Source organism: Hibiscus syriacus, unplaced genomic scaffold (assembly GCF_006381635.1).
Source record: "Hibiscus syriacus cultivar Baekdansim isolate YM2019G1 unplaced genomic scaffold, ASM638163v2 tig00110247_pilon, whole genome shotgun sequence".
Lineage (NCBI taxonomy): Eukaryota > Viridiplantae > Streptophyta > Magnoliopsida > Malvales > Malvaceae > Hibiscus > Hibiscus syriacus.
In genome coordinates this window covers 324,636-381,490 of record NW_024062645.1, presented here as the reverse complement: position 1 = coordinate 381,490, position 56,855 = coordinate 324,636, and the positions used below count along the sequence as shown (strand labels likewise).

At 35.1% G+C, this 56,855-nt stretch overlaps 6 protein-coding genes, 1 long non-coding RNA gene, 1 other non-coding gene and 1 pseudogene across 13 annotated transcripts in view; 5 read left to right on the top strand and 4 right to left on the bottom strand.

Annotated features, from left to right (window-relative positions):
• Window positions 1–6,042, top strand: part of LOC120114832 — a 10,853-nt gene extending 4,811 nt beyond the window's left edge. For 4 of the 5 annotated variants that reach the window (XM_039135616.1, XM_039135613.1, XM_039135614.1 and 1 more), the window contains 10 exons: window positions 32–778; window positions 902–996; window positions 1,119–1,178; window positions 1,290–1,378; window positions 2,132–2,659; window positions 2,994–3,068; window positions 3,476–3,546; window positions 3,649–3,706; window positions 4,604–4,877; window positions 5,076–6,042. In XM_039135616.1, coding sequence (XP_038991547.1) covers window positions 32–778; window positions 902–996; window positions 1,119–1,178; window positions 1,290–1,378; window positions 2,132–2,659; window positions 2,994–3,068; window positions 3,476–3,546; window positions 3,649–3,706; window positions 4,604–4,877; window positions 5,076–5,686 — 2,608 coding nt within the window. In that variant the 3' untranslated portion in view covers window positions 5,687–6,042. Of the gene's footprint in view, window positions 1–31; window positions 779–901; window positions 997–1,118; window positions 1,179–1,289; window positions 1,379–2,131; window positions 2,660–2,989; window positions 3,069–3,475; window positions 3,547–3,648; window positions 3,707–4,603; window positions 4,878–5,075 lie in introns of all 5 variants that reach the window. The other variant, XM_039135615.1, reaches the window with a different exon arrangement.
• Window positions 6,043–12,670: 6,628 nt separating this feature from the next.
• LOC120114831 (protein phosphatase 2C 77-like) lies at window positions 12,671–15,073 on the top strand. The gene is made up of 4 exons (XM_039135612.1): window positions 12,671–12,797; window positions 13,265–14,034; window positions 14,193–14,528; window positions 14,614–15,073. The coding sequence occupies exons 2-4, from the start codon at window positions 13,279–13,281 to the stop codon at window positions 15,052–15,054; spliced, it is 1,533 nt and encodes a 510-aa protein (XP_038991543.1). The 5' UTR covers window positions 12,671–12,797; window positions 13,265–13,278; the 3' UTR covers window positions 15,055–15,073.
• A 327-nt stretch (window positions 15,074–15,400) lies between these two features.
• Window positions 15,401–18,336, bottom strand: LOC120114780 (annotated as a pseudogene).
• A 4,181-nt stretch (window positions 18,337–22,517) lies between these two features.
• Window positions 22,518–22,711, bottom strand: LOC120114872. Its single transcript, XR_005515438.1, has one exon. It is a non-coding gene; the product is annotated as a U2 spliceosomal RNA (small nuclear RNA).
• A 3,959-nt stretch (window positions 22,712–26,670) lies between these two features.
• On the top strand, window positions 26,671–26,943 carry LOC120114863. The gene is made up of 2 exons (XR_005515435.1): window positions 26,671–26,782; window positions 26,885–26,943. It is a non-coding gene; the product is annotated as an uncharacterized LOC120114863 (long non-coding RNA).
• Window positions 26,944–27,242: 299 nt separating this feature from the next.
• Window positions 27,243–30,451, bottom strand: LOC120114862 (UBP1-associated proteins 1C-like). The gene is made up of 6 exons (XM_039135645.1): window positions 30,288–30,451; window positions 30,112–30,186; window positions 29,899–30,029; window positions 27,754–28,213; window positions 27,556–27,669; window positions 27,243–27,463 (listed from the first exon to the last, which is right to left on the bottom strand). Exons 1-6 carry the CDS (start codon window positions 30,372–30,374, stop codon window positions 27,401–27,403), a joined length of 930 nt encoding a protein of 309 aa, XP_038991576.1. The 5' UTR covers window positions 30,375–30,451; the 3' UTR covers window positions 27,243–27,400.
• A 5,110-nt stretch (window positions 30,452–35,561) lies between these two features.
• LOC120114830 (myosin-17-like) lies at window positions 35,562–47,990 on the top strand. The gene is made up of 39 exons (XM_039135611.1): window positions 35,562–35,779; window positions 37,024–37,152; window positions 37,460–37,603; window positions 37,729–37,874; window positions 37,942–38,098; window positions 38,198–38,260; window positions 38,470–38,628; window positions 38,709–38,858; window positions 38,937–39,073; window positions 39,177–39,323; window positions 39,403–39,504; window positions 39,618–39,675; window positions 39,766–39,867; window positions 40,022–40,059; window positions 40,245–40,371; window positions 40,456–40,626; window positions 41,283–41,414; window positions 41,528–41,637; window positions 41,959–42,019; window positions 42,326–42,503; window positions 42,725–42,930; window positions 43,084–43,203; window positions 43,301–43,399; window positions 43,521–43,742; window positions 44,630–44,769; window positions 44,991–45,108; window positions 45,205–45,255; window positions 45,358–45,438; window positions 45,561–45,731; window positions 45,880–46,035; window positions 46,115–46,321; window positions 46,485–46,622; window positions 46,706–46,776; window positions 46,852–46,951; window positions 47,037–47,093; window positions 47,190–47,246; window positions 47,335–47,415; window positions 47,510–47,592; window positions 47,691–47,990. The coding sequence occupies exons 1-39, from the start codon at window positions 35,777–35,779 to the stop codon at window positions 47,812–47,814; spliced, it is 4,596 nt and encodes a 1,531-aa protein (XP_038991542.1). The 5' UTR covers window positions 35,562–35,776; the 3' UTR covers window positions 47,815–47,990.
• A 1,933-nt stretch (window positions 47,991–49,923) lies between these two features.
• Window positions 49,924–52,874, top strand: LOC120114828 (vacuolar protein sorting-associated protein 2 homolog 1-like). Of its 2 annotated transcripts, XM_039135608.1 has the most exons (6): window positions 49,924–50,113; window positions 50,888–51,018; window positions 51,664–51,768; window positions 52,231–52,491; window positions 52,575–52,736; window positions 52,771–52,874. In XM_039135608.1, the coding sequence occupies exons 1-5, from the start codon at window positions 50,077–50,079 to the stop codon at window positions 52,713–52,715; spliced, it is 675 nt and encodes a 224-aa protein (XP_038991539.1). In that variant the 5' UTR covers window positions 49,924–50,076; the 3' UTR covers window positions 52,716–52,736; window positions 52,771–52,874. The 2 variants fall into 2 exon arrangements, with proteins under 2 accessions (XP_038991539.1, XP_038991538.1); XM_039135607.1 differs by having other exon boundaries at window positions 49,926–50,113; window positions 52,575–52,874.
• A 1,229-nt stretch (window positions 52,875–54,103) lies between these two features.
• LOC120114827 (40S ribosomal protein S3-3-like) lies at window positions 54,104–56,607 on the bottom strand. The gene is made up of 6 exons (XM_039135606.1): window positions 56,481–56,607; window positions 56,236–56,383; window positions 55,975–56,146; window positions 54,749–54,803; window positions 54,522–54,653; window positions 54,104–54,440 (listed from the first exon to the last, which is right to left on the bottom strand). Exons 1-6 carry the CDS (start codon window positions 56,514–56,516, stop codon window positions 54,264–54,266), a joined length of 720 nt encoding a protein of 239 aa, XP_038991537.1. The 5' UTR covers window positions 56,517–56,607; the 3' UTR covers window positions 54,104–54,263.
• Between the last annotated feature and the right edge of the window lie 248 nt (window positions 56,608–56,855).

Below are 56,855 nucleotides of genomic sequence, written 5' to 3'. Positions count from 1 at the left end.
TTGCATGCCTTTTGTTCTCTACAATATGCAGGATGAGTGCTCGTGATGAGTTTAATTCAGCAAGTCCTACTTCAAACACAAAAATGAATGCTTCTATCCGTGCTCCACGATCGGGTTCTGGAGGTGGTCCAAAGTTGTCACCAGTTGTTCATAGAACAGCAACATCAGATGACTGGGAGATATCTCATTGTACAAATAAACCACCTACTGCAGGTGGAGTGAATAATCACAAACGCACGATGTCAACTCAGTCTTCATCGCCACCTGTTGCCAATTGGGCCGGTCAGAGACCACAAAAGAGCTCTCGAACTGCAAGAACAAATCTTGTTCCTATTCTTTCAAATAATGATGAACTTCCATTGCTGGATACTGATATGGCTGGAAATGAAATTGGGTCAGGATTTCCTAGACGCTTGTCAAGCGGTTCTCCCCAACAAGTTAAACTAAAAGGTGATTCTTTATCTTCAGCTGCTCTTTCTGAAAGTGAGAAGTCTGGGACTGCTGAAATTAAATCTAAAGGTAGGGTGACTAAGTCTGATGAAATAGAAGAGAAAGCTGGACAGAATGTTCAAAAAGCATCGACTTTGATCCTGCCATCAAGAAAAAATAAGCTGATGAATGGAGAAGACATTGGAGATGGTGTACGACGCCAAGGGAGGACTGGGCGGGCTGTTACTTCTGGAAGATCCGTTATGCCAGTGACAGTTGAGAAGTATGGCAATGTTGGAACAGCAAAACAGCTCAGAAGTGCCAGGCTTGCCTTGAATAAGTCCGAGAGGTTAAATTTTTCTTTCTACCTGACCACCTGTTACCTTTTTCTCCAATAATGTTCTTTTATTGTGGTCTTGAACCACCATTCTTTCTGATTGAAATCTCATAATTTGATTAACATTTTGCTCAGCAAGGGTGGTCGTCCCCCAACAAGGAAGCTCACTGACCGCAAGGCTTATGCTCGCCAGAAGCATGCAGCAATCAATGCAGCTGCAGATCTTCTTGGTAATTATACTTCAAGCTAATGAAGAAATTTCCTTGGACTTTTGAATAACAATACTTGACAAAATTTCTAAAGCTTTGATTACATGGTATTGGCTTCTAATACATTTTGTTCACTTATTTAGTTGCTTCGGAGGATGGACATGAAGAGTTGGTGGCTGCTGTAAACGCTCTTATTACTTCTGGTAGTGTCTCGTGATTAGTTTTTATCTTTTTTGTTGGGGGGTTCAAAATTTTTTTATTTTGTTTGGTTCAACATTTACTTTTTTGCACTGGTTGATTTACTATCATTGCAGCTCATGCCTTCCCCAACACATTTTGGAGGCAGATGGAGCCTTTTCTGGGTTTCATATCTAATGTAAATATTGCCTATTTAAAGCAGCAGGTATTCTTCTTGTCCCACCAATTAAGATTGATGGTTACTGTTATTATAAGATCTTAGAAAGCATATTTTTATTTAAAATTTGTCTCTTCAAAACCCCGTAGTGTATTCCCTTTTCAGGGGAAAAAAGATTATTTGAATATTTTTTTTACTGATATGCTTTAATTACGAATTATTGGTTGCAATGTGTTCCTTTTTGGCCAGTATGGGCTGATTTTTTTTTCAACAAGGTAGGGCAAAAAGTAGAATTAAACTTATACTTTTACTCTCCATTGTCTCTTGAACAAGCATGGGTTGTTCTTTTCATCAAATATAGAAGAAAAGGGCACAAGATAAATGAAGAAATTCTTGTAGACTTGCTGATAGTAGTGATGGTTGTCAAACCATGTGACTAGTTTTCTGGAATTCAATTTATTTGATTTTGGAATGAGTAGTATGTAATCCCATGGAACCATGTCAGATTTATATGTTTAACAATGAAAAGTTAGGAGTTGTCTTCACCCACATTTCTTTGTAACACTGCAACACCTTTGTAAAAAATTCAAAAAAGATAAAACAGAGTGCCTACACCTCTTTTGGATGCACTACTTTCATTGAAAAAGGTAAAAGTAGCTTAGTGCGTTTGTACTTCCGATGCTGTTTCCCATTGAATTTCATAATGTGCTTTTGGTTTCAGTGTGATTGAAGGTTGAGACTCAATAACTCATCTTTTTCAAATGTATATTAGCCCCTCTAATCTGTTTCCATATCTTTCAGGGAAATTATGAATCCATCAAATTGGGATCAACACCAGTTCCTTTTATTACAGATGGTTGTCGTACCATATTCAATGGGTGTGGATTGCTTGAACATGAAAGAGATGGCGGCATTGGTGCTGTAGCATCAATTGATGAAATTCATTCACAACAGTTGCTCCCGGATACAAGGGACAATGATGTGATTCCCCTTTGTCAAAGATTTTTAGCAGCTCTAATCCCAGAAGAAGCTATTGATAGCGGAAATGAAGACCCTCCATTTGATGTTTATGGAACTGGATTTGAGATGGATGGAGAATTGGGGTCCAATGGTTTGAGTCATATTATTAACTTCCAATTGACTGGTGGGCATGCTTCATTTGATGATTATAGGATAACTGGAAAGCCAGAACATTATGATCCTGAAATTGATATGCCGGGGAACACAGGAATTAATAACTCAATTTCAGAATTTGAGTATGGGATTATGAAGATAAATGAGAAACTCATTTTAGAGGCGCAAAGTATTGGAATTTTCTTAGAACCACCGGTTGGTGCACTTCTACATGAATATTTATATTAAATGCTGCATTGTTTGTCTTGTCTCAAAATATTATGAAATATTCAGTCGACAGCTCTCTACCTTTCTCTATGTTGTTTCAAAATCAATAATTATTGTGATCTACCAGTCTTATTTGCGCTTGTATGTTATCTGAATGGTTCATGGATGTCCATTCTTATTATCTTGTAGGGCAATTTTCTTTTTCTCCTTTTCTTACACTTCTGCGGTTTGTTTTAGTTTGTGTCTGCCTAGTTTCTTCTTTTTTGCCTTGACATTAAGGTTGTTAATGTGTTTAACTTTATATGTTTCCACTGTTTTTCAGCCTGACATAGCACAGACGTGGGATGTTGAGATCCTTGCGGACATTAGTAAGCTAGAGGAAGAGCACAAGGAACAGGTACTTTCTTGATGGAATTATTGAATCTCTGATACATTATCTATATTTCTTTTTCTTTTCTCCTTACATTAATGTTTCCACCCAAAGTTTCATGATAACTGTCGTTAGATATTTGATAACTTCTATCTTTCTTCTTACCCGTGATATCTACTTATTGTTGGAGTTTCCATCTTAAAGTTCAAAGCTTGTTCTGTGAAGTTCAATTTTGTAGAATATTAGGAAGAGAATAGTTTCTTATATTTTATTCATCAACATTATGTGTATATATACAAGTATAAAGGTCCTATAAAATGTAATGTGATATCCTACATTAACTATGTAATATCATGCATTAAATACAATATATACCAACCCTAATATTTATCCCATAATTCTGTAACAAATTTGTTATCTTGTGAATGCAATAGGCTTCAAAGAAGAAAGGTTTGGTTGATAAACTATTGAAAGCTGCCTCAGAAACAAGAACAGTTCAGGAGGAGTACTGTTTTACCCTTTCTCTTCGTGTAGTTTTGTATGCATTTCTGTTTAACTTAAAAGTCTTTGGTACCTCGTGTACTTGTAAACATATTTTTTTATATAGGGAATTCAAACAACGTGCTCTTGAAAAACTTGTCACAATGGCGTATGAAAAGTACATGGTAATTCTCTTAATGCTCATTCTCCTTTTTGTTTTGGTTTTCATTTGCACACACCCGTTAAATTCTTGGATGCTTAGAACCTAGTCTGTTTTGACAAATAATTTAGGAAAGCCCTTACTGTGTAAACTAAGCTATGGTCTAGAGGGAAGTCAAGAGGATTTCAAAGAATTAATTGACTGTGTGGACTAAAAGTAGCATAAAAATAAAAATACACAGATTTAAATGGACAGGGTGGCAATATTTTAACTTAACTAACTGGTCCAAATATAAAAGAAAGTGCCCAACTTGGTGAAAATCTTCAATGTCGTAGGAGAGAACTATCTCCTTTTGGGTAGTTCATATTCCTTGCTCACCAAGGTCCAAGTGAATAATGCTTCTTCCGTTCTCCTTGATCTTATATCCGGAATCTGTTTCAACCATGACCAGAACGTGGTTATATGTTGCCTGATTGGATTCAGGAGACCTTGTTCTTTCCCTTCCCGGTACATATGCTTAGGTGTTCTCTTTGATGTTTGCAAGAATTAGTTATTTGTCACCTTGTGAGTCTCTGGGTTTTAGATAGTGGAAAGTTTTTTAAAGCCTCCTTTTATCTAACAACTCTTACATTCTTTTTACATTTTTTCCTCTCTATTTAGCTGCATTAATGACAAATGACTTAAGGTGGATATAACAGGGTACTTTTCTTTTTGTTGCAAATGTTATATTGTCTATAAATTAGAGTTTGCTTCCCTAGTTTTTCTCCTGAACTTTGCTTAAAGGTGGATAAATCTGCTTGTTCCCTCTGTGTGTTACGGCGTTTCATTTACCATTGAGAATTTTTAATCATCGAAAAGTTGAACATATTATGATATGATACTGGAATTGTATTTTGATGATCTATTAATAATCTTTTAATAGAGTTGTTGGGGCCCTAGTGCAACTGGTGGAAAGAGTTCCAGCAACAAAATGATCAAGCAATCTGCCTTAGCATTTGTTAAACGGACATTAGCTCGATATCAAAAATTTGAAGATACAGGAACAAGCTGCTTTGATGAGCCCATGCTTAGAGACATGTTTCTTTCTGGGTCTTCCCGGCTAAATTGTGAACAGGCAATAGATACGCCTACAGATAGTGAATCTGGAAAGCCAAGCGCCAGAAATTCCACCCGCTCTCTGGAAGCTCGAACCTCAGGTATGCCTATGATGCCTACACACTTTAAAATTCCCATGCTAGTTTTGTCCGTACATGTGTGTTTGATCCCATGTAATGTAATCATCTGCAAACCGTTCTTGATGGTACTTTTTTGCATTCTGTTGAATTGTCTTCTCCCTTTCCACCTTTTTTTGGATATTATGGTGCAATTTAGCTGTGGATTGTCACTTCTGGCAGGTCAAAATGGGGATAGCTATGCTGTTAATTCGTCTGATCTGCATACACCCACAAATCGGTCTTCCGATCAAACTACTGTTAAAGATGATTCGTGGTCTAACAGGGTGAAAAGGAAAGAATTATTGCTGGAGGATGTGGTTGGTGGTACTTCTAATGCCCAGCCAGGCATTGGAAGTTCTTTGTTGAATAGTACAAAAGGAAAGAGGAGCGAGAGAGACAGAGAAGGAAACGGACATGGTAGAGAGGCTTTATCTAGAAATGGAACTAATAAGATTGGTCGACCTGTATCCAATGTTAAGGGGGAAAGGAAATCGAAAACAAAGCCTAAGCAGAAAACAACTCAGCTCTCTGTTTCTGTAAATGGCCTTCTTGGCAAGATGTCAGAGCAACCCAAAACATCAACTTCTCTATCGAAATCGAGTGAGATAACCGCCAATAATAATGCCAAAGATAAAGATGAGTTCGGCCTGGACGTATTGGATGACATACAACTACCAGGACAAGATTTGGGTTCATGGTTGAACATTGATGATGATGGTTTTCAAGATCATGACTTCATGGGCCTTGAAATCCCCATGGATGATCTTTCCGACTTGAATATGATGGTTTGAGTTGTTTTCTTTGTGTAGTCTTGTTCATTATACTGTTTTAAAACCAAAAGTATAATCACTGTCATCAAGAAATGACGTTACATGAATGATCGTTTGGCTGTCCCGTCCACAATTAGGTTACAATAGATTCTTTGTAGACTCATCCACAAGTTGACTTTCGCGTTGAACCATTTGGACGTCTTGAAATTTTTCTCTCAAGTTGGCGACATTGGCTGTAAAGATCCTTTTTGTTCCTACAAGCTTGTATCTCGTAGCAATTATCTTAGCAAACACTGTACCCTGGCTGTAGCGTTTACAGATCTGAGAGCAATGTACATACATTTATATTCTAAATAAAATTAGTTTTTTTCGGTGTATTTATATATATTTGTAAAAATAATTGTATAGGGTTGTCTCCTGATTTCCTGGTTCATGTATCTTTATTTTCACTCTTACGGCAGCAGCTGCAGTTGCAATTTGTTATTACAGACATGGTAATTTCCCCTCAGGTTTTTTCATGAAGATGTTTCTTCCAAGTCTAAGAGGTAAGAGTGTTCAATGAAGATGTTGATACAATAATTGGCCATGTTTTTTCAGTTATTTTGGTCTGAGCAGGTACTTTTAGCTCCGGATGTATACCTTAATTTGCAGGTTCTCACTTCAATAATCTCACGAACCACGAGTAGAAGATGGTTGCGGGTAAACTTGCTCTCTTGGATTTTCTGATCAAGATATGTATCCCTGGGATCCAGTGGCATGTAATCTGCTTCGTTCTGATAAACCTACATTACTACCGAGGTAAAACCGAAATACCTTGTTCTAGTCTTGTTTATAGAATTCCGTCGTTTACTGTTATTTTCCTAGAGAATATGTCAGCACTTTATTTTGAGGGCAAGGCATCACTTGTAATACAGTGTAGAAGGCTCCCGGCAGGCTCGTGTTCTGTAATATGCATCCACTGCATTTTAAAGCTTACATTTATTAATAGCGTTAATGATTCTCAACCTGCTTTATATGAAAGATTTAATGTATCGGATGGGGCCATTGAGAGTCTTGTCTTGTTCGTTTCGAGAATTAATTTTCTGTATAATTTCTTCCCTAGAGAGGCTCGAGTACATGTGACATTAATTAAAGAATACTTTAGATACTTAGATGAGAGAAATTGAATAATCTAGATACCTATTTTGACCAAAAAATACTTTAGTTACCTATTTTGACCAAAAAGATAAGTTTAGATACTTATTTCGACCAAATAACATTTTAGGTACTTAAATGAAAAAATGATATACTTTAGGTACTTATTTGTGATATAAACCATTTCAAAACCATATCTAAAGTTATGTTTTTGTTTCATTTTAGTACTCATTCAAAATTTAATGTTAAATTTTAAAAATTTCGAATGTTTAGATATTAAAGCGGACCAAAACTTATAGTTTAATTGTACTACTTTTATTTGACTTGCAAATAATAGGATACAAATAAACAAACAAGCATACTTGCAAACGTTAATTTAACCGAACAAGAACACATTGAAAGCCAAACAAATAAACACGAACATATTATTATTAAAAATTTAAATGAATATGAACCGAACAAAAATACATTGAAAAACAAACAAACAAACACGAAAATAAACTTTTTCGTTCAAACCAGTTTCATTTACACTCTACTTATTTCTAATGATTTTTGTCTAATATTACTGATTGGTAAAGTTCTTCCTAACTACTAATCCATCTTTATGAGATTCATATTATACTCGAGATATCTCATTTTTCTCGATATTATCATTTGTATCCAATCTATTGATTGACTAGTTCATATATTGTTTCTAATTATTGTTATTCCTTGAGGTCCCGTTCAAAATTTAACGTTAAATTTAGATTTTTTTTTTAAAGTTTAGGTACTAAAACGGACCAAAAGTAATAGTTAGATACTACACGTAATAAATTTTTAATGAGGGTACTAAAATGAAATGAAAATAAAATTTTACATATGATTTTGGAAAAAATGAAAATTTAAGTACTAAAATTGATAATTTGTGTACTAAATACGTACTAAAACTGATAATTTAAGTACTAAAATTGATAGTTTAGTTACTATATACAAAAATGATTTTGCATAACATGTTTTATTACAAAACATGTATGTCACTGGTCAATCATTTTAATTTTACTATTTTTAATATATTTTTATGAGTTAATAGCGTTATACGTTCCTGGATATTTATTTTCATTTTAAATCGATCCTCAAACTTTTAAACATTCTGAATTCATCCCTAGACTATCACATTCCTTTTAAAGGTCCCCAAACTTACTTTTGAAGTATCTAATAACATCCCAAAATCATTCAAAATTCGACACCCGATGAAAATTTGCATGATCGCCGGAAGATAAGGGAAGTCATCCGAAGATTTGTTCGTCGAAATCGCCGCTTCACAAGGACAATCCATCACTTCCTCAAGTACGACTCCGTTCCGACGCGAGACAAAGTTCTCGGCTTCGGCCCCGTTTATATCTAAATTATATGCTTTGGCCAATCTTGAAAGTGATTGAAATAGATAAGATAAGCTAACTTGGTGAAGTTACTACCAGAACTATTAGGATTGTAATAAGATGTTCAGTTTCCCTTTACTGAAGCAAATCTACAATTTAGTTTGTTGAGGGAAGGGACAAGACAACCTTAGGCCACTGTCTGTTAGGTATTCGACAACCTAGGATTTCGAAAGAAACACCGAACTGTACCGACTATGCCTGCATCTTTCGACTAACCGGAAAATTCAACTTCAGTGGGGGTAAAAAGGAGAGAAGAGAGTGAAACCTCTAGCTTTCCAGTAAGGTTTTTGCACAGTAAGTCCCCAACAGAAACCACATGAGGAGGAGGAGAGAAAACGAGAAGAGTCCGGCCATGAACGGCCACCCGACCAGTACTAACCCAAGGCAGAGCACTACTGTGAAAGGGAGGAATGATCTTACTATCGACATTGTATCGACCCACTGCCCCTTGAGCATCAACAGTACAGCCACGCTTATCATGTTCCAATTCATTGATCCGTCGTAGCAGAGCCGGTTGAGACAATTGGCAACGAACGAGTAAGAGTTGCACGTGAAGAGGTTGTAGCTCTTGTGCTCAAAGTAACGCACGCTCGACTGCAAGGCATCATCCCATGTGAGTGCAGTCCCATACTCTGTGTGCTGGTACCCATGCTTGCATGTGTGCCCGGCCAGGTTCGGGGGAAAGCAGCACTAGTTCCACAATAAAACTGGTTAATGAAACATCCCCTAGTTCCGACCCGAAAATATATATCAACCGCCGAATCCGATCCGACTCGAAAAATTTATATCCTTCGTCCGAACCCGACCTGACCCGAAAATATATATCCTCCACCCAACTCCGATCTGACCCGAACTTTTAGAGTATAAATCTGAACCGTCCCGATGTAAAGTGAGGATTTAATTAAATAATAATAATTTTTAAGAAAATTACACTATTATCCTCTGGTTGAGCCGGGTATGAATTTTTTCACCCCACCTCGTCCTTTAAAAAATCCGACCCTCCCAAATTTAAAAAAATATCCGACCTTATCCAGTCAGATCGAAACCCGTTGTATTCAGGTTAAATCATCATCCCTAGTTTTGCCTGTATAGGATGATTGACTATTGTCTTAGATGAACTTTGTTTCAAATTTATGAAATTTTGAAGCTTTGGTCTCTCTTTACCATTTCAGTAGATGATTCGGAGACTGCCTGTTTACCCTCCATTTTGCATTGGAGGTCGTGTCCTGGTCTATCTATAATAACTTTTATATATTATAATAAATCAACTAATAAGAAAAAGAGAGATGGCTCACGTGCGGTAACTTTAGTAATCGGTAAAAAAAATACATTGTCGATTTTTGTTATTATTTAAATAATAAAATTGATAAAAAATAATCGAAAATATTTTTATTTCTATTGATTTTGTTATTATTAGGTGTTTTACCCGTACTGATAAAGTGTTATCGGTTTTATTATTTTTTCTACCGATTTTATTATTATTAGACATTTTTATCGAAAATGTTAAAAAATTGATATTTTAAGTAAAAATAATAATATTTTAAGAAATTTTTTTACCAATTTTATTATTTAAATAATAATAAAATCGATAATACTTTATTTTAGTAATATATTAAAGTGTCGTAGAATTTCCTTAGAAAAAGAATTCATAAAAACCATTAAAACGTAAACGTATACGTGGCGGAAAAAGTGGGTAGCAAATAAATCAATAACGACGGATAATCCTAAAAAAAGGTCCCAAATAGTAAATGAAAAGGGAGGCAGGGTAAGGTGTCGGTTCATGAATGCATTATCAATAACCTAACCAAAAAAAATCTACTTTTGATGTACATTCATCTCCCCAACCATTTTCTCTTTCTACAAATAAAATACTAATATTTTCTTCTTTTTTTCTAAAGATTTATATAAAATAATATTTTATTTTATCTTATTTTCATTTTCATTTTTTATTAAACTAAAATGATAATAAAGTAATATCTGTTTTAAATACTCTTAATTATTTGACAACGAACACTCAATCACTCTGTTATAATTATTGATGTTCGAACATATTACCTTTAGAAACAACAATGATTTGAATTCAAATGAACAACCTTTGATTTTAAAGGTGTGGGTAACCAATGAATAATTTATGTAGAATTAGTTGGTTTAATGAGATAAATGGTTAGATTACTTAAATAGTATTGAAGTTTTAAATCATGGCCTTATAAATAAAGTAAATTAGTTTTGAAGTTTAGAGTTTAATAGGATAGGTAAGATCTTAGGGCTGTGCAAGAGACGTCAAAAATATTTTAAGTTTAAATCGAGTTGTAAAATACAATTTGAATAATTTACTTTTTTTTAATATTTAGTGGATTGATTTTTAAGTTTGAGTCGAGTCCCTCGACTCTGTATGATATGTATATAATACATATAGAAAAAATATGAATAAACATATATGTATTGTATATGATTATGAAAATTTATTTAAATTAGAATCAAATAATATTTTAATATTATAAATGCTTAAGGACATTTGCCCATACCGTAGATCTAATTTATCATTTTCGCTCCTATCATATTTTCGCATCAATTTAACACTAAAAGTTATTTAATTACATCATTCTATGGTGTACCCTTAACTTAAAATCCTAAATCATAAATTCTAAATTAAGGTTTAGGGTTTAAGTTAAGAGGTTATAGGATTATGGTTTAGGATTTAGGGTTTATAATTTAAGATTTTAAGTTAGGGATATGGTATATAATGATACAATTGAATAACTTCGATGTTAAATTGATGAGAAAATATGATATGGGCGAAAATTTGACTCGACTTGAGAAAATTTTAAGTCAACTTCGAGTTGTAAAATATGACTCGTCAACTCGAATGTTTCAAAAAATTTTTTAACTCGACTAGATCAAACTCTCACTCCTAATATAAGTTGGTTTAATGAAATATTTTTTATACTGTCTAATTTGAATTATCAAACAATAAATAAGATAATGATATTTATATTAAAATTTAAATATCTTATATGATAAAATAATATTCTGAATTGTAAACAAAACATAAACTTTACACGTCACTCCCTCTCTCTCCCTTTGTCTTTGGTGTTTGGTCACCAACCTGATTTTCCATATCTATTTACGTGGCAAGCCCTGCATTGGACTTATTCACTTTCAGTCTTTCACATGTATGCTTTATACTTATTTAATTGCTACCAGACAATGGCATGACGCTCTTATTTAATAATGGTTCATCTGGGTCCCTAAACTGTGCTAAATTTCAAATACGTTCCAATTACATCCCATCTTTTAACTAAATTAGGTCCTTTCACTTGTCTAACAATAAGGTTTAATGGTAATTGTTACTTTCGATTTAACAACAATATTCAATCAAGTTGGAGATCGAGCTCCGAGCATCAAGTTTCAAATAGAGTTCAGGCCTCTCATGGTTCAAGCTCGGTTTGGGTTGATTAGAGTCTTAAGGTGAAATAAAAAAAGGACTTGATTGGAAATCACTTTAGTATGAAGATTCAGGTGTAATATTTTAAAGGGAAAATTATGCGTTTAGTACCTAAACTATATGTTTTAATATATTTTAATACATAAACTTTCATTTTTTTTAAAATCATACTTGAAGTTTAGTTTTTGTTTCATTTTAGAACAATGCCGTTAAAAAACTTAACGGACAGGTTGATGTGGCATAGCTCCAGTGGACAGACGACCAATTCGAACGGTGGGCCATGAGAGAATGACGAGTTGACCACATAGTCCAATTTCAGTCCCATCGGACGGTGAATCACGGAGATCGAAAGATGTAGAAATCAAAGAGTTTATCGTCGATTTGGGGATATCGAGGTGTTTTCCAGTGAAACAGAGGTCAGAATCGTGTTCAGGGGGTCGAAAAGATACGAGCTAAAATTAGATATAGTTTTGGAAAAAAAAATTAGGTACTAAAACAAACAAAAATGATAGTTTAACTATTAAACGTGTAATTTAGCCTATTTTAAAATATTAGGATCAATGTAATTTTAATCATAATTAAAGGACATATGATATAATTAACCCTTAACTAATTCTTTGGGTTAGTTTAGTTTCTTTAACATTTTCTAATATTCCTTAGTCGGGTAATAAGGACAGGTGTGCTCTTTTATTTCGCTCTTTCTATTTTCTGGTATCATAGGGTAATAAGGATATATGATTTAATAAAATTATTTTATATTATCAAATTTTAATATAATAAAATATTTTATTATATCAATTTGTATTTCTAATTAATTTTTCGAATCAAATTTAATAAGGATAAATATGAATAGAATCCGATGGCTTGTTCTTATAATATAAACTTGAATTTGAATCGGTCAAAAATTTACCCGACCCATTATCATCTTAATTATTTTTCACTTTTCTTCATTATTTTGACTTGAATTTCTGATATATTTCAGTGTTTCAATTTATCAAGGAACTCCTCCCATAGACGTTCTACGTGTTCTTACAAGGAAAGAGTTCTATATAGCTTGAATTTATTATACAACTCGGTTTCTTCGATTGTCCGCTTACTCATTCGATGAGGCCGACATGAATTGCCTTGGATCCAGGTAACCGGACTTCGGGTTCGTGTTTTCTTTTTCGGTTTGCACTCAATATTCATCGTGATCACATGCGATTTTAGTTCAATTTCGATAACGTTATTCGATTTCCATCATCATGTGTTTCCCGTTGCACTCGGATTCGAAAATGGTTGATTGGTTGGTTTAAAAGGGGGAAAATTAAGGTTTTCCTCTTTTTCTGTTCTTCTGCCATGTGTTTGATGAAATGAAGAGTCCAGATATGTGAAAGGTGTATGCATGTAGGCTCTAGATACATCCACCTGTATGTTCTTTGATTGCTCATGCTTCACTTTCATCTTCCCCTGGCCTTATATCATTACCCGTTTTCCCATTTTTCGATACTTTTCCGGGTTGCATTCGATCGAATACAAAGGAGAAAGTAGTTTCGAGGAGTAGATAGAATTGCATTGATTTGTTTAGAGTGTTCAAAAGTACTTTGAGCCCACTCGTTGCAGGTGAAAAGAGGATCATGGAGGAGGTATCTGCAGCAATTTCCGGTCCCTGTGCCGTTCCGTTAGGCGAAGCGATCCGTAACGATCCGATAACGATGATGCACGCCGGCGTCAATGGCTGTAAGCTTGTTGCGGAGAAGGCAAGCTCGTTGTCTCCCTCTGAAAACGAGTTGGATCGAGCTTGTGAGTTTGTATGTGAAGGTGACAGAGGAGGTAACGGAATCGTATCGTGGGACCGAATCGAGTCCGATGATAGTTGTATTTCGAGAGAACACAATCATCGAGGAATCGAGGAAGATCGATCCTTGTTGTCATTCGATGGTAATCATGAAAACTCATCGTCCCAATCTGTAGTAGCTTGTGATATCAGTAGCATCTGTGTTGAGGAAAGTTCAGCTTTAGAGGTTAATTCAGAGAGAATTTCATCAATTAGTGATGTTCAAGATGTGAAGAGAGTTGCAGCCGGTTTCGCGGGGGATGACGGCAATAAGTCCGACAAAAAATCGTCGGTTCTCGAGGTGCCGCAACAAAAGAAGATACGAAAAACCGAAATCAAGCATCGGTTTGAATTAGGAAACATGCCCCTTTGGGGATTTACATCCATTTGTGGTAGGAGACCGGAAATGGAAGACGCTGTTGTCACTATACCACGATTTTCGCAAGTTCCTAGTCGAATGCTGAAAGTCGAGAACATCGAAAATGGAACGAATCATGGCGTAAGCGATCTAACGGCTCATTTCTTCGGTGTGTACGATGGACATGGAGGGTGTGAGGTAAGCGTCATTGCCTTCTATTCTTATTGATCTTTGTTTCTATATACATTATCGATATATGCTGCAATATGTCGGAAATACGACTCTGATGGTTATGTCGGTACTACTGTCTGTTTTCCGAAGCCGGTTTATCTGATCGTGATAATTTTGATGCACAGGTTGCAAACTATTGCCGTGAACGTATGCATTTAGCTATAGCTGAGGAGATAGAAACAGCGATATCGTGTATTCGAGAGGGAACTGTCGAGCACGACTGGCAGGAACAATGGAAGAAAGCATTCTCCAATAGTTTCATTAAAGTCGATGCTGAGATCGGAGGAGTTCGTAAAGGTGCAAACAATACCGATAACGAGCCTATTGCCCCCGAAACCGTTGGCTCTACTGCCGTTGTTGCGGTTGTTAGTCCAACACATATAATCGTCGCCAATTGTGGCGATTCGAGGGCAGTTCTCTACCGTGGAAAACATCCCATGCCCTTGTCCGTGGACCACAAAGTAAGACCGTGCCTATTTCGGATTTTCATTCCACTTGGACATACAAATTTCAAAGACATTGTTGTTTATATTGAGCCTTTTACAGCCTGATAGGGAAGACGAGCATGCTCGGATCGAAGCTGCAGGAGGGAAGGTCATACAATGGAACGGATCCCGTGTTTCCGGTGTTCTAGCGATGTCGAGGTCCATCGGTGACAGATACTTGAAACCATGGATAATTCCGGATCCGGAAGTGACGTTCTTTCCTCGAGCAAAAGAAGACGAGTGTCTAGTCCTAGCGAGTGATGGCTTATGGGACGTCATAAGCAATAAGGAAGCTTGCGAAGTTGCTCGAAAACGGATCCTCCTCTGGCACAAGAAGCATGGTGATAAATTATCGGCAGAGAGGGGCGACGGGGTCGACCCGGCCGCTCAATCGGCATCGGATTACCTCTCGAAGATTGCTCTTAGTAAAGGGAGCAGAGACAATATCACAGTCATTGTCTTGGACCTAAAAGCTAAAAGAAAATTCAAGAAGAAAACTTGATAACAAGGCTTCTTTGTACAATATACTCGATTAACTTGTTAGTGAACCGAGCCGGGTATCGGTTTTCGGAACTGGTTCACAACCGGTTCGGTCAACTTGTCATGAATTCGAATAGAAAGGAATATAAGAAACACTAAACTCAACAAAAGATCCATTCGAATTTAATTTCAGTTCTCTATTATTATTTTTTTAATAGTTTGACGTGATTACAAAAATAGTAATATTAACACGTAGCAAGTAGTATATGTTCTCATTATAGTTACTTTATCTAAGAGATTATGACATACGTACATATATATATATATATATATATACACAAATACATACATACACGTATATGTTCTCATTATTTCTGGTATGCATATTCTAAATGTGAACAACGTTGTGAGTATTCGGACAGCAACTGTGGCACACCTGATATTATCGGCCCGTATGTCTGCAGAACAATTATAACACGTCAAAATCTGGATGGTATTCGAGTTAAATTCGACATTTCAACCAAGCTTTATAAGTTAATTCGGTCGAATAGAATTTCTCTAAACCCGGGTCGAGTTGAAATATTATATTCGGATCGAATTCGGATAAACTAAAAACTCGACCAGACTCCACCATGATCATCCCTAATTGCAGCAAATGTTTGACTCAATGACCAGTGTTCAACTTTTCTAACCTTTTGATTTTCGTGAACCTCGGACAGTGGAACCGCAAGCAGCTTCAAATTTTCCGGCACGATGAATTCCCGACTCTCCGGCAACCGAACAAGGAAGAGCTTGGTGCATTCCTGCAGGAATTAGAATCAACATAAACATTGTAGCCGGAGCTGTATTAATGTGGCAAATAGGCAAATTACCTTGGGCTTTGTTACACTGGCCGGCAAGTATGGACACAACATTGTTTAGAAATCGTGCCTCCACCACATGCCGAGACACTCTCTGACCTAAATATATTCAAACGACGTCACGTGTTACAATCTGATTTAATGCGTTAACTTTATATAAAATGTCGATATAAATAAAAATACCTCCCATTCCTTTTCATCACCATCTTCGCTCGTCGAAAGCTTCCTCGAAACCTTACGTCTCAATCCATCGATATCTAAAAATTCAATTTCATCTTAAACTAAGATAACTATAAGTAAAAGATCGTAATGTAAAAGAACAAAAATTTACGTGAAAAATCTTAAACTGAAAATTACATGAGAGTATATCAACAATCAAAGCTTAATTGAATTAAAATAAAATCGAATTATAATTTCTCATATTCATCTTTTCAGCCCAAAAAATGATCAATTTACCTGATTCACCTGACCTCAAACGACCACCAGGAAGGTTAAAGATGGAATTTTCAGCTTGGAGCAGCAGCAAATGGGGATGTTTCAACAACTCAACCTGAGTAAACGACATTGCTTTAACCTCTTGTTATGGGCGTGGCTGCAAGGTGGGCGACCGCGCATGGCTCCAAAAAATAGGTGTTCCGAAATTGAGTATATCTATTAGTTGTTGCCATTAATAAGCATATAAATAAGAGCCCCAAAATCGAGTATATCTATCAGTTGTTGCCATTAAGAAGCATAAAAATAGGGGAAATCGAGTATATCTATCAGTTGTTGCCATTAATAAGCATAAAAATAGAGGCTTCGAAATCGAATATATCTAGAAAATAGGGGCCCCTTTATAAGAATTTGCACAGCGCCCCTACGACCCTGCCACTTGTAATAAAAGTCCGACTCAAACTCGAAATTCTATTTTAATTGATCTAAATTTGAATTTAATCTAACCAATTATAAAAAAAGTAAATCATACAAATGATCCCTCAATTATATGATATTATTTTATTGAGTCACTTGACTATTAAAAGTTATAAAACAATCCTTAACTGCAGGGAGTTATTTTGTTGAGTTTTTCGACTATTAAAAGTTACAAAATGGTCACCTGACTATTCATTATGTTCCAAACTCGTCCATTTTCAATAAAATTTTGAAGGTAGTCTAAGTTGTACGCTAACCTGCTGACTAAGATATATAAAATCTGATCTCATAATATGAATGAATATTATATCACAGTCAACATGTTATCGTTCAGCTCAGACAATCGTTAATTTTTTAATGGAAAATGACGAGTTTAAAATATATTGAATATCAAATGACCATTTTGTAAATTTTAATAGTCGATGACTCAACAAAATAACTTCCTATTATCTGGATCATTTTATGACTTTTAATAGTTAAAGGACTCAATAAAGAAATATCTTATAATCAAGGGACCATTTGTATACTTTACCCAAAAATAAGTAAAATAACTCACAACCAAAATGAGTTGAATTTGGAATAAATAAATTATACATTTTTTTCACTCATATTTTAACCACTAAAGTTTATAAAAATAATTTAATCATCAAACTTTCTATTTATTCGTATTTTGATCGAACGTCAAAATAGACGGATGGCATGACAACACTCTTATGTCAAGTCCGCACTGAAATCTATGTTTTTTAAGGTTATCTTCGATTAGTCAATACACTTCATAAATTTATCTCATCATCTCTTATCACTCTATTAGTTCGATTTTCTCAAATTCACTTTAAAAGTCATAAAATTTAGGGTAAATTACTTGTTTAGTATCTAAACTTTTAATTTTTATCTGTTTTAGTATCTAAACTTTTATTTTTTTCAAAAATATACTTAACGTTTAGTTTTTGTTTTATTTTAGTACTCACTATTAAAAACTTAACACGTTTAATACCTAAACTATTAATTTTAGTGTGTTTTAGTAACTAAACTTCGTAAAAAAGCACACAATCAACAACCAGAAAAAAAAAAGCAGTGTAGGCAGTAAAGGAGCCATGTAGGGTCTGGGGCACTCCCCCCAAATTATTTTTACCATTAAAGAAATAAAAATAATTATCAATTTAGGCATTTAAGTATTGATTTATTTTGATTTTGTCACCCATTTTCTATTGTTAATTATACTTTACTCCTGTCTCATTCCCCGGTGATTGGTGACTGGCAGAAACTAACCAGAAGAACAGCTTCAACAGATGTCCTCAGTCCACAAGCAGCATAACTGAGAAAACCTAAATTAGAACCATCATATCCTAAAGAATACCAAATCGAAAACACACAAAAGTTATGAACAAATACTTGAATTTCATCCTCTTAACACGATCCGACGGCGTTTCATCCCCGGAAACAATGGCTTCTTTTGATCCGAAATAGTAGCAGCGTATAGGGTAAATATCCACCCTCCGACCATTGTTGCTTTCATGATCATCTGTACTCATCATCGTAGATTAATACCAACTGAAAATCAAAGACAAAAAAGAAGAACAGTGGGAAGACGCAGGGTATTCGAAATTGTTTGTTTTTTTATAAAAGAGGAAGATGAACAGTTGAAGAAGAAGAAGAAGAAGAGAAGAGAAGTTAGTGGAATTGTGTTGAAAAAACCGGACGATGTTTGTGGTTTTTAACCGTTTTCTTGTTTGTTTGTTTGTTTGCTTGCATGTTTTGTAATGAAAGTCGTCGTTTGAAGCTTTGAACGTGGCGTTCCAAGGACACGTGGTTTCATACAAGACGAGGATTGTTGTCGGTACGTCAAAAGATAACAAAATCTAAATAGAAGTTGATGTAAGATAGGATCACTGTGCCACTGTCCACCTCGACCAATACTGTTGAGTATATTATTAACGATGAGCGTCGTTGATTTTATTAATTTAATTTATAATAAATTAAAATTTTAGAATATTAAAGGTATAATTATAAATCAATTAAAATTTTAAAGATGAATTATTTAAAATAAAATATTAATTATATTATTTTCTAGAAGTGAAGTTCTGTTGAGACCACTTTGGCCCCCAACCCATGTAAAAAATTTATATATTCGGTAGATTTTAATCTAATAGTATTTTGATTCATGTAAAACAAAATATTCAAATTTTAAAAATATAAAGATTTATTAAATATTTAATGAAATAGGGACCAAACTAAAGAAGGATAATCATATATTCTTAAATTTTTTGGTCTAATAATAATTTAGGTTATTATAAATTTAAATATTAGATAAATTAAATATTGTCTTACAAATTTTAAGTTTTTTTTAATTAATCAAGGGTGAGTAAATGCAGTATATGTTTAAAGATAACTCTCAATCATTTGACATTGAACGCTCACACCCCCGACATTCATGGTACTCGAAATCGAGACCTCAAAGAATAACAACAATTATTTACCACTGAGATCGTTCGGTTCATGCTTAAATTTAAATACCTAATAAGACATTGTATTTTTTCTTAAAAATTTTAATATTTCATCCGCTGTCAATATTCAATCATAGTTTTGTCCCTGTTATTTTCCATAATTTTTTTTAACAGTAATTGGATCACATAACATCCTTAAATTAAAAACCTAAATATTTTTCTTGTTTAAATAACTTACCTTTAGATTTTTAATTAATTTATAATTATACGTCGGGTCTTTTAGAATTTTAAATTTTTATAAATTAAATTAATAATGATCAACGATGCTCAGCGTTAGTGATACTCAACGGTACTCGTCGAACGTTATAAAATTTTCTCATCAGATATCTTTGATTATGTTTAAATATATTCTTAATCAACACTTTTAAAAGTTGTAAAATGAATAATTATTTTATAATATTTTAATAAATTTAACTAGGATTGAATAACAAATTGAAAAATCGATTCGAATTGAATTGTATAATTGGATTTAATTCAAAATTTTCATTGAATTAAACATCCAATTTTATAACTCGGATTTATTTCGATTTTTCTCATAAAATTTATTTGTTTTAAATCAAATAAATTAAAAATATAATTTAAATCAATTTCTTTGTTTATCGGACAAATAGGTAGCTGATAATCGATATTGTTTAGCCCCTACTTGTAACCACCACTATTGCTATATACCTACCGGTCATGTACATGTGTCTGATTTGTGGCCTGGTCAATTTCATTTTTGGTCCAAGTCTGAATTAAATAGGATAAGGGTAAACTATATAAATAGTCCCTAAACTTTTAGTACTCTTAAATTTTGGTCACCCAACTTATGAAACTTGCAATACAATCATCAAACTTTTAGTTTGCTTTCATTTCTCTTCCTGTCGTTAGCTCCCTTAGATTTTTGCTGACGTGGCAGGTGATGCCCCCCTCTCCTCCTCCTCCTCCTTTACTTTTGCTGTACTTTTGCTAATATGCTTGGAACTGATATATTGTCCACACCAAGCCCTTGAAGACCATTATGAGCTGATATCAAGACTAAGGAGGATATCACTCTGATCACAGTTATAAATCACAAACTGATATTATTTTTTATGACAGCACAGCGAGATTTGCCGAATTTACAAAACCAGTCCGTAGTGGAAAAGGAACTTAAAGTTACAAACCCGATAGTAATCTTGGCTTCGACAGGTTTGGTTTCGTCATCGTCTGTAGTTAAGTGCAAGACATCCTCCACCAAAACCCCGATCGATGATGTGTCGTTGGATAGATAGTCGACTTGATAAGGACAATTATTTGAAGGTGAAGAACATCTTCTATGATGTTCACACATGGGACTGTTACAGGAAACCTTTGAGCTTGTAGATGATGTGTTGGTGCTGTAGATGTTGAACTTTATCGACTAAAACACATAAATTACAACAAAAAATAATCAAAATGGTTGTTCGTGTATCAATGAACAAGGATAATGAGAATTCACAACTATCGGGAGAGCATATATACCTCCACAATATCAAAACAAGAATAACAAGCAGGAAACGGATCCAAACAAGAATAACAAGGAAAACCCTTGTTCAGGATCGACCCCTGGGAATGAGCCAAATCCCCTGTTAGGTTCGAGTGGGGGAGAAACAGATTTGAGGAGCTCCAAACCTGAGTGTCCAAAAATAGTGCACAGGGTGACCGGGAGTAGCAGGGCATGGAGGGCTGATAATACTTTTCGTCCACATACGCTTCCTCATTTGTCGAAGCAACGGAGTTTTCCAGCTAGGGACAGGTCTTTTGGTCAAGGAGGGGTGTCGTGGGTGCGAGGCAGTGCATATTCGGTTGGAAAGGTTTTGAACTATGATTTGGCACCAAAGTTGCTAACTACACACCATGCCCAACCCCCGAATCCCCAAGCATTTCCAATCTTTCCATGGAAAAACTTTCACAACATCTAAGCGTTGTCAATGCTTCCAGGATCTGTTCAAAGCGATTTTTGGGTTTATTTTGTTTTTTATTTTGTGGAGGTTATGATTTTCAATGGGTTATGATTTTTTATTTTTTTATTTTTTTGGAGGTTAGGGTTTTCAAAGGTAGAAGAGAATGAGGAGGAGAGGGGGCGGGTTAACGGGGGCATCACCTGCCACATCAGCGAAAATCTACCTCACGGAGGTAATGGTAGAGACATAAATGAAAACGAGTTAAAAGTTTGATGATTATATTTAAAGTTTCAAAAGTTAAGTGACCAAAATGAAAGTACCGTATAAACATACTTTACCCATATGATAATATGAACGGTTTATTTTTTAAAATTTTTTTATCAAGAAAATAGATAAAAAAAACTCAAACTAATTCCAATTTAATTCAAAATCTATAGATTTTGATTCAGTTCTATTTATTAGGATGGGTACAATTTTATAAAGGGATGAGATTGGGTCAGGTCGAGTCTGAGTCAAGGGTAAAAAAAACTCCAACCCGACCCGAAGGTAACAATGTAATTTTTCAAAAAAAAATTGTGGATAATTGCTAGAATAGCTCGACTCTATTATTTTTCAATTAAGTCCTTATTTTATGTTGGGTCGGGTCTGGGCGGATTTATACTGTAAAATTTGGGTTGAGTTAGATTTATATTCTAAAAATTCATGGAGATTGTGTGAAAAATATATATTTTTTAGATCATCAGATTCGAGTGGAATGTATGTATTTTTCAAGTCGGGTTCGATCAAAAATTTGACAGAGTGATTGATCCAAAATTATTTTTGAGGCACAAATACATAAAAAATTTAAATGTGATAGGTATAAATAAAATTTTAAGATAGACATTATCAGTAAAATAAGTAATTAATTGAAAAAAAACTCATATTTTAAAATAGACATCATCAATAAAATAACTAATTAAAAAAAATATATATATATTTCAAGTAACACGAATACACCCTACAACTCGACCACGTATCTAACCTAACTCGAACCATGTCGTCCCCTCTAATTCGAAACAACATTTAAGTGTAACTTAAAAAAAGATACAGCAAGGATCGTACTATAAAATCTTTTACTTATCACTATAAGATGATCAAAACGATCAATGACTGACCAGGCTATTCTTAGCCTTTTGAAATTCAATTAATGACTTATCTATGATGTTACGTTACCCTCCTTTAATTTAGTGTATTAATTGACACAATTGTAATATTTAAGAGACTGATCCCAAATATCCGTACTCATCGTAAAACTTTGATTTCAATTGGGTTGGGTGCACCAGGCCCGAGCAATAGTTCAACGCTTGGCGACGCACAGTAGCCCCAGTAGCAAGCCACTGTTATGGGATCTTCCCCTCAAAAAATAAATTTAATATCGTGTGGGCCATTGGTCCACGTATCAGAAATTAAACTGATAAGAACAGATACTACACTAGATCTTAGCCAAAAGGCCGAGAAAGGTTTGAGTTACAATTTTCAAGCCCGCATGTTTTATAAGGCGCCTCTGCCCTCGTCTCTTCGTATGCCAACGATGTGGGATTTGTGATACTGGCAGTGTGTATTCAGCTACTTGCTTGCAAACTGCTTCATTGGAAACTAACAAAGGTTTAGTTATTAATGGATTAAAGTAGAGTTCACTGAATCATGTAAAAATGTTATAGCTAGTTAGCAATCTTTCAAACGTTACATAATAGTCATTAAATTTCTTCAATGGTTTCAAAATGGTCCCTGCAATGTTCAAGTAACAATAAGTTTGACAAAGCTTCACCATTTCCTTCACCCAGAATAGAACAAAATCCTCGTTTCCTGTTTTGCTCTATCGATGGGAAACCCAGTGATACCCATTCGAAGTTACTTCCCGGCGATGCCGTTTCCGTGCTCGAAGATATTCCTCATTTTACTGATGACCCCCTCATATCAGCTTTGGGTTTCATTGTTGGCTCTTAGTGAACCCAGGTTTTTGCTTTTGGTTACCTTAATGTGCTTTCCTTTACTTGGTTGCCGGATGTGTGTATGGATCGGCAGTACTTGAGCCCGACTCGACTCGTTTTTGGCCCTTCTTAAACCATGGTAATGTTGCCGAAGACCGTAACGACACGAAGTCACCGAAGACAATACATGCTTGCCATGAAAGTAGCATTCAGGATTTAACAATTAAACCGCTGTTACATTCAATATGAAACCATCTTTTTGCTCAATCATCATCATCATAGAATGGTATTAGACGAACAAATGTATCTCAAGCTCTATAGATGCTAGATGGGTCAGCGTTTTGAACAGTCCATGGGTGCCCAAGAATCCTTGGCAAGCATCTCCAATTAAACTTAAACGTTCATAACACGTCCACGTTGGGGCATCATCTATATCCACAAGTAATAGAAGCAACAACAGATGCCAAACAAATGAGGCCCTTTGCTGCAGATGAAGCTATTGGTTACAAGCTGCTAGATAAAGAACGTGGTAAACCGTAATAAACCGACAAAAGGTGCAGACATTAGAGCTAATCCCTTAGATCTAATGGCTTACAACATACCCATTTCAGGAGGGAGATAATTGAGTGTACCGCACGTAGTCCGCCTGCGGTTAAACGTGCGCACTGACCACCCAAAATCTGCAATCTTTTAGTTCATCCTTGTGGTCGTAGGATCGAGTCCTACGGTGGGCAATTCAAAATTGTGGAGATTCCACGGAAGTTACTCTTAACCTAGCGTTGGGGGCAGCCTACTACCCTACCTCCCTTATCCATTATATGGGATTAGGGTCAGCTTTTTAGTTCATCCTGATAGCAAATCCAAATAGACTAGATAAGCACAACGAGACCTTCATTCAATGACGAAACAACTAAAGCCATAGGTTAGGAATCACCTGTGCACCAATTAACAGGTTCTCGGGTTTGATATCTCTCGAAATAGGAGTGAGTAAAGTTTAAAATTTTTAAGCTAGCGAGCATTTAAGTCGAGTCGAGTTTCAAATTTTTATTTCGAATTTGAGTCGAGCTCAACAATATTTGAGCTTGACTCGACTCGTTTACAATCCTATTTCAATCTAATTTCCGATCAAATCAACTTTTATTATTATTTTAAATAATTTCTACAACATTTTATTTATATATATAATTACAATATTTTATTTCCGATCAAATCAATTTATATATATAAGTTACATCTAATTATGCTGAATAAAATATAATCTAATTACAATATTTTATTTTTATGAAAACTGGATTATTCGTATTTATAAATTCAAATTCAAAAGTAAAAAATAAAAATTTAAGGTTACGAACTCATAACTTAATAGAAATATCTGTTCTTGACATAAAGAAATTAAATAACAAACCTAACCAGCTTTATAAGCAAGAGGTAGTCCAGCGGTTAGGATAATTACTTACGAAGTAATTGACCAGGGTTCAAGTCCCGGCAAACGAACAGTTTTACAAAATTTCCCTTTTTCAAATTAAGAAAGGCTAAAGTCCAGTTTTGATTCACTGTTCACCACTGGGGACAGTATCCTGCATATGTACACTATCAACACAGACGCCTCGGTGGCATGATAGGCGTGGAGCTCCTCGAGAGTGATCGAGACCATAATGAAATATTCCAAGTATGTGTGCCGTGTGCATTATAGGAGCAGGCGCTGCATATTAATAACTTTGGCTTTGGCTAAGACCTCCGAGCAGCTGATAACCCTATGGAATTGATTAATGCATTTTGGACACTGGTTTGGATACTGATTAGGTCTCATTGGAAGCATATGCACAGTGGTATCAGTTGTAGCTAGTTATTGTCTAACTTTGCATTGTCTATTGGCATTAGTATACTACGGCAGCCTTCGGAATGTTGTCCCCTTCTTTGATCAGCGAGCGGTTGCACGCTCGACGGATGCAGTCCGGTGAAATTTCCATGAGGCATTTTAAGAAAGCCTTCATGGTCAAGTACTTCTGTTTTTCTGAATCTTTATTGACTCCATTATGTTATAGGCCGGACTGGTTACATGCATTATACATAAGAAAACTACGTGAGAAGCTCGGAGAGACGGAGACTCCTATCATGATAAGGCCATTGCTCTGGTTTTTATCGTCGAATCAAGCCGAGATTGCTGCTGCTGCTGCTGATCCTGCATGTAGTTTTGAGCATCAACTAGGGAAGATATCTGGTTTCTTCTGTTCGGAGGGATGTGATTCATTGTGATCATAGATGATTTGGTGAGCCGAAATCATGAACCATAAGTCAAATTTTCGCTGAATTTGCAAGCAAAAAGTACAAATTTTCTGTCCAAAGTTCGTCTTCTTTCCTTCGATTTAGAACAATCAACCCAAAGTTCCACCTTTTCAGCTCAGGCAAGTTTCTCCCTTTCTTTATTTGAATATCTGATCCCTTTGTTTTAGATTATTTGATTTGAACCCCTTTTTCTGGGTTTTTGCTCTAGCTTTGAATTCAATTTCATTATTATTTCCCCCAAATAATCCATTGATAAATATAATCCTAGATGTCAGCATCTGTCGGTGGATAATTTCCGATTTCATTTGAATTCATGAACTTTATCTCGAGTTTGATCACATAAGAGTTTTTTTTTTAAAAAAAAAAGAGTTGAGAAAGTACACGTAATGAACCTTTGCAGCATCTGATTAAGATCAAATAGGTCGATTAGTCGGATTCCGATCAAATAGGTCGATTAGTCGGATACCGGTTATTATATAGAGAAAAAACAATGTTTTTCTTTTAGTTCTTATGAAGCATTAATTGTTTTAATCAGTTATAAGATTGAATCTGGGGTTCTTTATCATTTGAAGCGGGATTTTTGTCCGCTGAGTGTACGCCGAGAAGGAGCTCAACTCTCCGAGCACAGTGGCTTCGGCACACATGGATCAGAGTAATGAAGTCTTTCTTCATTCGTCTTTGTTTATTCAACTGATATGCTCTGTTTTTCAGTCGGACGTGTAATTGTATGACTCTGTTCGATTATATTTGCTCGTAAACATCGGATTTGCTTATGGACACGATTTTCTCATAGGGATGAATCTGATGTGGTTTCACTATGTCTTGGGTGCTACCATCAGTGAGTCGGGGAATTTGAGAAACAGCCTCGAGGTTTCTAAACCACTCTCGGATAAACATCTTGATCTTTTGAGGTCATCTGTTCGATCATATTAACTATTTAAAGGTAGAGAACTCGGTTAAGTTGATTTCATGTTAGGTTCATCATTTCGGCTCCTCCGACCGGATGCAGCAGGGAAGGGCAAGTATACGCTTATCAAAGAGGACAATGACTTCCAAGCTGACTTCCAAGCTAGTTTTTCGACAAACCTCTCCCTTGCTTTGGTTGTGGTGTCGATGGTTCTTGCGAGTCCTCTTTGCTCACAACGACATGTTCCTCCTAGCAGTTTTTCCATTTCTCACGTTGAAATTGTTTCTTACAGCTTCCTGATAGGACTTTTATGTCCATTGATGTGGTACTATGCTACATTTCTCTACTTCGGTAATAACTATCGTAAAGATCCAAGAGAGAGAGCCGGTCTTGCTGCTTCCGCAATTGCGGTAAGTATTCCCACTCTCCGTCCTTCCCTTCTTCCTCCGGTGAATGACTTTCATACCAATAAAACAATCTCTCCACCCTTATCTGGCCCGGTTTTGTTGCAGGCAATGGCATGCTCTGTGGTACTGCTGATCATAATAATAGTTTTTCTTCTATTTTAAACCAAAACTTATACACGAGTTCAAAGGAATGATTTGGCTGCAATGTAGAAACAGAGTCAAATTATCCGATCTGCCGAGCACCATTGTAAAGACGACAAAATATGAGAAACATTCTGTTCATAGAGGTTATACTTTCTTCATTGATAGAACCACGAAATTCGAGGCCATGCTTGTTTGTAAGTAATTTGATGAGTTCCATTACTGAAATAAAACTTGTTCCATTGTTGAATGCTTTGCCCAGTGTTCTTGAATCGATAATAAATAATCGAGTCATGAAACCAAGTTCATAATCTATACTGACATTCGAACCTCAAATTTGACAATTACTACAAGTAATTGAGACGACAAAATGACAAAATTGAATGAACTGACCGTAATACTGCCATGGGAAAACCAATAACTGGTGACATTGTCATCCTCCAAAACCGGAACACAAAAGGATTCATTAAAGCTTGATTTTTAGTCTTTTGCCGCTAGGCGAACATTTTTGCCATCAACTGAATATCTTGCGCTTGAAGTAATCTGCAGGTCAAAAGAGAAAGATTGAGTCGAGATGAGTGAAACAAAAGAGACCTTTAACATGGATGAATCACTGAAGAAAGAATCTCCCTGACCTTGTGCTGCAACATTTCACTTAGTTGGGACTTATCATCATCCACACCTGATTCCTGGAGAGCCTTTAGAACCCGTTTTTGCAGCTTCCGCATTTTCAAAACTCCATCGGGACTCTGCATCAAAAAGAAAGACTTTGTGCCTATAACTATAAGCCAGCATTGATAAAATCGGATGAGATGGAACGAAAGGAGACATACGGATTTCAAGGCTTCTTTAATCAACTTTTTCCACTTTATCTTCTTTTTCGTATCTTCTTTTGTAAAGGCAGATTCCACTAGACCTTCTTTTATGGCATTATGTTTGGATTTCTTTGCCTTTTCTTTCTCCATCTGAGTGACTTCTCCATTGCCTGTTTCATCAGAGCTATCGTCTAGCTTTCTCTTTTTGTTTGATGATATGCAACCATTTGCTGCTACGGAGTTGATTTGGGGTTGGCCATCTTTGGAATGATCCTGCAATTTGTCCTCTCCAACAGATTTATTTTCTGGCAACTCGCCATTCTCTTTGTTTTCAGCCGAATCCTTAGTATCCGGAGCAGATTCTTCCGTCTGCTGAGGTTGCTGCTTGGCATGGAATGCCCGAGCCTTTGCCCTGTGCTTCTTTCCATCAGCATGAAGAAGCAAGGTCTGCTGACTTGTTGCCTTGGTATTGCAAAGACTGAAAATACATAGATAACCAAGAGAATCTCCTCAGAATGATAAACAACAAACAGTCTATATCAATACACAACATTTAACTTGAGTGACTTTTACACCATGCTATGTCAGACCAAAGATCAACAGATTCGAAACAAGCTGCCCAACCAGATGAAATGTCAAAGTCGCCAAATTTTGGAATGGAGCAGATATTATAAACTGATTCATATATCAGATACCAGAGACAATTAAATTTCAGTGGATCTGTTATGTTAAAACGATCAGATTCTTCAGCAGTAGCCCGAGAAATTCATGGTTAAAGGACCAAAACATTAACAGATAACAAGATAATCCCATATTAACTGCAAAGATGTGTTATTCAAGCTTGAATAATAACTAGCACGCTATTCTATGAAGGATCTTGAACCTTTGATCCAATGGGTGACCAAAAAGGTCAATGGACCGGTAGTAAAACACCTATCCCATGCTATTAGGACGCAACTTATTCATCCCAAATAATTTGGGGTAATTTACATTCTACATCAGTAAATCTGTTATGTTAAAATGATCAAATTCTTTAGCATCCCTAGAATATTCACAGGTAAAGAATCAAAACATTAACAGATAACAAGACAACCCCATGTCAACCGCAAAGAAGTGTTATTCAAGCCCCAAAATCAGAACTGCTAGCTATTCAGGAATCTACCAGCTTCAAACTAAGCACATTGCCTGTTCGATTTCTAGGAATACCACCTATTACTAGAAAGCTCACCATGATGGATTGTGAACCTTTGATCCGATGAGTGACCACAAAGATCAATGGACCAGTGGCAAAACACCTATCCCATGCTAGTAGGATGCAGCTTATTCATCCCAATAATTTGGGGTAATTTACATTCTACATCAGTAAATCAATTACATAAAACGATCAGATTCTTTAGCATTAGCCCCAGAAATTCATAGTTAAAGGACCAAAACATTAATAGATAACAAGACAACGCCATGGCAACCACAAAGATGTGTTATTCAAGCTCCAAAGTCTGAACTGCTAGGCACATTGCCTGTTCAATATCTAGGAATACCACTAATGACTAGAAAGCTCTCTATGAAGAATCTAGAAACTTTGATCCAATGGATGACCGAAAAGGTCAATGGACCGGTAGTAAAACACCTATCCCCGTGCTTAGGACGCATCTTATTCATCCCAAATAATTTGGGTTAATTTACATTCTACATCACTAAATCCGTTATGTTAAAACAATCACATTCTTTAGCATTAGCCCTAGAAATTCACAGTTAAAGGACCAAAACATTAAAAGATAACAAGACAAGCCCATGTCAACCGCAAGGACTGTTATTCAAGCTCCAAAATCTGAACTGCTAGCTATTCAGGAATCTACCAGTTTCAAACTAAGCATGTTGCATGTTCGATATCTACGAATACCACCTATTACTAGAAAGCTCATTATGAAGGATTGTAAACCTTCGATCCAATGGGTGACCGAAAATGTCAATGGACTGATACCAAAACTCCTATCCCATGCTGGTAAGACGCAGCTTATACATCCCAAACAATTCATTCATAGACTTAAACAAAGGAAAAACACCAATAACAGTCACACAACACCGCTCGGAATTAATATTATATCAGAGCAGACAATATAAACATTGACATCAATATCATTAATCGAATTTTAAAAGTTTTACCTGCAAAACCATGGAGGACGTTGAGACAGGCCCATATTGATATCAACATCAGGTTTCTCCTTTGTTTGCTTGTTGGGTTTTGCATTCGAACCATTGGGTGTTTGCCCCTGTCCCTTTGGACCATATTTTTCCTAAACATGAATCAAACAAACACTTCCTATCAGACTACGTGTCAAAAATTAGTAAAAAACAATAGAGGATCACGTAACTTACAGCCTCAGTTATGCACTGTGTATGGATTTGAACATTTTGTTGCTCAAAAATCACTCCACAATCAATGCAAGAAAACTGAAGAAATCAACCAAAAACAGGGAATGGGTCAGTGGAAAATCCGAAAATAACCAAAGAAAAACGCTCAAAAAACAGAAATCGATAAGAGAAACCGAGACCCTGGAAGCAGAACAAATCCTGAAGTGATTTGCTAACTTGGGTTTCTTCAAGTTCTCGCCACAATCCTCGCATTGAAACCAGACCATCTTTTTTCCTTGTTCGTTTAAGTGTTGTTTTGCCCCCGGAAAATTAAGGGGGCTTAAGAAGAACGGAGAAGATGGTGGCTTTGATTAGGGTTTAGCAGGTTGAATCGAGGGTTTTTGTTATTTGATTTCATCGTTTCTGGAATATTCCAAATTGTTTGGAGTAAAACGCAGCGTACGAGATGCTGAGACTAATGGTAACATGGGCTTTACATCAGAAGATGAGGCCCAATTCAAAATGTGAATTCATAATATACTTTGATTTGAGGGTAAATTACGCATTTAGTATCTAATTTATTAGTTTTATTCCGTTTCAATATCTAAACTTTCAATTTCTATAAAAACATACCTAAAGTTTAGTTTTTGTTTCATTTTAATACCCGTCATTAAAAACTTAACGTGTTTAGTACCTAAATTATCAGTTTTAGTCTGTTTTACTACCTAAACTTTCATTTTTTTCAAAACTTAACGTTAAGTTTTTAATGGGTACTACAATGAAACAAAAATTACACATTGTGTATGGTTCTAAAAAAATTGAAAGTTTAAATGCTAAAATGGACTAAAATTGATAGTTTAGATACTAAATATATAATTTAACCTTGATTTTATCACATCGAAAAAAATCTATGTAAAAATGTTTAAAAAGACAATTCAATACATTATTGTAAATAAGTTATTAAAATATTAATTACTTCAAATTAAAATAGAGATAAAATTCATATAATTTTTAAATACAAAAAATTTATCAAATTATTTGAACTATTATAAATTTGAAATAATTGCATGTTTTATGAGTAAAACTATTATTCTATCATACAATATCATTATTTATGTTTAATCATTTGATTATTCGTAGGTTGATAAATACAATAGATTAAAATGACTAACAATACATTCAATTTTGGTAGGTCATGTAGATCTATTAAAGTTCGTGTCAAGAGGTCGCAACTTTTCAAAAGGTGTATGGCGTTTGAGATTATATTAGGTGTGTAAATGAAAACTGAGCTTGAACGAATAATAATGTTCGTGTTCATTTGTTTATTTTTGAAGGTGTTTATGTTCGTGTTGGATTCTTGTTCGTTTAATTTTTTATTATTGTGTTCACTTATTTTTTTAAGATATTCATGTTCATTAATTTAACGTACGTTAACATGATAGTTTAAATGTTAAAGAACACATATATTTAAATGCTCGTGAACGTTCATATAGTGTTTGTTTAATACTTGTGAACATGCTCGTTTAACGTTCGTAAACATGTTTATTTAAAGAGATCTATAGACGAACGGATATAAGGGGAAATAGAGACATGGAAAAGGGAGTTTTATTGTTATAATTAGGGGAAATGGTAAAATTACATAATAAGTTCTTAAACTTCTTATGATGCATAGTTTAAACTCTAAATTTCACCATGTATTCAATTTAGTATGTACAGTCACTAATATTTAAATGTAAAAAATTATAAACAATCTTCTTAACAAGTTTATAAACGAGTTTGTTCATGAACATAAATGGAAAAAAAAATCATATTTGTTTACTTAGCTTAATAAACAAACTTTATACGAACGATTCGCGAACATTTCAACGCACGCTCTGTTTATTTACACAACTAGATTCTATCTCTGTAGATATTCTCCTTGAACTTCCACTGCGAATAGGTTATATGGAAGTCTTGTTATATACGGATTGGTCTTACGGAGAAGGTACAACAATTTTAAGAAAAAATAGTTGGATGACAGAAACAATAACATAGAAATAAGTGGGATACCAAATAAATAGTTTATCTTAAGTCTTAGGATTTAAGATCTAACGTTTAGAATTAGTAGTCAGAGTTTATAATTTAAAATCATTCAAATATACCAAATGAACTAATCACTTGAATTCGTGAACTCGAAATATTGCTTAAGCGATGTCAAATTACTTACCACTTGAACTAACCCTATTAATTATAACTATTTGATCCTAACTCCGTCCCGGTCTAAGTATATATCAAAATTCAAACCGAGGTTTTAATTAAGTATTAAATTTCCGGGTTAGATTTTAATTTATTATCTCCTTTATCCCGACATGTGCCAACTGCCTGAAATATTCTTTCAACCATTTATTTAATTTAATCACCTATGAATCGGTCTGCAATTCTCCGATTACGTGTCATCTTTTCGTTGGCTTTCATGTATTGAGACCCCACCGAAAGGTTTCAAACATGCAAGGTAATGAGATCAGGCGGTCAGTGCGGGCTTTGATAATCCATGCGCACCGTAAAATATTCTGAGCGAATGACACGAGAAGATCTTCCTTTGATCGAATATATAGCTAAAATATTTAGAGCGCCAGAAACGTCCGAAAGCCGTCTTTGCTTTTTTGGGCGGAAAGGATAAATTATGCGTTCAGTATCTAAACTATCAGTTTATTCTATTTTAGTACATAAACTTTTAATTTTTTTAAAACTATATATAAATTTTATTTTTTGTTTCATTTATTTTTTATTTTACTTTAGTACCCGTTCAAAATTTAACATTAAGTTTTTAAAAAAGAATGGAAGTTTAGGTATTAAACGCATTAAGTTTTTAACGACGGATATTAAAATGAAATGAAAACATAATATTAGGTATGATTTTGAAAAATATGAAGTTTAAATATTAAAATAGACAAAAACTAATAGTTTATATACTAAATACGTAGTTTATCCTTTTTATTTCCTAGCTATATTATTTTTACTTGAAATTACAAACACACCCTTTCTCTATTTATGAACAAGAAAAAATGACAGAAAAAAGAAATAACAAATGAAGAAACTAATTAATGTTAGGGTAAAATATCAATTACAATTCGGTTACTAATATGTCACTTCTTTTTTAAAAGTTATAATTTCGTCCCTCAATTAAAATATTTATAAATATGTCACTCTTTATTAAAAATGAGATGGGATTTTAAAGTGGCTTGGTAGAATAATAGTTTTAGTACATAAAACTTATGTATTTTATCAATTTGGTCATAACTCAAACTAATTCAATAAATTTAAATTATATTTAAAAGAATTCATTAATTTGTTATTTTTCATAATACTATCTAACTTACCTTTGTGTAACAAAATCTATGACATAAAGATGAGGTTGATCCACTAAAATTAATTTTTGGATTTTTAACCAAATGAATTGAGCTTTCCACTATTGTCTTGGTTCATTCCATAATATTTTTCTTAATTTTGTATAGTTTTTCTTAACTTTTGAAATATTTATGTATATTCATAAATTATTATTAACTTATAGGGTAAAGTATACAAATGGTCCCCTGACCGTAAGATACTATTTTATTGATCCATTTGACTATTAAAAGTTACAAAATGATCCCTCAATTACATGAAGTTGCTTTGGTGAGGCCTAAACAATTAAAATTTATAAAATGGTCACTCGACTATTCATTATGTTTCAAACTTGTCCCTTTCCATTAAAAAATCAAAGATCGTATGAACTGAACGTTAACATGATAACTGAGTTATGATAGTCATTTGAGATTATGAGATCAAATTTTATAATATCTCAGTCAACGGGTTAGCGTACAACTCAGACTATTGTCAAAATTTTAATGAAAATGATGAGTTTAGAGCATAATGAATACTCAGGTGACTATTTTGTAACTTTGAATAGTCGAGAGACTTAACACAGTAACTTCCTATAATTAAGGATCATTTTATAACTTTTAATAATAAAGGGACTTAATAAACTAATATCTTATAGTCGATGGATCATTTGTATACTTTATATATTATATTCCATATAAGTTAACTATTTGATTTAATTGGTTGAATGGGAATTGAAAATTCAACCAATTCGATCTCTCATCTAGTTTCCCTTTTCATCTTTTTATTTAAAATGATTTGGGGAAAAAGTTGAGTGACTAGAATGAAACTAAAATCAAATATTAGGTATAACGAAAAAAAAGTTAGATAACTAAAACAAAACAAAAATAATAGTTAGGGATGAGAATGGGTTGGGTTAGGTCGGGTTTTTGGTCCACCCAACCTGACCCGAGAACAAGAAAGCCTCCACCCGAGATCTGACCCGACCCGACCAAAACAAGATTCCACCCGACCCGACCCAATAAAGACTCCACTCGACCCAAATATAACTTAAAAACCCGACCCTAAATAATTAAAAAAAATTATTTTTAATCAATAAAAATATTGAATTAATTGAAAAAAATATATAGAGGTGTATTATTATTATAATTATTCCTAAATATATAAGATAAAATTATATATTTTTTCGGGTCGGGTCTGGTTGGGTATTTTCCACCCTAAATCCGAACCTGACCCGACCCGAACATCACATTAAAAAAATGACCGACCCGAAACCGAACATATTTTTTTATAAAAAAATCCAACCCGATCGAATCGAAACCCGTTAGATTCGGGTCTGATGTCCATCCCTAATAATAGTTGAGGTATTAATAGTTTACCCTAATAATAATAATAATAATGTCGGTCTCGAGCCCGTGGCGACCACGAATGTCCAACTAAGACCATATTCGCCACCCCCAACGCTTTGTTGGACCCCAGTTGACACTGTAGCAAAAATAAAAACAATTTAAAAAAAGGTAAAAAAGTACCAGAGGTATCCGTATTAAAAAAATCAATACAATTATCGTATTATTTTTTCTTTCAATATAATCCTCTAACTCGGCAAATAAATCATTGTAGTCATTTGATCAACATTTTTTTTATCATTGATCGTTATAGTGCTGATAGGACAATTCATGATGCTGACATGACTGTCTAGAGTAGTAAATTAACATGACGGATGACATAACATATTGATTAAATTAGCAACTTAAACATGACAAATGTATTGGCATGTCAATACCGTGGACCATCATGTTACTATTGTGAACTGGCACACCAGTATTGTAACAGTCAACGACGAAAAATATTGATAAAAGGGCCACATTAATTTATTTTTTGAGTTGAAGGACTACATTGAAAGAAAAATATTACAAGGGCCACATTGATAATTTTTTAAAAGTACATAAACCAGTAATGCATTTTTGCCTTTAAAAAACTATAATTCAAAAAAGAAAAAAAAAACTTTTGCTTTGTATATAAGTCACCTCGCCATCCTTCGTTTGCTTCATTTCTTTGCATTTTGATTTCCCAAAAAAAAAAGGTAGAAAAAGAGAGCAAAAATCGTGAGAAAGAAGCTTAGCATAGTGTTGTTGATCGCTTGCTTTTGAAATCAACTGCCATCTTTTTGTGTGTTTGGTTTCTGAGAAAGATTTGTTTTGGTTAAAGCTCTTTGAGCTGATCATCAGCTCATTTTTTTGGTCCGATCTGACTCGCCGAGTCAGCTTTTCATCGACTCGATCGTGTATCGGATGAGTAGATAGAAGGAAGATCGCTGTCTATAATCGCAATGGTACTTGATTGCTTCGCTGTTTTTTTCTCTCTCTTTTTTTTGGATGAGTTGAATCATTTGAACGTGCCAGCTTGTTATTTTGTGCCTACTTTACTTTTTTTTATAAAAAATTTAGTTTATTTATATATATATATATTTTATAGATTTAGTAATCTTAATATTATATAGGAAAATTCCTTGATGTGTTCCATGCTGTGATATTTTTCTTTTTTTGATAATGATGAATGCCATCTGAATTACGGATTAAAAGGATTAAAATATATAAGTTTCTAAGATCAGAAAAATTTGGATATTCACATTACTTGATTGAAAACTCGAAATGCAGTCCAGATTTAGAGAGATGTTTGATCGGTGTTACATTTTGTTTATATCTTTACGAGCTTCTTTGATTTGAATGAGCTGTATAGAGTATAGGATCAATTTTTCAGGTTTAAACGTAAATCATATTATATCCTTTTTTTTTGGAATAACATGATTGAATTGTTACCAAAAAAATATTAGCTCTCAAACTGTTGTTAAAATGGTTAGTTGTTTTGTTCTTTCATGCCAAGTCTGCATCGTGGGACAATGAATAAAGTCTTGGGTTTTGGATGGTGAAAAGTTGGTGGTAGTTATTGGTACCATAATTAGACTAATGTTGGCAGTTGGAATGGAGGTTGAAGATGTTATAGTAAGGCCATGTTACTATGCCAGTGAGTTTGGTGGATGCCATTTTAGGCCAAATTATCATTTCTTTTGGATGCTGAACATATATACAGGTGCAGAATTGGTTATTGACGAATTCATGTTCTATGAACGAAGTTTAAGTTATAATACCTGATGGAGTTTCATGCAATTGTTATGAAATTCTCACGGAGCATAAGAAATATTTCTTTGTTTATGCGGCTGCTTGTCATTGAGTTATTGGCATTGATCTTTTCTTTTGTTTGCATTTTTTAGCATCTGTCACACGCTTTAATTTATTTACAACAATAGTAATATTTTACACCTTGGAAAACACAGCAGTTCAATTGTTGTTCATAAACTGATATGCATTGCTTATGAGCTGGATTGTCCTTTAAGTCGGTATATTCTCATTTCAAGAACTTCTACATATTGGAGATAAGAAATTAATTCATTCTTGATCTTCTTGCTCAAATTGTATTCTTTTGTTCATCTTAAACTGATATGCATTGTATATAACTGGGTTTGTAAACTTTCTTTCTTTCTTTCTTTAGATAGTTAATACTTTCATATTTTCACAGGCTGTTCCTGTTAACATTATCGTGGGTTCTCATGTATGGGTTGGAGATCCCACACTTGCATGGACTGATGGAGAAGTTTTAAAAATCAGTGGTGAAGAAGTTCATGTCAAGACAACAGATGGAAAAACTGTGAGTTTATTTTTACCTTTTGTTGGTATGTATTTCTGGAACATGAGCTACTTATGAGTTAGTAGGCAGACAAGGCCGCACCAAGCTGTTTGTAGCTTCGGTACAACAGGCTATTATGTAGTTTGAAGTGTGTCCAGAGTTCATTTAGTCATTTCAAAATGGAACTTTGATGTTTACATCTACTAGATTCTCTGCTTCTTTACTTATCTTTTTTTTCTCTTTTTCTTTCTTTTTGGAGGGGGTGGGGTGGCATGGGGTGTTAGGGAATAGATTCTATTCCTAATACTGACCAATGAACTAATTGCAGGCTGTGGCAAATATCTCGAATGTTTATCCAAAAGATACTGAAGCACCTCCCGGAGGTGTTGATGACATGACAAAGCTCTCATATTTGCATGAACCTGGAGTTCTGCATAACTTGGCTATGAGATACGAACTTAATGAAATATATGTAAGATATTTTCTGCTGTTTCTCTGTTCACATGTTGAAGTAGATTTTGAGGAAGAGATGTGTTTTAATTTTGAAGTCATCATAGCCTTTCCTGCTGAAGTGCTGTTCTTTTCTATTTTCCTCAGACATACACTGGAAATATCCTGATTGCTATAAATCCATTCCAAAGGTTACCACACCTGTATGATACTCACATGATGGAACAGTATAAAGGGGCTGCGTTTGGAGAGCTGAGTCCTCATGTTTTTGCTGTTGCAGACGTTGCATATAGGTAAATGACATCCTACCGAACATCAGAATTTCCAACGAATGCTGTCTCTGATTTATCATTTAAACAGGGCAATGATGAATGAGGGGAAAAGCAACTCAATTCTAGTTAGTGGAGAAAGTGGTGCTGGTAAGACTGAGACTACAAAGATGCTCATGCGTTACCTTGCATACCTTGGTGGTCGATCTGGAGTTGAAGGGCGGACAGTTGAACAACAAGTTCTCGAAGTAAGATGAATCTTAAACCCAACACCCTCATGGAATAGAAGGAATTGACAAAAATGATAACATTTAACTGACTTGGTATTGGACGTACAACTTTTGCAGTCAAATCCTGTTCTTGAAGCTTTTGGAAATGCAAAAACTGTTAGGAACAACAACTCAAGGTATGTTTGTTATGGTACCTGAAAAATCACAACTTTCTTCAACCTTGATAGCATATTCTGTGCCTCGTTTGTAATATCAAAGGCAGGTTCATGTTTCAGCCATTGATGCTGATCAGACTATTTTAATACAAAAACTGTTTCTCCAATTTATTGTTTGATTTATCATTTGTCTGAATTAGTTTGTGAGTTTTCCTGCCTCTTGCTTCTATTCAGTCGTTTGGAAAATTTGTCGAGCTTCAATTTGACAAGAATGGGAGGATATCTGGGGCGGCTGTTCGTACATATTTGCTGGAACGGTCTCGAGTTTGCCAAATATCAAGTCCCGAAAGAAACTACCACTGCTTTTACCTTCTTTGTGCAGCACCACCAGAGGTATTGAGACCTTGCTTTTTAGACTTATTTATGCTGATAATAATAGACAATGACTGATAACGTTCTCTAACAATTTTCAGGTTAAAGAAAAGTTTAAGTTGGGTGACCCTAGATCTTTCCATTACCTTAATCAATCAGACAGCTATGCATTGGATGGGGTAGATGATGCTCAGGAATACATTGCAACTATAAGGGCTATGGATGTAGTTGGAATCAGTGAGGAAGAGCAGGTCAGCAATTTCTTCTGCTAGTTTCAGAAAATAGTGCACTTGTTGTATTCATATTTTCACAATGAATTATCATTTCAGGAGGCAATTTTTCGTGTTGTGGCTGCCATTTTACACCTTGGGAATGTTGAGTTTGCTAAGGGAGTTGAGGCTGACTCTTCTGTTATCAAGGATGAGAAATCTTGGTTCCATCTTAATACGACTGCCGAGCTGTTGAAGTATGGGCCATTTCTTGAATATGTTTCTTCATTCCTTACCTTGCATATTTTGTTTCTTTAATCCAAGTGTCTCGTAAACTATACATATGTATATATATAATAGGTGTGATGTCAAGAGCTTGGAAGATGCAATGATAAAGCGTGTAATGGTTACCCCTGAAGAAATTATCAAAAGACCTCTAGATCCTGTTGCTGCAGTCGGTAGCAGGGATGCATTAGCTAAAACCATCTATTCTCGTTTGTTCGATTGGTAAAGAAACTTCGTCAGTTCCGTTTTCATCCAACCACAGTGCATGAACCTCTGAAAGAGTTCTCTTTATTTCTGTCAGGCTTGTTGATAAGATCAACTCTTCAATTGGACAAGATCCAAACTCAAAGCAATTGATTGGAGTTCTTGATATCTATGGGTTTGAGAGTTTTAAGTTTAATAGGCAAGACATTTATCAATTTTTTAGAATAGTAAGACATTTACCTTTAAATACAATTAAATGGAATATTTACTATTGTAGCTAACAAGATTTTGCGTGTCTTCTTCTGTCAATAGTTTTGAGCAGTTTTGCATCAATTTTACAAATGAAAAACTGCAGCAACATTTCAATCAGGTTTGGTAAATTCTATGTTGTTCTTTTCCCTACATCAGATGCTACCTTGTCCATGCTTATTCTGAAAATATGGTTATTTTGTCTTTGCAGCATGTTTTTAAAATGGAACAGGAGGAATACACAAAAGAAGAAATCAATTGGAGCTACATAGAATTTGTTGATAACCAAGATGTGTTGGATTTGATAGAGAAGGTTCAAAATTGTTGCTTGCTTGTCTCTTGTTAATTTATATGATCTGATCTTCCCAAAAATATGACTTTTTCTCTTTATGAGTTTTAGTATTCTTCACTGTCGTCTCATGCATCATTTTTGCATAATTAATATTGCTTGCTCTATCTTTCTGCAGAAACCTGGAGGAATTATTGCACTTCTCGATGAAGCTTGGTATGCAGCTAGTATTTTTTCTTTTGTTTGATATTTTGAAGCTTTAGTAAACCAAAGTCATTATTGTTTATGTGCATGTCTATATGATGCATAACATATTTAATGAAGAAAATACATGCGTTGTCTGTCACATTCCTTTATTTTACTTTTGGTTGATTTCATGTTTACTTGACTGCTTTATGCAGTATGTTTCCTAAGTCCACACATGAAACATTTGCTCAGAAGTTGTTCCAGACATTCAAAAACAACAAGCGTTTTATTAAACCGAAGCTATCTCGTACTAGTTTTACCATTTCTCACTATGCTGGAGAGGTAACATGTTTTTCTTTAGTATATCTATAAAATTTCTGTAACTATGTAGATAGCTAAACTGTATGTTATGTTTTTCTCTCCCAGGTAACTTATCTGGCTGATTTGTTCCTTGACAAGAACAAAGATTATGTAGTGGCTGAACATCAGGATCTTCTGACGGCCTCAAAGTGCTCCTTTGTGGCTTGTTTGTTTCCTCCTCCTGCTGAGGAATCTTCGAAATCATCCAAATTTTCATCCATTGGATCACGCTTTAAGGTAATCAAATTGTCAACTCTATCGATCGAGATAAGTTCCAGACACGGTTTACTTGATTTTTCTAAAATTTTCCACGTATTAGGAGCTATACCCTTATACTCCTGTTCAAAGATGTGACAGAAGTGTTGAACTTTGAGCACTTTGGGGAAAATGAAGAGTCCGGGTAATGTAGTTTCATCACTTTTCCGTGTTACAAAATGGAAACTAATGTTCATTGGAATAGTGAAGCTTTCAGAATGCTTCAGACCTACTTAAATAAAGATTTTAAAAGCCTCTTTGATCCCTAATTCAAAACTGACCCTATTTTTCTTTTTGGGCAACTTAGACATGTACCTGTTCCTAGTCAGACCAAACCAAACCAAACCTTGATTTAGGAATGAGTAGTTGCTTTCTCAAGTTAAGCATACAGAAAACAAAACCTAACCAGCTCATACACATTACAGTGCTTATAAAAACCATAAATTCAGTCTTTCTTATAAATATTGAATTGTTCTACACTAAATTTGGTAACAAACTGATGCTCTCAACATTAATAAATGCTAGAGACAGATGACATAGTTGATAGTTCCACTATTTCATTTACACAACTGACTTTTTAACTTGGAATTTTATATAATTTCTTCTATGATAAGTGAAAATTGTTTTAAATACTGCAGCTGCAACTTCAATCTTTAATGGAGACATTGAACTCAACAGAACCTCACTATATAAGATGTGTGAAGCCCAACAATGTCCTCAAGCCTGCAATTTTTGAGAATGCCAATATAATTCAGCAATTACGTTGTGGTGTGAGTACAATTTATCAGTATAATGATCTCTATTTCTTCTGCTCCAAACTATCAAAACTGGTACTTTTGATGGTCATGTAAGTTGAAATTATTTGTCATTTTCTTTCTTACAGGGTGTTCTTGAGGCAATTAGGATCAGCTGTGCTGGATATCCAACAAGAAGAACGTTTAATGAGTTTCTTAACCGTTTTGGTCTTCTTGCTACAGAAATTCTGGAGGGAAAGTGAGTTGCAAATTTTGTAGCTGTAAATTTGTGATAAGTTTTGTGACAGAGATAGACATATTCATTCAGTGGATGCTTACCTTGATAATATGTAAATTAAAACTCTGCATCATATTTCTTACTAATTTGAGGTTATGTGATGGATGCACTTTTAAATCTTTATAGCCAAATTTAAACCATCGCATTATGTAACTGATTCACTTTATTGTATATTGGTTGATGTTGATAATTCTGTAATGTATTTTGTGGCACCTAGTTTACCTTTTCCCTACTGTTGCGTATGATTTTAAAATTTTCTTTTATGTGTGTTTGTATGTGTAGTCATGATGACATGGTTGCCTGTCAAATGATCCTGGATAAGATGGGGTTGAAAGGCTATCAGGTAACTGAAACTCCTTCCTTGGAGCTTTTAATATTGGTCATGGCATTTAGGAAATACAATGAAGTGAGACTTGAGAGGATTAAGTGGAGATCCTGTCTATCATAGATATGTAATTTTGTTTTCCTATCTGCTTAAATCTAAGCCAAAATGGTAAATAGCTGATGGGTTACCTAATTTCTTGAGCATTTTCTTAACTCCATGATTAAATATTTTTGAGCGATCATCCACACACAACGATTAGTCTGCCTTCCATGAGTGGGTTTGTTATTTTTGTATTACACCCATTTAACACAGTTTGCATGACAGATAGGTAAGACCAAAGTTTTCCTTCGAGCCGGTCAGATGGCTGAATTAGATGCTAGGAGAGCAGAAGTGATTGGACGCGCAGCCAGAACCATTCAAAGGCAAATCCGGACGTATATTGCACGGAAGGAGTTCATTGCCCTACGTAAAGCAGCGATCATGTTGCAATCCCACTGGCGAGGTATCATTTTAGACTTTAGTGTCATTAAAAGTTGTCATTTCAAAACGTACGAAGCTGATGAACTTCACAAATAGAAATATGGAAGTATTTTTTTGACATGCAATAATGGCTCTCAGATTATTTATTTATTATTATTTTTTTGGGGGGGGGGGGTGGGTTACAGCACACTGAAATGTTTATCCTATTTATGACCTGTCTGTTTTCTTTTTCACTGTAACTAGGCATATTAGCCTGCAAACTCTATGAGCAGTTGAGAAGGGAAGCAGCTGCAGTAAAGATCCAAAAGAACTTTAGGCGGCACATTTCTAGGGAATCCTATTTAAATGTCAGGTTGTCGGCAATAACGTTGCAAACTGGCTTAAGGGCAATGACCGCTCGAAACGAGTTCCGATTCAGAAAGCAAACAAAGGCTGCTATTATCGTTCAGGTATTGCTACAACCAGTTGAAATGTTCTCTCGGTCTCTATAAAATCAATGTGATTTTGGAAAGAAGGTTGCACCCATCATTGCTTCATAAGTGAAGGTATCAAACTCAATTCAGAAAATTGAATATTGACTGAATGCTATTTTCAACATTCAGGCTACTTTCCGTTTCCATGCTGCGTATTCTTATTATAAGAATCTCCAGAAAGCTGCACTTACTACTCAATGTGGTTGGAGGAGAAGGGTTGCGAGGAAAGAGCTCAGAAAGCTTAAGATGGTTTGATCATATTCTTTACGACAACTTTGCTCACAAAAGATTTAATACAGTTTGCACTTTAAACTAACATTACAACCATTACTCTTAATCTGTTTAGGCTGCCCGAGAAACAGGGGCTCTAAAAGAAGCAAAATACAAACTCGAAAAGCGCGTGGAAGAACTTACATGGCGTTTGTCGCTTGAGAAACGTTTGAGGGTAATTTGTGCCATTTAATATTCTAACATATGTTATATTACTGTTGTTGCAGTCCTCTGTAAAGCATAACCATTACCTGTTATATAACCACTTAAACCTTTACTTGATAAATCTGTAACAGACTGATTTAGAAGAGGAGAAGGCACAAGAAATTGCCAAGTTACAGGATGCTTTGCATGCAATGCAATTACAAGTGGAAGAAGCAAATGCGCGAGTCAAGCAAGAGCAAGAAGCTGCGCGGAAAGCTATTGAGGAAGCTCCTCCTGTCGTCAAGGAGACTCCTGTCATTGTCCAGGACACTGAAAAGATCGATTCCTTAACAGCCGAGGTAGAGAGTTTGAAGGTAAGAATTCTAACCTGTATCATTGTGGTTGGTTATTCACTGTCTATTTCCTTTCTTTGATATTCTATAAGAAATTTAATTTGAATATATGCAAAATAATTTTATTCCCTGTCGAAGCATATAATGATGTTGGTTGTTGCTCCATGTGCTGATAAGATTTAAGTTCTGCCAATGGCTACAACTTCCGAAGCCTATCAAAACTGAAAATCAGATGAAATTAGCAATGATAATTTAACATGAAACCGACCGATTTCGACCCGACCCTATCGAGTCTTTTTTTTAACCAGGTTCGGGTTGGATTTTATATAAGATGAGGTTGGGTCGGGTTTGAGTGGAGGGTGAAAAACCTCTGACCCGGCCCGGGGTAATAGTATAATTTTTCCTATAAATTTAGGGATAATTGTTATAATACCCCCTTTTTCTATAGTTTTTTTTTTAAATTAAGTCCTTACTTTTCATTAGGTCGGGTTTATACTCCAAGCATTTGGTTCGATCAGGTTTGTGTAGGGGGAATATACTCTTCGGGCCTGGTCGAGTGAGGGGGGAGTATACGATTATCGGGTCAGGTTGAACAAAAAACCCGACCCATTACCATCTCTAGATGAAATTGACAATCAAGATATGAATATGAAACAATTAATGTTGATGAATCAATCGAGTTGCACGATAAACATCAAGGACGATAACAAATCAGTAATTACTTACTGTAGTTATCTGAAATTAGTAAATCATGCATTTGCCTTGTGTATATCATTTGATGCATAATGCGGATTCTCTTTCTCTTGCAAGATATCGCTGAGCAATTAACTTAAATGTGTGTATGTATAACTGAAGTCTTTAGGAACTTTGATGATAACAGCAAGGATGATGTTCGATTGTCTTTGCAGGCTTCATTGCTATCAGAAAGGAAAGCCATGGAGGAGGCTCGTAATGCTTGTACGGATGCTGAGGCCCGAAATGCAGAGCTAATAAAGAAACTTGAAGACTCAGAACAAAAAGTGGATCAACTTCAGGAATCTGTGCAGAGGTCTGAGTCGAAAAGAAGCTCATTTGAATACAGCATCAAATTAATCGTCTTTTCCTATCCTGTCCAATTGTCATGACTCATGACACTCAAATGTCTGCCGCACATTTTACTTCATTTACTGCTTTTTGCAAGCACCCTTTCCCTGTTCCTCACGTCTAATTGAAAACCTTTTGATTTAATATCATTCAACCTCTTAAAAGTTTATTCATTCTATGCTTCAGGTTGGCAGAGAAGCTTTCCAATTCACAATCCGAGATTCAAGTACTTCGTCAACAGTCACTGGCAATATCACCAACTGGGAAACCTTTGACTGCAAGACAAAGAACAATGATTGTTCCGGTAAAAGTTGGATATTATTAGTTCATTTCACATCCTCATATTGTAAGTACCATGCTTAGAGAAATATATCCTGAGTATTTGTTAATTAATTTGCAGAGGACACCCGGGAATGGAAATGTTATAAATGGAGAAACAAAGGTTCTATCGGTAAGGAATATCGTTGTTTGTGATAATGGAAAATGAATCTTTATAGGATATAAGATGTTCCATCAGTTATATTTTATTGCTTAATGCTTAGTATCTTCTCAGGACATGACTCTTGCCATATCAAATGTACGCGAGCCTGAATCCGAGGAAAAACCTCAGAAAAACCTCAATGAAAAGCAGCAGGTTAGTGGCCATCGAAATGGATGACACTTCTATTAAACTCAATGCTAGATCTTATCCGATAACTATTCATATTGATGTACCAGTACTGATTTATTGCTTGTAATCTTCCTTTTGTGTTTTAGGAGAACCAGGGCCTCCTGATCAAGTGTATATCACAAAATTTGGGATTTTCTGGGAGCAAACCAGTTGCTGCTTGTGTTATTTACAAATGTCTTCTTCACTGGAGGTCATTCGAAGTTGAAAAATCGACTGTTTTCGACCGCATCATTCAAACAATAGCTTCCTCCATAGAGGTAATCTATAGTTTGGCTTTTAAAGTTTTCTACATTATTAACCGAAACAACTGCGAAGCTGCAATCATCAGCGTCTTGTCGCTTTTCTTTCACATTTTTTCTCGGATGAAAAGAATATTATTAATAAGTCGTGTCTACCTTACTGAAGGTCCAGGGCAATAATGATGTCTTAGCGTATTGGTTATCCAATTCGTCAACGTTATTGCTGCTGCTTCAACGCACACTTAAAGCAAGTGGAGCTGCAAGTTTGACGCCACAAAGGCGAAGGGCATCATCAGCTTCACTCTTTGGGAGGATGTCTCAAGTAAGAAGCAATCATTTGTCTTACTGAAACTTTTCTCGCTTTCCATATATTTAATCAATTTTCTTTTCCTGCTTTCTAGGGACTACGTGGATCTCCCCAAAGTCCCGGCCTTTCGGTTCTTAGCAGTCGCGGGATTAGTAGGCTAGATGACTTAGGGCAAGTTGAGGCCAAGTACCCTGCATTACTGTTTAAGCAACAATTGACTGCCTTCCTGGAGAAGATATATGGAATGATAAGAGACAATCTAAAGAAAGAGATCTCTCCTCTGATTGGAATGTGTATTCAGGTCATTTCTACTTTTCGGTTCCTTTTCCAGTTTTTAAAATGAGAATATAAGATGTTTTTTTACGAGTTCTGTATGTGTCGTTCCATGGCTTATGAGGCTCGGTAACTTACAGCTACTACTTTCAGAAATTGCTTATTTATGGTGACTATTCGATGCAATTCAGGCTCCTAGAACATCGCGGGCAAGTATGGTTAAGGGACGTACTCAAGCAAATGCTGTTGTTCAGAAAGCTTTAATCGCTCATTGGCAAAGCATTGCGAAAAGCTTGAACCGTTATTTGGATATAATGAAAGCAAACCATGTAAGATACGGAACTTTGCATGAAAACAAAAATGGTAACGACATTTTTACTGATCTTATGAGTCCCGCTTTTCTGGTTCGAAGGTACCTCCTTTCTTAGCCCATAAAGTGTTCACTCAGATATTCTCATTCATTAACGTTCAGCTATTCAACAGGTATCTCTCTTCGTATCCCTTCGTGTTTTTGTTATATGAGAGTTAAAATTCATGATTAATTCGTGTTTCGTGCAGTCTTCTTTTGCGACGCGAGTGTTGCTCGTTCAGTAATGGGGAGTATGTGAAAGCTGGCTTGGCTGAATTAGAACAATGGTGCAATGAGGCAACTGAGGAAGTAAACTCTTGGCGATAGTTTCCGACTGTTATACCATTTAATTTCTTTTCGCTTGTTCCTTTACCTGAATTCTTCTTGTGGACAGTATGCAGGTTCGGCATGGGATGAACTGAAGCACATAAGACAGGCTATCGGATTCCTGGTTAGATTAACTTCATCACATTTCTAGTTCCGATAACGGTTTCTAATAACAATCTCATACAACTCACTGCCGATCCGTTTTTTCTCCGCAACTCAGGTTATTCATCAGAAACCGAAAAAGACCTTGGATGAAATAACGAAAGAGCTTTGCCCGGTAACATCCCTCTCTCTTCCGAATTCATCACAATACTTTTTCCTCCATTAAATCTTCAACTTTCTTTCTCGTGTTGCTGTTTCTTCAGGTACTAAGCATACAACAATTGTACCGAATCAGCACAATGTACTGGGACGACAAATACGGAACACATAGTGTGTCATCAGATGTAAGTCCAAACTCTCGAAATGCCTAACGTTAACATATACGGCCGGTGAAATACTAAACCTGCAAAATTTATCGACGAACTCTTCGTGATACAGGTCATTGCAAAAATGAGAGTTATGATGACCGAGGACTCCAACAATGCCGTTAGTAGTTCATTCCTATTAGACGACGACTCAAGGTAGTTTGTACCTCCTTTTCGCTTCGTGTGTAGACGAGTACTTAAACCCCCATACGTGCTTCATGGCTTTTACATGTACAATTCATATGTCGATGCAGCATCCCGTTCACGGTGGATGACATCTCCAAGTCCCTGCAACAAGTTGACATAGCCGACGTCGAACCTCCATTGTTGATTCGAGAAAACTCCGGGTTCGGTTTCTTACTTCCACGTTCAGATTGATCACTGTACTCATTTGTGCATATAACTACATCACTGTTTATTTAGCTTTCCTGATTTTCATTCTTTTCCCCATGTTCCAAAGACATGGGGGTATGTCTTAAGAAGCCATTTTCACCATTTTTGTGGTGATGTGCAAGAGAAATAGGTTGGTTTTCTGTCCAAAAAGGGTATTTTGGTCTTTCCATTTTTAATTTTTTTTTTAATTTTTTTATTTTTTTTAAATTGGGGGCAAGGGGCTCCTTTGGTTTTTTTTTTATTATTATTGAGGTTTACTTGGTTTTTTATTTTTTATTTTTTTGTGTAATTAACTACAGTTGTTGATTTGATAGGTTATGATTTGTTTGAGTTAATGGTGTAAATTCAAAATTTTCTTTTACTACTGAATGAATGATTGAGAACACAAAAGTGATCGGTAAGGGTACAAATGAACCGAATATCCGGTGAATTGTTCGTGAATTATTTATATAGCATTTATTTATGTCAGTTTGTTAAGTTAAATAAATAAGTATGAACAATTTTTTTATATTCATTTAATAAATGAATGAACACGAACAACATATTCGGTTTGTTTATGTTCAATAACAAACTCGTTTATCGAATCATTTATTTATGTTCATAATTAAACTCATTTATTTTTACTTTTTACGTTTTAAATTTCGGTGAATATAGGGATTAAATTGGACACAGTGAAATTTGAAGTTTAAACTATGAAGATCCTAGAGTTTAAGTACTACTGGTGTAATTTTACCATTAACATGCAAATTCAAATGGAAGTTGAATTTGGTCAAAACATTTACATCTATTCTTTTTTTATTAATATAAGGTAAGTATTCGAGTCTTAAAGAAATAATAATCTTTTTTTTAACTATAGAGGTTACTTAATCCGTACATATAACAAACATTAAATGAATATATTCATGAATATTTAATGAATATGATAGCGAATATTAAACAAACATATTGAATTATATTTTAAATTAAATTCAAATTTAATTATATAACAATATTTGATCAAATTAATACAATAAATTTTGATTCGAGCTCGAGATTTACTCTATTCAAGCTCGACCCTACTAGTGGTTGTGGTATCATAAATTAGTCATTCCATTAAGGCAACATCGTTGTTATATAGTTTATGATATTTAGCCACATTTAAGTCTTTTAATTGATTATGTTAGAAATAATAAATTTATTCAAATTCGATGAATTTTGATTAAAATTAATTTTATAGGTCAAATTTGATTAAAGTTGAGATAAATCAAATTCAAGTGTAAAGTAAAAAATAAAAAAGAATTGAAGCAAAATCCCTTGTAAAATATGATAAAGATAAATACTCTCATTTTATTTTATTTTTTTTAGGTAAAAAGGCATAAGAGATCTCTGTATTTAAAAAAATAATATAGCTCGCGTATTTTTTTAATATAAAACTCTAATCGATAAAATAAACTCAATATTAACCTTTAATCAACGTTTATCGTCATTGACCGTTATAATGTTGACGTGACAGTTCACGATGCTGACATAGCAGTCCACGGTATTGAAGTGACAGTCCATTTTAGTTGATAACGTGACGAATGGCATGACATATGACATAAATTGGTAACTCAAACATTACAGTTGAACTGTTACGTCAATATTGTGGACCATCACGTCGGTGAACTGCCACATCAGTATTGTAACGGTCAACGATGGAAAACGTTGGTTAAAATGTCACATTAGGTTTGTTTTCTAAGTAGGGTCAAATTGAGAGCAGAAAATAATACAAGGGTATACTGATTTTTTTCAAAAGTATAAGGACCTCTGATGTCTTTTTACAATTTTTTAACATAGTGGAGGGGACTAAAAGCATGATTATATGAAGAGAAAGATAAACCACCAAATCATATTAAAGCTACGTTTGAATTAAGTTGACATTCTTTCGATGATTAATAGTCTTTAACAGATCACTTTTAAATTTTATAGGAACTAAATTATAAATTCCTAAGAGAACCAATTTAACCAATTTTAAAATTGAGAGGACGTAAAAGGTATTTACACCATTCATTATTCTAAATTCCAATTCCTTAACCACTAGAACGATACCGCGTAAAAGACCCAAACCAAAAGTCGGTATTCCCTTCGCTGCACAGCGATAAATCCTCCTTGAAGAAGCAATCTCCTTCCCAAATACAACCATAAACCCCCCTTTTTTTCATCAGATCGGGTCATTGAAGCATCCTCCGATTCATTTTCAGGCACTTTTTCCCGTAGTATCGATTAAACATGAGCTTCCTCTTTGGCAAGAGAAAAACTCCTGCAGGTATCTGTTTTTGCTTTCTTTTTTAATTTAGTCATTAAAGTTTTTATTAAGGGGAAAAAGGGTCTACGATTCTCGTTTAGATCGTTAAGGATTTGGATGTGTAAAGTGATCCCCGATAAGGATTTTAGTAGTTGGATAATATTCGTGATTCTCATTCAACTAGCAATTTTATTGTAGAAATCGTTCAAAGTATTTGCGCTATATGTTTATTTGGTTTTGTTCTGGATGATAAGATCGATAATTTTCTGAGTTCTTTGTTCATATTTGTTTCGATTTTAATTTTTTTTTTCAAGTTGATTATGTGTAAATTCCATGTTGTGTTTTCTGAAAAGATGCAAGTTTAAAGTGTAGGTGTGTCCTCAAGCATTTTGAATGGTTAAATGGTTGTTTTATTCATATTTATTTCAATTTTTTATTAATGTCGAAAAAAACAGTCTATGAATTTCGTTTCGATGGTCACCTTTGGATTTCGTAAAGTGATTCCTGATGAGGGTTCTAGTAATTGGATAATATACATTATTAAAGTAGGAGTTGATTGTATTCTGCTGACGATTATTTGTGGAGATAGACTATTTTTTCCTATAATTCTATTATAATTCAAAATGTTGATATGTAATGCTAATATTATGTTAATTTTAGAAATTAGTCTGAATTTTGTTAAGGGTTACATTTTTCTGGTTTAGTTTTGTATAATAAGATTGTTTGCACAGTTGTTTATATTTGTAGTTGATTTCATATTGAGATGTCGGATAATATAATGGTTTTTGGGTTCAGAGCTTCTGCGGGAAAATAAGAGGATGATTGACAAGTCTATCAGAGAGATAGAGAGGGAGAGGCAAGGTCTTCAGAACCAAGAGAAGAAACTGATTGCAGAGATAAAGAAAAGTGCAAAGCAAGGGCAGATGGTGAATTATTTTTTCTACATGAATACTGTTACTTTTTTTTTTTGCCGAGTTTTCGTGTATGTGTTATTATATTCTGCTTTTAAGTAGAATATATTGGATCAAGTGCTTACCTGCTGGAAAATTTTATTTGAAGGCAATTTTGAGAAAAAATATTTCTGGTTTTTGGTATACATGAAGTTGCTTTATTGGTGATTTAATGTTAACCTGACTTGACCAGTGCTTGATTATTCTGTTTTATGTGTTCTTAGTGTTTTGAAGGATTAGTTTGATTTATTTGACAACCACTTTCACAGAGACATTACCATTTCAAGAAAAAGTTGAAGTGCTTTGTTCTTCTTCCCGATTTTTAAATAAAATGCACAAGTATATGTGTTAGAGTTTGCAATTCTTTTTATCATTTTGCTGCTTGATTATGTGTGCGTGTGTGTTGTTTGATATTAGTCAAGCGATGTGGTCACAAGTTTCTCATTGTGCTTCAATATTGTATTTTCCATCCGTCTTATTGCGGAAACTTGGTTTCTTATAACTACTAAACATTTTAAAGCTATTATACATGATCTGTGTATCTTGTTCAACATGAATCGGCTTTCATACCCACCTAGTCTATATCCTCCAAATGGCTTTACTGATGGAAACTTATTTCAGGGAGCTGTAAAGGTGATGGCGAAAGACCTTATCCGAACACGACATCAGATTGAAAAGTTTTATAAGCTTAAATCACAGCTCCAAGGCGTATCTCTTCGAATTCAAGTATGTTCTTTTGTCTGTACATTTTATCTCACAATTCCCCCCCTCCCCCCCCCCCCCCACAACACAAAAAAAACCCACCAAAGTGTGTACAGGTTTCTTGTAACGCTTGTAAAGTACTTGAAAGTCACTACCCATAACAATTGAGGGGGCATTATAGGAAGTTTTGAAATATGGCCTGCTCTACATGTAGTAATAAATTTGACTATTTTGTTTGACAAATTGTAAAATGAACATAGCGTTAAAGATCAATATAGCTCTATTCTCCATATAATTACTTGGGGGGGGTAAATATTTGAGCTGTCGCCAATTATGATGAAAAGAAACATTTTTGCTTCCGGTTGTATGGCAGAGGATAAAATTGTTTGAGTTGGCTGACATTTATGTATCTGAAGTCATTTGCAATCTTTGATTTTATTGCGTATGTAAAGTTTCAAGCTTGACTAATTTTCTATACTACTTCAGACATTGAAATCGACACAAGCGATGGGAGAAGCAATGAAAGGTGTGGCAAAGGCAATGGGCCAGATGAACAGACAGATGAACTTGCCGTCGTTGCAGAAAATCATGCAAGAATTCGAGATGCAGAACGAGAAGATGGAGATGGTTAGTGAGGTAATGGGTGATGCAGTTGATGATGCTTTGGAAGGGGATGAGGAAGAAGAGGAAACAGAAGAACTTGTCAGTCAAGTTCTTGATGAGATTGGGGTCAATATCAATCAAGAGGTGACATTTTCACCATTTGTATCTATTGCCATAATTATCTTATTATGATGTACTTACTCTGCTTATCTCGATCCAATTCACAGCTTGTCAATGCACCATCATCGGCTGTTTCAGCACCAGCTTCAAAGGGTAAGGTTGCTGCGCAGGCAGAAGCAACTGGGAACGACGACGGTGGGATAGATGGTGACTTACAGGCAAGGCTAGACAATTTGAGAAGGATGTAGCAAGTATGCCTTATTACTTCTGTATAATATATGAACATTCCCTCCTTGGTGGAAGGCAAAAATACATTTGAATTGTAACATCTTGGAAACCCGTGCGAGAGTTTATCGAGTCAAGATTTGGAAACACACGGAAACTACATTAAATTACTTTTTCCTTTTTGTAAATTTCTACATGCTTTGGTAGTAAATAGGCTATGATGAATTGATTCTATTTGTATGCATGTCCCGTTGCCTCATTTCGAATTTAAATGCATCATCAACAGTAACTGTTGAGTCTGTTTAGCCGGAGGAGATAGAACTAGTATTCTCATGTTCTGGTCAACTTGTATGGTATTATTCCCCCTGCATTTTTTCGTTTTAAGGTCGGTTTTGTTCAGATTTTTACTTAACTGCACCTCCGAGCTTTGCCCCTACATAACTTGCATTGCAGTATTTGCAGCACATTGTTAGCACCCACCATAGTTATAACTAGCTTTGTCTCCTCATATGTTGCTTAAACACTTCATTTTTCCTGAAATAGATGCGTCTAACACTCGTGTCTGACTCATGAATACGAGAAAATGAACTGCAATTATTGGTTTTAGAAGGAAGGTCTTACAGTGTAGTATGTACAAAATGGGAAGCGAGCTATAATCTATGTCCCCACTTAGAGCTCTGAAATGTATCCATCGAGGCAGCATCAAGATGGAAAGAATGCTTGCACCTATGCAGCTGCCTAAATTCATCTCCGACTGAACTGATAAAACAAACCGCGTGTTCATATTATCCACCCGTGTCTCCGGACCCCGAGTACTTGAAGCTCGAAAGCATCTTCCTGCTCTGGTTTTCGAAACTCCTGCCGGTTGGAGTAATCTGCAATTGTAACACAATTCAATATCTAAACTGTCATAAATGCCGTCGGAGTTGGATGATTTCGAACCGTAAAGGGTTCGACCGAGCATAGACATGCCTATCTTTGTCGTTAACTATTTCCCACCATCGAGTACCTCCATTTACAAATATAAAACAGGACTGAGTGCAAAAAACCCAAACCTTCTTTAGACGTTGCTAAAGTCCAAATCGAGTCCGAAACCTTTTGTGCAGAAGATGAACAAAATCTTCACTTAATTTGGGTTCAAGACCTAGATTATCTATGCAAGGGGAGAAAATCGAATCAACTGAATCATAATTTTTTGAGCAACTATTGCACTATCATTGTTGTTATTCAATAATAAAAGTGATCAAAATTTAATTTACTTGAATTTGGTGTTACAGCCATTTTGATAATTTAGCCTTGAATTAATTAAAATATATTAAAATCTCTCCTTAAAATCGATTCATATTAGTTCAATTAACATGTTCCTATCATAATATAGAGAAAGGAATTACTAACAATTATCAGCAGACACAAATCTCATATAATAAGAAATCCTTCAATAAAATTATAAAGCAATAACTTCTTAGTATAACAAAATTTGAAAACCACCAAAGGAACTATCCAGCAGAGGTCATTTTAAAGGCAAAAACATACTCCAAAAATCAACTAGATGATTATAACAGTCGTCAGCATTAAGCCACCACCGGAGGAAGTTCGATCTCAGTCGGCACAACAGGCTGTTCGACCCTAATAACTTCATCCTCCTTAGGAGGGTGGATTGTGACAAGATCCGGGAGGGGAGTTGTAGGGCCTTGCTTACCCTTGGGATCCCAGTCGAGCATGATTTTCACCTTTATACCAAGCACTCCCTGTGTTCAAAACAGATGAATTGAATGAGAAAAGGCAATCAATGGAGGGCATATAGTCGAGTAAGTAAACGAACGACAAACCTGTCTCAAAAGAACATGGCGGACGGCGGAGTCGATATACTCATTCACTGGATGACCAGAAGAAATCATATATCCATCTTTGAACTTCATAGATTTGGCACGCTGTGCCCTTAGCTTTCCACTAACAATAACCTGTAGCAAATGAAAGTGATGGTACAATTCTTAGCATAATCAAACCCTATAAAACCAGGAATGTCATAATGCCCGACATCCACCGTGGTACAAACCTCACAGCCCTTAGCACCACTCTCCATGACGAATCTAAGCACACCATAGCAGGCCCTGTGCAAACCATCACACAACATGCAGCTTTGAATACACAAATAAGAATTGACAAATTGATGTCATATACGAAATTGTATCCTCCAAAACGTTACTGTAAGAAAACCATTTGACTTCATACATGATGATGGTAATGGAGGATTGGATCAATCTTGTCATCTTCCGACACAAAATCGGTATAAGAATAACCTATTTGCTTTATAGATGACAAAATCTAGAGTCAAAGAAAGTGATGAACCGGCTAAAATAAAAACAAACAAATGCAACCATTCATTTTGAAATTACATACACACTATCAGTCCATTTAACATCTATGAACACATAGGATTTGCAAAACAAATTCAATATCACATCGGATAATCAAGATTGAAAAACGTTAAGATGTACCCTCCCAAATGGTAATGTATGAAAACCGTTGGATCAATCTGGTTCATCTTCCAACACAAAATCAGTAAAACAAATTTGCTTTGTGGATGACAAGATCCAGAACGAAAATGTCATGGAGAAACCGACTAAACAAAAACACAAACAAATGAAAGAATTCATTTTGTAAACAGATTATATACACATACAATATACATTCCATATCACAATGGAAAATTAAAAAGTAAGAAAATTTCAACATTGTTCCTTGCACTAATGTTACTGCATGAAAATGAAATGCATTTCAGCAGGCATTAACAAAACAGAGGAAATATCATCATCTAATTGCTGTTGTCACCTTCCGACACAAGAATTGGTAGCGAATTACCAATCTGCTTTGTAGATGACAAAATCTAGAAACAAAATGTCAAGGACAAACTAACTAAACAAAAACACCAACAACTATAGGCATTCATTTTGAAAACACATCATATACACATACAAAATACAATCCATATCACAAAGGAAAATTAAAAAATAAGAAAAATCAACATTGTTCCCTGCACTAAGGCTACTGCCTGGAAATGAAATGGATTTCAGCAGGCATTAACGAAGCAGAGGAATATAATCTAATTACTGTTGTCACCTTCCGACACAGAATTGATATCGAAATACCAATCTGCTTTGTAGATGACATTGAATAACTAACCCTAATCATTAAAATCTATTCCATGTATTACAGAAATCAAATAAGTACAGCATCAACATGCATTAAATATGTATAAACAATTCGATTACGAGTATATACCTTCGAACAGCGAGGCCTCCAAGAAGCTTATATCGAAGGGACTCAGCCTGAGCAATGGCGCAAAGGCCTCTGTTGTTGACCTTCTCGGCGTAAAGCTCGACACTGTTTTCAGGGAACTTGAATCGCTTTTGAACCACAGAGGTTAGCTCCCTAATCCTCCTTCCTTTCTCACCTATAATCCCCAATTAACCACACATTAAAATACCCAGATTTAAAAGGAAAATCCCATCACCATAAAGTAAGATTCTTAAGGAAAAATACCAAGAACATTTTGGGTGCGAGTCGCTCTGATGATGATCTCAGTGCGCATGGGAGTAACTCTAACTTCGACCCCAGAGTATCCATCCTCGGCCAGTTCCCTGGTCAAGACCTCATTGAGTTCCGCGAAGAAGACTCCATCGGCGACGAACTGAAAACATGGAAAATAATGAAAATTCAATAAAAACGAATTGGAGAAATATGGAAGAAATGGAAGAAGAAGAAGAAAGGAAGGTTGAATAAAATACCTTTCTCTTTTTGCTGATTTGAGCAGCGGCAGCCATGTTTGTTTCTAGGGTTTAGGTGGAAGAAGCTAAAATGCAGATATCTGAAGAAGGCTGAAGCTTGCAAACCCTAAAAAGTGGGGATAGAAAAGGCCTAAGGTGTAGCAAAATATAGTAATTTGTGGCTAGGGTTTTTTCATGTTGAATGGGCCTTCTTTTAGGGTTTCTCGATTGCATGGATTTAGGGCTAAGATAAACTGCCCAATTACTCTAAAAGATTATTCACTAGGGGTGTTTATCGAACGAGTTAGACAATACTCGTTCAAAATTTTTATTGCTCGATCGTTGTTCGTTAAGATTGTTAAAATCTTGTTCAACTCGTGCTCGTTGAAAAAAATT

Coding starts and splice junctions, on each gene's coding strand:
- LOC120114831 (XM_039135612.1), top strand. CDS start 13,279: ATGGAGGAGGTATCTGCAGCAATTTCCGGTCCCTGTGCCGTTCCGTTA. Junction 14,035..14,192: donor ATGGACATGGAGGGTGTGAG/GTAAGCGTCATT, acceptor TTTGATGCACAG/GTTGCAAACTATTGCCGTGA. Junction 14,529..14,613: donor CCTTGTCCGTGGACCACAAA/GTAAGACCGTGC, acceptor AGCCTTTTACAG/CCTGATAGGGAAGACGAGCA.
- LOC120114862 (XM_039135645.1), bottom strand. CDS start 30,374: ATGGTCTGGTTTCAATGCGAGGATTGTGGCGAGAACTTGAAGAAACCC. Junction 30,187..30,287: donor GGATTTGTTCTGCTTCCAGG/GTCTCGGTTTCT, acceptor TGATTTCTTCAG/TTTTCTTGCATTGATTGTGG. Junction 27,670..27,753: donor TTAAAGAAGCCTTGAAATCC/GTATGTCTCCTT, acceptor TTTTTGATGCAG/AGTCCCGATGGAGTTTTGAA.
- LOC120114830 (XM_039135611.1), top strand. Junction 38,099..38,197: donor TTGAACAACAAGTTCTCGAA/GTAAGATGAATC, acceptor CAACTTTTGCAG/TCAAATCCTGTTCTTGAAGC. Junction 40,060..40,244: donor GCACTTCTCGATGAAGCTTG/GTATGCAGCTAG, acceptor TGCTTTATGCAG/TATGTTTCCTAAGTCCACAC.
- LOC120114828 (XM_039135608.1), top strand. CDS start 50,077: ATGAGCTTCCTCTTTGGCAAGAGAAAAACTCCTGCAG. Junction 50,114..50,887: donor CAAGAGAAAAACTCCTGCAG/GTATCTGTTTTT, acceptor TTTTGGGTTCAG/AGCTTCTGCGGGAAAATAAG. Junction 51,019..51,663: donor GTGCAAAGCAAGGGCAGATG/GTGAATTATTTT, acceptor AACTTATTTCAG/GGAGCTGTAAAGGTGATGGC.
- LOC120114827 (XM_039135606.1), bottom strand. CDS start 56,516: ATGGCTGCCGCTGCTCAAATCAGCAAAAAGAGAAAG. Junction 56,384..56,480: donor AAATCAGCAAAAAGAGAAAG/GTATTTTATTCA, acceptor CCATGTTTTCAG/TTCGTCGCCGATGGAGTCTT. Junction 54,804..55,974: donor GGAGGCCTCGCTGTTCGAAG/GTATATACTCGT, acceptor TGGTTTGCACAG/GGCCTGCTATGGTGTGCTTA.